The 72,089-nt window shown below is 38.0% G+C and overlaps 2 protein-coding genes across 6 annotated transcripts; both read right to left on the bottom strand.

Annotated features, from left to right (window-relative positions):
• Positions 1 to 3,531: 3,531 nt before the first annotated feature.
• On the bottom strand, positions 3,532 to 24,978 carry tspan17 (tetraspanin 17). The gene is made up of 8 exons (XM_084132444.1): positions 24,203 to 24,978; positions 14,867 to 14,917; positions 13,660 to 13,806; positions 13,201 to 13,371; positions 12,894 to 13,019; positions 11,091 to 11,138; positions 9,602 to 9,718; positions 3,532 to 6,861 (listed from the first exon to the last, which is right to left on the bottom strand). The coding sequence occupies exons 1-8, from the start codon at positions 24,287 to 24,289 to the stop codon at positions 6,796 to 6,798; spliced, it is 813 nt and encodes a 270-aa protein (XP_083988570.1). The 5' UTR covers positions 24,290 to 24,978; the 3' UTR covers positions 3,532 to 6,795.
• Positions 24,979 to 26,698: 1,720 nt separating this feature from the next.
• Positions 26,699 to 49,471, bottom strand: synpo (synaptopodin). 5 transcript variants are annotated; one of them, XM_084132517.1, is made up of 5 exons: positions 49,358 to 49,471; positions 48,646 to 48,714; positions 44,678 to 45,909; positions 32,803 to 34,760; positions 26,699 to 29,866 (listed from the first exon to the last, which is right to left on the bottom strand). In XM_084132517.1, the coding sequence occupies exons 3-5, from the start codon at positions 44,871 to 44,873 to the stop codon at positions 29,132 to 29,134; spliced, it is 2,889 nt and encodes a 962-aa protein (XP_083988643.1). In that variant the 5' UTR covers positions 44,874 to 45,909; positions 48,646 to 48,714; positions 49,358 to 49,471; the 3' UTR covers positions 26,699 to 29,131. The 5 variants fall into 5 exon arrangements, with proteins under 5 accessions (XP_083988643.1, XP_083988642.1, XP_083988644.1 ...); XM_084132516.1 differs by lacking the exon at positions 48,646 to 48,714 and having other exon boundaries at positions 49,358 to 49,465; XM_084132518.1 differs by lacking the exons at positions 48,646 to 48,714; positions 49,358 to 49,471 and adding an exon at positions 49,238 to 49,278.
• Between the last annotated feature and the right edge of the window lie 22,618 nt (positions 49,472 to 72,089).

The raw sequence follows: 72,089 nt of genomic DNA on the forward strand, positions 1-72,089 counted from the left end.
ATGGCCGACCCTGTTACATTCATTAGCTTTCAGAGAAAAGCCACCAAACCGCGTTAAACAAAATATGCTACTTTTTAAGGCGCATTCATTTCCCATTCCGGGGAGCAGTGAAAACCCATGCGCATCTCCCCTTTTGGGCGATTACGAAGCTGAAAGAGTCTCCTTTAGATGGCATCCACATGAAACGAAAAGGAGCTAAGAGGCGTCATGTGATGGTCGCCTTGTTCTAGACAAATGACGCAGGTTTGACGGCATCACTGGCTGAATGGGAGCCTTTGAAACTGCCAAAGCAACATGGCTGATGCAGCCCTCAAATAAACAGTCATTTCTGTGGTTGAGATCAACACTCATCATGACTCACTTCACAGTCTTATGAGCTGCTGTGATGGGCCACAGGTGTGATGATTTGGACTGTATTAATACAGCAGTCTTTAGTGGCTCGCCGATCGGACAGATGCAATAACAGTTGCGCTCTAGTAAAAGCATTTCGAAGCAAGATGAAACATGTCTCCATTATCTCAGTCTAACTGAGAGATCTTTCCTTTCAAATGAAAATAACGCTGCTCTGTTGAATTACACACACACACACGTGTCCAAATATTTTGCAGCCACTCTCTTTTAATTATATTTAGAGAACAGTCATGAGTTTTGAAGATGTATCAGATGAATCAGGGTTGAGTTCACTGAAAAAAAAACCAAAAATTGTTTTCAATAAGATGCTCAATAAGACTTGTTTTTAGAGATAATGTCTCGAAGGGTTAGGGTTTTACACACACACACACAGACACACACACACATATATGTATATATAAATATTTTTAAAATAAGACTTGTTTTAAGAGAAAAAAAGTAGATTTGCTTTTTAGTCCACTACTAAATCTAGTATGATTAGTATGATCTAGTCTTCTGAAACCAAGTATTCATATAACATGTGAAGTTGCTTCTCCTGTAATTCATCTTGTTTTTATGATGTTTTTAAAAGACAAAAAGACTAAATTTAAAGTGACTAAATGCCAAGACTTTTTTTTGCACACTGTGAACCCTAATCTTGTCATTTATAAATAAAAACAATTTGGATTAAACATCGCTTGAAATGTCAAGTTTTGACTTCTGTACCTGCAGTACATTCCTTACATTTTTTGGAATAATAATAATAATAATAATAAATATTATGTTAATAACTTAATATTATCAAGTACAAAACTGTGGTTGTGGGCAATATCAAAAATTCCTTATTTTTGTAAATTGAAAAAATATTTTATGATAAACCTGAGAACACTTGTTGCTAGTTCAATCACTACCATGGTTAAGTTCTCTCTTTGAGATTACCTTACTGGATACATTTTAATGATATGGGTTTGGAGAAGCTCCATTAACGTAAGGTTTTACAGTGCTGAAAGTCTATGCTGCCTAACAATAGCTCGCTGTCACAAGTCATCATAAGAGTAAAAGCCTGTTTTGATGATACAGAACAAATAAAAGCATCTTGCACCAATTTTATCCAATACAGATCCCATTGTTGATAAAATCATGCTTTTAGAAAAGCTATAAGTTAAACTTGCAATCGATAAAATTGTGCCTCTTCAAGAATAAAAGTCAATTGTGAACGATTCACGGTCAAACTGTGCAGCATGCTGAAACGGAGTCGCTGGGCCTGTTTCAGAAGGTAATCTATCATCAAGCTAGTCTTTCTTTAAGGTACGACCACAGCAATAGAGAGACATCCTAAAGTCCTATCGAAATGTCACATTCCTGCTTTGAGACTTTGAGAAATCAAGGATCAGCCATATGTTGAAAGGGTACAGGGCACATAGGGGAAAACAGATCAGAAGTTTTCTAAGGGAAAAAACCTACAAGGAATCTCCTTGCCTCCAGGCAACACTGTGATGCGTTTCCAATCTGCTGATCCTATCGGAAACATAATCTCTGGAAAATATCAAATGCAGGGTCTTGGACGGTATCAGGCACACATCAACAGAAATAATCCCCTCCAGTCATATACGCTCAATATTTTATCATTATTTGATTTGACTTCAATTGGTGGAACATGCTAGAGAAGCAGTACTGAATCTAATTGTGTCTGTTTATCTGAGGAGGTCAATTTTAAGGAGGTGGTCTTGATAATGTCACTGTTCCGATTACTGGCATTCAGCATGACGGCACCTTCACAACACTTCAGAAGAGGGTTAGCGAGTACTTACTGAAGGAGTCACAATTAAACCATTCCATTCAAAAAACTATTGGATAGAAGTACCATATAAACAAAGCGCACACAGAAATGTTTAGTGAAAACTGCATATGGTGGACACAATATTTAGTGCTGCATGTGCAGAGAGACCATGTAAAAAAGCACATTAAAGCATCTTTTAAAAGGCGCTCGAGCAGTGTTTCTGGTTTACTTGTGTCAGCATCACATACTACTGAAAAAAAGAAAGATGAGATTATCAAGATGATGCTTTTTTTGTAAATTTACAGGACTTGGTGTTGTTACAAAGTGTGAAGGTTTGTCACCATCTAGTGGTCAGAGTGAAAATGACATCAGCGTATCTACCTTTGTGTTTAGCAGCAGTTGCTTTCCGTCACTCACTTTCAAATGGCCAGAAGCAAATTGCAATGTCCACAATTCATATTCACACCTTAAGAGCGGGCGCGGGTGACTTGATTGTGTCGAGGCTTCCGGTCTCGTCCGCTTCCGGTTAGCTGTACAGAAACTGTCGCGTTATGCTGCTCGATACCATATCTATGCTCGATACAGCAAACTGTTATTGGTTATCATATTTTAACTAAGTAACAAACTAGTTAGTTAATTTTATTGGTGGCGTTTTGTTCTATTTTAATATATGAATGTTAGTTTGAAGAAGAAAAATACTAGATATCACCCCATCAATTTATATATCGTTTTCTTTAAATATTTGAATGTTAGTGAGAGAGAAAAAAAACTTATAGATATCAATCTATCAATCAATGGACATTGGTAATAGGCCCTACTAATCTTTTGAAGCTTACCAAATTAAAAATGTTTATAACAGTTTTTAACTTAAAATGGCAAATTATTTTACTATAAATCTCTGGAATGGAAATGTACGTCACTACTCTGACTATATTGTGACATTTTCCAGTTTAGAAAAAGTTGAAAGTGGTAAAAACAACAACAAAAATTGTCACTAGTGTGTCAACCCAATATAAAAATGACAAATAACCCTAAAATAAACACTATAACATTAAAATCACTTTTACGGTAAACAGATATTATTTGTCATGATCAGTATGTATCATTTCGTTAAATATTTTACAGTGGTTCTTCTAACTTTAATTAGGTGTAACATCCCTGTAAAATGAACAGGTCTGCCAATGGTAAATTGATCTTGTGAGAAAGAGAGAAGAAAAATCTAAAATAATCATGCGTTTTTAGGTATAATGCATCGATGAGATTCACATTTGTACAATGATCCATCAGTGAAGTAGCACTGAACACCGATTTCCAGTCAAATGTTTGACAGAACTTGCAGATGAAAGAAATTGAGTTCAGAATGTCATAAATCCATTTTATTATGAAAAAGAAAAAGCATATCTTGTATCATACAGTGTAACAGACCATCTCCCACAGGAAAAGTCCATTGGATGCCCCCAATAAATGGACCTTTGGACAAGAATTACAAAAAAATAACATAAAACACAACTACTGCAACGCAGTGCCATTGCTAGGCTGTTTCCAAATACGATCATAATTTTCTTTTTTAATAGAAAGTGAAAATCCACAGTAAGTATGACTGTTATTATAGGTTAGTATAATCATTCAGACTTGTATAATGGAGAGCACAGGAAATGATTTAGGTCTCCAAGTGAAATATTCATGATTCAGTTAAAGAGGGTATTTTGAGTTATTCTAATATGATATTGTTGTCAATAAACTAGTTAAAATCCTCAATTTCACTATTTGTTTGCAGGAACCCGAGTACTGAAATAGTGCTGCCCATAATGGCTCAGGATAAGTTTAAACAACAAGCCATTCAAACATGAAATCAACATTAGTATTTTTTGCATTCCATGACTTGTCAAGAAAATTATAGTTTGCCTAAAAGAAAAGCTAAGACTGCAAAAGACAACCTCAACCATTATTTACAACTCTTCTAAAATGTTTACAACGGCTGCATTAGAGTTATAACTCCCCAAATAACCATGATTGAAGTCATTTCTCCATGATGAGGTAGAATCCAAACATTTCTGTGAAGACGTGTATGGGAATGTAAACAAAAAAATAAAGGCTTTCGCAATTCATATTTCAAAGCGCATTAAAAGTGACAAGTGTGATGTCAAGCATTATGTCGGGAAAAGATTTAAATAGTTCAAAAACCATATTGATATGCATTAACAATCCACTCAGAACTGTTCTAGAAACTCCAGCTCCTCAGAGAAAACTGTGCTTTAAGATTTGCAAACATTTCAACCACAGCTGGTACAGAGAAAGGCCAGCAAAAAGGCTCAATGGTTTTAATACCAATCATCAAAACAGCTTCTGATGAACCAGCACAGAAAAAAAACGCACAAATGCATAATGCCAATGCATGCACAAGGACCGTCTAATTCACTACACGAACACAGATTTGCGATGTTTTTCAGTTGTGTGCCTACAGTCAGACAAACATTAATTTTATTCACATATGTTTGTGCATTGCACTTTGAAGGATAAGTTATATATGACATAACATTAGTAAAAGATGATGTTTACATTCATGATATGCAAGAGGCTCCCTCAAAAGGGAATGTTAGAGTTCTCTGTTTAGAAAAAAAGCCAAATAATTAAAGAAAGACACAAAAAGGCCATAATTGCATGACAAAGAAAATGAGAGGGAGAGAGATTATAAACACTGTATTTGTGTCAATCTCAAATAAAAACATGTCCAGGTTGCGTTTCACCCAAAAATACATACATTCATGTTTTCATGACGGTTCCACATTTTACTCCTATATTGCCTCTGGAGTTTTTACTTTTGAGATTATTTTAATTGATAATTAGGTTCAGTTAGCTTCTTGTCATTGAATACATTATTAACATCAACAAAGGCAGTACAACAAAAATGATCATTATACGTATAAATACTCTATTATTTAAATAATGTACATTTTTTGTATATAGTGATTTTTTTTATCATTGTAATGATATGATACAGAAATGCAACCTAGACATGTTCTTGATAGGCTTTCATGAGGGTCATCCATTTAGGTCCACAAAAAGGGGGCTAAATATCATTTAGCATATAATCTGTCTTGTATCTGCATAAAAAAAATTGCCTCTAATATACACAGGCAGGAGTCGGCAACCCCCTCCCAAATCTCCCAAAAAGACCACAGAAGAGAAATCTCACATTTTACTATTCACTCTGACAACAGAGGTTATATAGAGTCTTGAAACACAGTAGATCTTTTTAAACAGATGATTCAGTTCAGTCTGCCGACACTGCTAAAACCATCCGAGCACGTTCCACACACAGCACGTCATTTATCTTACTTTGCACATTATTAGCTTTAAGGTCATGACTCGATGCAGACACCTTCTGAACACGCACTGGTACGGTAGTCGTAATGGAATGGACACACATCCACACACACGTGTGCATGCGTTTAAAGAGGTCTTCATTGCCATGCTTTTTTTGCATGCATGTGGCGCAAAGCAAGAGACTCTGAATAGTAAATAAAGCCATTCTAAAGGTCCACGTGCTGCGTAACTGCCGGAGGCTACGGCTACCATCTCTATAGGGCTCAATAAGGCATGTGATCACACGCAAGGCCAATTCAATCCGTCCACTTCATGTGCACTCACGTCAGATTCATTTCGCAAAGCACTCTGCGTGATCTGAAGTTTCCCAGAGGGAATGTATACCTCATGATTTCTATAAAAAGTTCAGTTGGTTAGTATAGCGATGTATATCTTCTTTGAGTTAAAGCAGCAGCATATTTATAATAATACATTATTAGTGTCACTATAGCATATCACTATCTAGCAGAGCAGCGAAAACAAAAAGATTCATAAGCAAGTCTGGGACAGCGGTCAAGTCGATTCATACTCACAGATGACAACCAAAAAAAACAAGAGAAAATTAGAATAAAATATAGCTATATAGACAAAAAACAGACCATTTCTCCACCAAGTGGTGGAACTATAAATGCAATGGAAAAATAAATGCATACGTGTAATTATCAAGTACGTTGTACTGATTGGCTACCCTGTGCAACAGAGAGCCAATCAGAGGTAAGAGTCCAACTGTCCATCGGCTCGAATGACTGACAGACAGAATGTCGTGTAAAAAGCTGAATCCGCACAAGTGTATCGAGAAATGCACTGCTGTAAGGCTTTGTTTAGTTCATGGCTCCTCTGTTTAAAGTCTCAGTGGTTGAATTGTGTGTTTCTCCAAAGCAAGTCATCCACAGGTTAATGAAAACACCCTCTGCTTGACATTAATTCACCAACGCGAAGGAGAGTCTGCTGAATGCTTTTAATAAGGGCGAACGAAAATAGTGTTCGATCAAGAGACAGCTGCAAGATCGCAGATAGCTTGATCTCGGTGTGACATCTCCATCTGGATACCCTCCATAAGAGCTTGCTTTCAGATAAGGGACCACAAAAAAAAAAAAACATAGATGGAAAGTCCATTTTGAAAAGTCAGCCAACATACAACGTCCGTAGGGTTAAAAGGGCAGAATTTCCCAGCTCGACGGTGTGTAAACAGTGCTGATTTGCAATTAGCTCTGCCATAATCACAGAGGTCACTGTCAGCTGTCGCCCTCTGAAAAGGGTCACCAGTTGGCTTTGACCGCTCTGATGTCACTCACCAAGTTCTGAGCCAGACATATCCCAAAAATCTGAAACATATTTAAAAAGAACAATTACTATACACATTCAAAGGCCTCTCGTTTTCATTTTTAATTACCTGAACTTATAGTCTGGTCTTATGAAGCGAAAGGATTAGTCTGTGCAAGAACATTATTTAGAATAGAATAGAATCGGGCATTTATATAGCGCTTTCATATGTACTACTGTACACCCAAAGCGCTTTACAATCATGTCAGGGGATCTCTCCTCAACCACCACCAGTGTGCAGCATCCACTTGGATGATGCGACGGCAGCCACAGTACAACGGCGCCAGTGCGCTCACCACACACCGGATATAGGTGGAGAGAGGAAAGAGAGTGATAGAGCCAATTCAATGTAAGGGGATTATTAGGAGGCCATGATTGGTAAGGGCCAATGGTGTGTGGCCATGACACCGGGGTTACACCCCTACTCTTTACGAGAAATGCCATGGGATTTTTAATGACCACAGAGAGTCAGGACCTCGGTTTAACGTCTCATCCGAAGGACGGAAAAAAAAAAGCATTTAAAGCATTATTACCCATAATCCACACCCTCTACAAACAGTCTTGAGCATGCTCACGATAGTCTGGATCACAAGCTTCCCGTCGCATAATGAATGACGTATGCAGACCGATCGTCTTCGCTTCATAAGACCTCAATGTATCGCCAGGAGCCACGGGTATTAGGGCTGCACGATTATGACAAAAATCATAATTGTCGATTATTCCCTTGAAATTGTAATTGCGATTATTAATTACGATTATCACAATTTACATTGAATATATATAGAATATATATATACATGTTTACTTAAAAATTGTGAACACACACACTGTCCCCCTTTACTTAACATACACATAAATTGTAAGAATATGACTAATAGTAAAGACTACTAAGAAATAAACATTAGGCTTATGCTAAAGCTATTAAATATCAGTCCCAAACTAGCTTTTGTTAATACAATGTTGGTATGAGCCACCAAAGTCATTTAAAATATAAAAAATAACACAAAGTGAAAATAAAGTGGCATTTTGGGGTTAATACACTGATCTATATAGAATGTCATTATATAGATCAGTGGGTTAATATTAAAACGACAGTTACCATGGTGATACACAATACTAACAAGAACTGTTAATGAAACATGGAAACTGCTCCTGGTGAATAGAATGAAAATCATCCCTGCATGCAAATCCTTCTCAGCTAACACACGACGTACCAGTAACGTGATTTATTGGTATTTTACTTTAGTGACTTACCAATTTACAACGTAACAACGTTGCATGCTCGTAGTTTCCTTTGCACTTTATACACAGCGCGCGCCGCCGCATTTGCGCGTGCAATTGAAGAGTGTGCGCTACGAACACAGTAGCCTATAACGGCTGACATGACAGGAACGCCCGTTTTTCTGAGGTGAAAGACTTTTTATTTCAGCGTACACATACGTCGCTGCCTGGTAGTTCCTTCCTATTGTGCTGGGTTTTCTGAAGTAGTTGTGATTTGCCTCTCATAACATGCTCTAAATGCACGCAGAGTGGATTTTTTTTTTTTTTTTTGTAATCGCGGTTTTGAACGATTACGTAATCGTGGCATCCATAATCGTAATCGCGATTAGAAATTCGATTAATTGTGCAGCCCTAACGGGTATTAATTTTGTTTTGCCTGTATGTGTCTGTTTGACTCTCAAAGTAAAGGTAGCCATTGACTTGCATTATATGAATCACAAAGGACCACGGTTTCAGCTAAACATATTTTTAGTGTTCTACTGAAGGAAAAAAGACACCTACATCTTGATGGCCTGAGGTGAGTAAATTAACAGCATATACTTACATTTTTGGGAGAACTTTAACTTTACTTGCAAGCCTTTGCAATATCCTTCACTTTATGAAATAATATTATACCATAATATTTTAATTTTATTGTACATATACACTACACAATTACACACTACAGTTTGCTGTCAGTAAGATTTTTTTAAAGAAATTAATACACCATCAAGGTGAAAATGAAATGACAATAAAGACATTTATAATGTTACAAAATATTTCTATTTCAAATAAATGCTGTTCTTTTGAACTTGCTATTCATCAAAGAATCCTGAATATTTGTATCATTGTTTCCACAAAATATGAAGTAGCACAGCTGTTTTCAACATTGAGAATAATAAGAAATGTTTCTTGAGCAGCAAATCAGCATATTAGAATGATTTCTGAAGGATCATGTGACTGAAGACTGGAGTAATGATGCTGCAAATTCAGCTTTGCATCACAGGAATAAATTACATTTTAAAATATATTAAAATAAAAATAATAAAATAAAATAATATTACACAATATTTTGTTTTTTTTTACTGTATTTCTTTATCAAATAAATGCAGCCTTGGTGAGCAGAAGAGACTTCTTTCAAAAACATCAAAAAAATCTTACCGACCCCAAACTTTTAAACTGTAGTGTACACTGTAATATCTGAAAATACCACAATGCAAAAATAACATTTTATATTTTTTCTTCTGATTTTGGGGGTGAAATATGACCCGGACATTTTAAGATTCACTTTGGTTTCAATTAATGTTGGAACTAGATTTAAAGCTGTATTTTACAGTTCAACCAGAAGGTGGCAGCATGACATTCATTCTTGTGTGAACATTTTTCCACTCAGGCCCCATTCAAGCAAATCTGTTCAGTTATTACTACATCTTTAACGGATATTTGCATGCTTTGAAGCATTTCCATTATCATTGTCCTTACCTGTAATAATGCAATCCCCACAAAAATCCCAGCAACAATGATCAGATTGTCTTGCAGCCACTTTTCAAACTGCCCCACGCAGCCCTTGGTGTAAATGTACTTCTGCTGATCCAGCTCCTATTAAAAAGATTATTCAAAACAGCACATCACTTGATGGAAAATGTCAGATCTAAATAAGAAACTAAATCTCATTTAAGTGCACGGCATGTCATATTGGTGTTCGCTCCTCCGAGTTGACCTTTAATCTTTACACAAGTCCAGGATAAACAATTAGGCCTTCACCTGGGCAGACCGGCACATTAATCTATTTGAGAACAAATATCCTCTCTGGAAAACTGGAGGAACTCACTCCCACGCTAAGTAGACAAAATGTCACACAGCTCACCACATATAACCTGACACAGGGAAGATCCAGTTTGTATTACACAGACATACAAGAATGTCTTAACTACTGTCTATCGGATTCTGGGAAGGAAGGGAGATGAAAAGGTGTGATTTGGGGCTGTCAGTGACATTTGAAGGTGAAGAAAGAGAAAGCCACACAATACAGCTTTTGTGAACCACACAAACTTGCTCTCCATAGAATCTTTTGTCCCCCCAGGAAAGAAGACACAAAAGACTTTAGAAACGTAACGCCAAACCAGTAGGAAGTCATGGGATTCAGAGAAAGCCAATGAAAGGTGGAAAATGGTTGAACAAAGGATTTTTTAAAGTATGAGTCTTTGAGCAGACATTGGTTTATTGTCTTTCTAATACCTACAGCTCAAAATAAAAAGTCAGTAAAAAACCATCATAACAGCAAATAAAACCTATTAAAAGGTGGATTGTAAGAGAAAGAGTATCCATGGATACAGGAGAGACGGTGGTAAACCGTGGGTGCAGTGTCACTCCACCCATGCTGGCATAAGCCGCTGACTTCCCAATTACAGAGCTCCACAATTTCCCTTGGCTAAAAGTAGAAACTAATTATCACTTTTAAAGGCTTAAACTGTTATTAAGGAGGAGAAGATGAATTCAAATGCTCTCAGAATCTCTCATGCACTAAACCCTTCTGTGCTCTTTCCAAAGGGTGGTCTGACACTACACGATTTGTACACGATTTCATCATTAAATATATGGCAAACCTTTACAATAAGGTCTCATTTGTTAACATTAGTTAATATATTAACTAACATGAACTAACAGGAAGCAGTATATTTTTTTACAACATTTAAAAATCTGCCAGTGTTAGTTAATGAAAATACAATTGTTCAAGTTAATTCATAGTGCATTTACTAATGATAACAAATACAAGTTTTCATTTTAAAAATGTTCTGTTAAATGTTGAAATTAACATTAAGACGAATAAAAGCCGTAGAGTTATTGTTCATTGTTAGTTCATGTTAACTATTGCAGTTAACTAATGTTAACAAATGAAATCCTTTGTAAATTGTAAAGTATTAGTACAACTAATATACTATTAAAGTATAACTAGTAATAACACACTCACTCCTTGATGCCGCACATCATAGCCACACTGTGTATTCAGGACATCCTCCTAGAGAGAGAACAAGAAAACATGCTCAATTTATTTAATTCAGACTTCACAATAGAATAAAAGTACAGAATACAAATTTTCAGATAAAATATATTGTTTAAGATACCATGAAAAAAATTGTTAGGTTTGAATTAAAAAAAAAACTTAAGCACCCAAACTAATAGAATATAAAAAGAGTTGAGAAGGGTTTTCACATTCAACCTTTTAACAGCTAAACAACACTATTATCAGCTAACGATATATACAAATAGTAACAGGTTTCATTTTTTAACATTAACTACATCAGTTAACATGGACTAACAATGAAAATACCACTAAAGCTTTTATTGATCTTAGTTAATTTCAACATTTCCTTATACATTATTAAAATCAAAAGTTTTAATATTATTTAATGGACCCGAGATGAACATTAACTAACAATAAAGAGCTGTATTTTTATTAACTAACGTTAACAAAGATTAATAAATACTGTAACAAATATATTGCTCATTGTTATTTAATGTTAATGCATTAACCAATGTTAACTAATAGGACCTTAGTGTAAATCGTTTTTTTTTTTTAAGGAAAAAACAGGTTTATATAGTTGACTTATAATCTAGCTTTCCTTAGCTACACAGAAAATAAAAATAAAAATAAAATGCAAAACCTCACATGTGCTCTTCCCCTAAGCTACATCCCTTCGGCCTGGTTTATACCTTGTATTAAAGATGCATTTTGGTTGATCGGATCACAAGTGGGCGTCAATAAATACAGGGGTGAATGGGGTCTAAAAAGTTTTGAGCTTGTCCACTTTCGACCACTTCCAGAGGTAGTCGAAAACGCATTCGACCGGATTGCTTTCATAGCGTAGACACGTGTGTTTAAATGCGTTCAAACAGCCACAAAAAGATGACTATTCTCCGCCTACTGACTTAATGCGTAAACATTATGGGAAGCGCGCTCGCCAGATGGGATTTAAGCTTTGTCGGCTGGAGACCGAAGTTTGGAGACAAAAAACATACCAAACAATTTCTGATTTCACATTTCTGATTTCTAACATGCACTCACGGCGTATGACGTGGTCTGGCGTCTATCAGTGCTCTCCGTACATTTTTCCGTCGTCTCCAGTCGCGTTCATATGTAAATTGCACAAGCTTATTTCGCCCATTAGATCAAAAGATCTGAAAAACCCCATGGATTTACCACAGACCCTACCCTTGAAGAAATCAGGACAGAAGTGGTTGAATGTGGACAAAAGAGACGGATTAAAACAGCAGGTGTAAACGGGTATGCGTCTCCCTTGTGATCCGATCGACCAAAACGCATCTTAATACCAGCGGCCGGTTGCATAAAAATAGCCACAATGTTAAGACAGTGTCTTAAGTTCTAGTATGACCTACTAGCAAGTTAGTCAGGGGCAGTCAGTCTTAGTTTTCGTTATCAAAGTAGGCTTATCTATGTTTTTATGTAACTGATTTAAAAAAGCTATGAACCATCTTAAAGAAAATAAATTGATGTCTAACTTGTAAGACTAGTCTTAGAGGTATATGCAACCGGCCCCTGTAAACAGGGCCTTAGCTACATACTGTTATCCCCATAAAACAGACCAGCACATTATAGTAACACTCCGTTGTTCTATGAATGAATTAGGATGTTCAGTTCAAAGCATGCAGTACAGAAGAAAATGTTTAAGATTGTGATAACAGTTCATTTGCTGAAACAGGAGCAGGGAAGAGCAAGTGGTAAACAGATGAAACGATAGTTTCTGGCACTCACAGCAGGGTCTTTGACGCAACAGGAGAAGGGAACGCCACAGCTTTCCCGGCTGGGGTTAAAGTCAGTGCAGTTGAAATAGATGTTCAGGTTCCAGTCATTCGGTCCATGAGCACCACAACACGACCACTGATGTGATACATAACGTCACCATTATCATCACACAGCTGTAATTTACAGTTAAACTTTTCATATAAAAAATGCATGATGACTCAAATTTTCTAGTGCACACTTACATACCATCTGTCTCATTCAAAATATATACCACAGCACAGCAAAAAATGAGAGGAGAAGAGAAGTGCTGACTCACATATTCTTGAGCAAAGTCAATGAGGTTCTGGAGGTCAATGTCATCCCGATATGCTTTAACATTGTTGTTGATGAAGAAGTTGAGCTGGTCTTTGATCCAGTCTTTGAACACGAAGGCTAAAATGCCAGCTGTGAGCTCCAGGAAAAAGATGAGGCCCAAAAACACTGAAAACTAGAAGAGAAAACACACAGATAGTGGAGTCAGAACTTCATTATCCTAAAAATCTCATTTTCAGTGATTTTTTTAAGGTTAATATTTCTTCAATAAAGTCATTGTCATTTAAATTTCCTCCAGGAGGCATTTCAATTACTTCTGGGTGTATTCTTGTGTTATAGCCAATTCATTTAATTTAAACGTCCATATCTGGAAACAAATAAGCCTTGAAATCAGAGACCGGGAAACAGGTTGCATAAAAATGGGAGGCAGGGCTCGCAGGTCGGATAAAAGGGTGGAACTCACAAATTTGAGCAGAAACGTGTTTTCCCGGAGCGCACCGATGCATCCGGCAAATCCGAGGATGAACATCACCCCTCCTACTACGATAAACAGCCAGACAGGGTCGAAGCCGCCCAGATCTGTGATGGAGGAAATGTTTGACAGCACTCCCTGTGGGACAGACACATCAGACAGAGTTGTTGTAAGTTCACATCCTGACCTTCAATCCTTCAGCTCTCCACGGTGATTCATGCCTTACACGTTTGGATTTCCACATCAGGGTGGAATTTCAGTTCAATCCCAGAACCAACAGCTGGTTTTAGACCATGCTGACAGTGAACATAAACAAGGTTCCTTTTTTATGTGTTCTTGCTTTGTTTGTCATGATGGCAGAAGAATAGGCGGCTCTGAAATTCACTTGAACACTTATTTAAAATCACAATTTCAAATTCAACACCCTCAGTCCGATTCTTAATGCTTTGTTTCTGTAATTAACATTTAGCAAATGTAAAAATGAACCCTTTATTAATTATTTACATGGTGTTACCAAGATGTTCCATAATTGGCTGACATTAATACAAAGTGCCATATGTCTTTTAGCAGAGCAATCAACGACTGAAATGGAGCAATTTCCAGGTTATTAATCAGCCAATTGACTTCTAGATTAATTTAGTCACCTCAAATTAGTGTGAAGAAATTACATTCACCTTTCATGCATGAATACATAACAGTGAGGGTGACCTTTTCCGAGAGGGACGACAAATCGGAGAGAGAATAGTAAATAAATAACACAATAAATACAAAGCCTTATTGAGCTATGCGCCATGGTTAAAAAAATATAACAAAGTCATTAAACTGTCATGGAAATAAATAAAAGATGCCACCCATATGCTCTCAAATGTCATGGTTTAAGGAGGCTTTAATTTAGGTTTCATACATCAAAAGGAGGAAAAATCAAAATGGGGGATTCACAGAACTGCTTTACATTTGGCAAAAAGAACCTTTCATAAAATAAAGCATGAAGTCCAAGAGGAAAACATGTTTAACATTAATTCTGATGCTTTAACAGGCAACGGGTTATTTGTAGGTAGTTTGTACTTTTAAAGTGCGCTGTCTTCTTCTGTTTATGTCTATGATTATGTTGCTCTGGCAACCACATGGATAATAATATTAGGAATTTGAGGCATGTCACCGATCGTTGTGTTATTCTGTATTTGTGTTTCCAACTTGCCTTTTCTGCCCAAGCCCAAAGTCCAATACCCAGGAATGCAGCTCCCAGCAACTGCAACACACAACAGAATTTATCACATTTACACCACTTAAACAATTCATTCTCGCTCCATAATAGCACGAGGTTACTGCTATGTGCAGACAGCACTGTGCTCTCTTTATCTGAGGGCAAACCATCTGAAAAAGAAAAAGAAAAAATTGGCCGGGTTTCTATCAAAGATCTGGAAAGTAGCGATTTCCCTGCATGCACTGCCATCTTTGGCATACGTTTCCTTGAAAAGGAGCCAAGACTTGTTTTTACCTGAATGAGAGAAATCACTTGGATGACACTGCTTACAGGAACCTGTTTTATTACATTGAGGTTTATGGTTCACTAATTCTTCTGTTCTGGCATGTCTACCCAACCATTTCCGAGGAAAATCAGATTCTAAATTGACTATCACTCTTTAAAGGTATAGTTCACTAAAAAGTCTTTTAATTTCTTACCCACATTCTTCAGAAAAAGAGCTGTTATAATATTCTCAGTGGATAACCACACAAGTTTCACAAAGCAATAGTTTTAGTGGTCAACCGATATTAATTTTTTTTTTTATGGCCGATGTGGAAATCTTAGGGAGCAGGATGGCTGATATATCTGATATCATATTTAATTTAAAGATCAAAAAACACATGCTTAACAATTGCTAAAATTAAATGTATATACATTTTTTCATAATATTTACATTATTTGAAAATTAATATAAAAAATAATCCAAATAAGAGTCCTGCACGGTCAAAATAAGAGTCATACTTCTGACACATCTGCCAAATAGAAAAATTGATCAGCCAATGCCAATAATTAAAAATCCTAAATATCGGCCAACATATCAGCCTTGCCAATGTATCGGTTGAACACTATCGTATAGACCTTACCTTAGTCAAGGTAGCACCGTATTTAATATATTATTTAATTAACAGGAATGAAAACGAGGCTGTGAGGGATAGAATTACAATGAACTCAATGAGTTCATTGTTCATTGTTCAACTGTTGTTGAACAACATATACCGACTGTTCAGCTGATGAAATGTCTTTCCAAAAAAAACTTTCAGTGGACAAAAACTAAGAACGTGTCCACACTTATAGTTCGGTTCTCTTGGTCTGGACCAAGAAAGAAAATTATACATTTAGTTCTGGTTCACTTAGCGTTCACACTTAGCCTGGCAAGCCAGACCTACATCAAGATGTTAGGTCTGGCAACTCACCATAGACACGGCTCAATCCGAGGGGCGGGATAAACGGCTGTCTTTCAAATTCCCTCTGCACGCAATAGGACAGCGCTTCAACCAACCAGAGCGTTTTCCCAACAGCGGAGCTAGTTGATAGATTCAACTTTTGCCATATCTGGCCGGCAAAACTACGAACACATCTTCCTTTTTTTAAGAATGACTTAAGTGCCGTTCTTTGCTCTTTTCTCAAAGAAAAACCTACTCCAAGTCCTCCAGAGTCGCGGCCAAAGCGGATTCGAAAGACTGTTCTCCAGCAGCAGCAGCCATTCTTTGTTTTCAACAAACCGTCGCAACTCTGTCGTCATTGTTAAGCCCGCCCCGCCTACTCTATACACGATGTGGTTGGCCTGACCCAATTTAGGTTTTTGCAGCTAGAAGGTCTATGGAGAGTTGCTAGACTACCCTGGCTGCAAAATACATTTTGCTGCCGCTAGGGTGCGTCTAGATTTCTAGGCTAGTTCACACTGTCATTCGTAACACCAAACCTAAAGATACTGCTTTTATGACGTATATTTTGCGAGTGCGACGGAAAATCCAAAACAATGCTGTGTGCTGGGCTAAATGCACTCGCTGTATGTGCGTATGATGGCATATGATGGAGCTGATAACTCTTGAAGAGCTTATAAAATGTGCAAAAGAGTCAAAACAGAGGCAAGAATCCCTCCGTCACACACACAAACGAAGATCTGCAGCAACGAGATGCGGTTGTGATGTGACGGGCAACATCGTGACTATGACGAGAAAAAACAGGTATGCTTTTGGGTCTTATCTTGTGACATCATGTCCTGTTTCTGATTTGTTTAGATATCTTTGGTTCGTGTTGCGTTCATATTTCATTCGAACCAAACCAGAGTTCGTTTGGAAACAGACCGAGACCCATCTTTTCAGCAGTCTCAGTCTACTTGTTTGGTGTGCACCAGCGTTCAACTTCACACTAATTCAAATGAACCGCACTAACAGAGCAATCGCACCAGAGTTTGTTTTAATCTAACCAAACCTGCCAAATATGAACACAGCCTATATAAAACACTTTTAAAAGTGGTGAAAATAACATGATACAGAACCTTTTTACAATGCATGCCATTGTAAAGACTGTAAGTCTATCCCTCACAGCCTCATTTTTATCTGCTTTAAATTCAATATGGCGTCTGTGATGGATTTTTTTTTTTTTTAAATAATCATTACTAACATTTCTTTTTCTTGCAGGATTAATTTGTATATGCTTTTGAAAATGAAATGCCCCTAACACTTTGGCCAAAGTCAGTGTGTGTCTGAATCAAGTCTGAATATAACAAAAGGATAAATTAAACTAGACAGTTGTCTAAAATAATATATTTAAACTCATGACTTTGAGTAACAAAGAGCAACCATCTTGCAATCATGAAATCAGGATTTGCTTTTCCTAGTAACAGAGGGTTTGCTGAATTACACATGTGAAGAACCATTTTGTAAAAGAAAATATGAATATTAGAATCAGTCACCTTTGCCATGCTCCTATTCTATAAAAACTGTTGTACTCGTTTTTGCTGGTGGGATTCTTTCTAAAAAGGTCTGAGGTCCTCCGGTATATTCTAAGGCATTGTCTGGAGTCTGTCTGATTATTGCTGCGTAGCATGCTAGACACAAGAGATATTACTTCTATTCCCAAGTGATAGTGTTCAAAAAGGTTGAGACGTCGACAGACTCGAAGCCAGTTGTCGACTGTAGACACAGTGCTAGAGTATAAATATTATTAAGTGTCGACTGTAGATGCTTGGATGTCGACTGGACACCCAGGTAAATGTAAGTCAGGTGCGTAGGGGAAAATATACCACACGTCAAACCTGACTAAGTTCTCAGAAAACTTCTGAGAGTCACAAATTCAGTCATTAGGTCCATTAGGTTTGTTATTTAAAAAAAAAAAAAAAAAAAAAGTCATACACCACTTTTATTACACAGAGATGGTACAGGAAATTACCAGAGAGAGAGAGAATGGGATGAGACTTTGAACATGAGCACCACAGCTCAACATGTCTTAAGCACATGCACCAACTACTAGGTCATGACACCAACTACAGTACAATTTTACTTGGGCTAAACCAGGGGTGCCCAATCCTGCTCCTGCTGATCGACTGTCCTGCACAGTTCATCTCCAACCCTAATCAAACACACCTGCCTTTAATTTTCAAGTGATCCTGAAGACGTTAATTGGTTGCTTCAGGTGTGTTTGATTAGGGTTGGAGATGAACTGTGCAGGACAGTCGATCGGCAGGAGCAGGATTGGGCACCCCTGGGCTAAACCATGCAATGAAAAATGTTTTTTCTGTAAGTTTGATTTAATGACTGACCTTCTTGGTCTAATGTGTTATCAAAACTACAGATTCCCTGTCAAACTCCCACTTGGCTCTCTCAGCTGTGTGTTTGACTGCAGGTTAGAGCAATCCCAGCTTGAGGGGAAACGTGAGAGCGGGAAGGAGAGTAAGAGGTCGGGTGTCGGCAGCCGCAAATCCCATAATCCCATTTCCCTGTGGTCTCGGCTAATCCAATGGATGGATGGGGCAGAGCTAAGGGCCAGTCATCCACTGCACACACTTTCTCTGTCAATCCGTACCACTGATTCCCACTCAACGCTATCATCTCCCCCAGTCCTGACGGTCTTGATCCAGGGGAGGCCGGTGTTGTCACGCCCACGTGGATATCGGGATTAAGACACAATCAAGCATTGTAGAGCACTTAAACAGCCAATTTAGTAACTCTGGACAAGCAGAGGAAAGCTGCTATCTCACACAGTAGGATGATTAGACATACAGCATCTCTGTATTATCACAAACGGCAGCCAAATAAACTCTTGGCTTAAACTCTCAGCTGTGACACGGAGCAGAACCACTTTTTCCACCAGCTGTTACAGCCATAAGAAAAGCTTTTGCTTTTCTACTCCATCTTCTGACATCTTTATCTTTATTTGATTAAAGAACTGCTGCATCACCATGGAAACTTATGCTTATGGAAAGTCTGACTCAGTACATACATAGTAGTATTTCTGGCTTTATTAGTACTGCTTGCTAAGGCAAGCATCGATATTAACTTTGCTCACAGTACTCAGGGTTAGAGATTTGAACAAAAAGCAAACTTTCTCATTAATAGTTATTTTTGCTGCCAAGTGTGAACACACCAAAAGTGTACAATAACTTTTCTAAACTATCTGACTTGTGATTTTCACCTGGAGGGTGATAAAACCCACCCTCACGTCCAAAACCCGTATGACGTTCTTGCTTCTGTGGAACACACAAAAAAAGAAGTTCTGAAGATAGAACTGTTTTTGTCCATACAATGAAAGTCAATGGGGTCCAAAACAAATTCATCGTGTGGCCAAAGAACACAGTCATACGGGTTTGGAACAAGCAACTGAAAGCAGAATTTTCATTTTTAGTTCATTATCCCTTTAAGCAAGCACATAGCAACCACATAGCAGCACATTCAAATCAGAAAACCTTAGCAACTGCATTGCAACACCCCGGCACAAGAACAAACGCCACCATTTTCTGCAGAATACATAAAAGTCTAGTGTTGTCCTCATAACGTTTGTATTAGGTTTACGGGAGCCTGTTTATGGTTCTAACTGTAAAATGGAAATATTGACAAGATCATCATTTCCAACAGGACGCCTGAGATGTGTTACGAGTGGACTTCTAGGCCTTATCAAGGGGACGAATCTCACCCGTATACTTTAGTCTATTTCAAAACAACAAAAACTATCTATAAAACAATATTTTATTTTAGCACATAATTACCACATAATTGCTAAGTGTCAGAACTGCCTCAAAAACGGCATGTTAGAGTTAGTTTTTATATTTGATGGAACAGTGGAACAAAGACTCCGGCTTGATTCATTTGTGTTTTAGTGAGAATGAGTCAATGTGTGCGAGTGAGAGTGGGGCCTGCTGGGAAATGGCATGGAAATAAACTCCCTCGCAGAGCAACAGAGGAAGAGGGGGAACGGACATGTGGTTCCCATCTGCCATATGAACCTGGAGGATATGAAAAGGAAAAACATACAAAAACACGGGGCTACACATGATCTCAGCACGAGCTCAAGCAAGGACACAAACACACGCAATAAACACTTCAGGTTTCTCTCAGAAATCAGAAACGTGCGTTGCTTTGTTTGTACACAATACACGAGCCAGACACATGAAGCATGCAAACAAATGCATCAGTCAAATGTTTTTGTCGCATCAGGGGCGGTGTGCGTGACAATAGTCGCACGGCCCCCGTCAGCTCCATAGCGTGAGGATGAATGGGGTTCACTAAAACACACAGTGCCGTGGCTCGCACTCGGGCCTCTCAGACGCTGTGGGAACAGCACGTCCCTTCTCACACACACCATTCATTCACCCCCAAGCACCTTCATTTGAATACAAGACAAGGGGGCTGCGAGGCTCCCAAATGGAAAGGAGTAAAAATTGGAGAGGAGGAATCAAAGACTGCTGGGGTGAAGGGGGGGGGTTAATGTTGGGAATGTTAAGATGTCCCTGCAAAGCCTCCCGGGTAGATATGAGACTGCGATTACAGAGCGAGGCGTCTGTAATTACAGGCCATCAACTAGGTCCAGTCTGAGGCAGGCGAAGTGAGTGCTCTGTTGGGATCAGGTAGGTTTCTGACCGATCAGACTGTCTCCACTTTAAACCAATCAGACAGGCATTAGATGGTACGGGTGCACAGGGGTCAAACAGTCTGCAAAGACAAAAGGAGTCCAGAGACAATGGAAGGCTTTCAGACACGACGAGGGGACAGTAAATGCAAGGAAGTATAGAAATCAGACTTAATTATTGATGCTTTTGCTCATAATTAGAGTTAGGGATTTGAACGTACCCATAACACAAGCACTCATCCTGCACGGTTCAAGCTACAGACATGAATGATATCTCCAATTATGAGAATTGTTGAAAAGAGGTTTTCAATTACTTTTCTAAGTGGTAAGACGTACAATTTTCTCCTTAAGCATTTTTAACTGATCAATACCTTTACGTCAGCAGTCACGTAGGAGTCGCACAGTTGGTTGTGGTATACACCTTCAAGTGGGTTTGTCAGCCACCATTAAAAGGAAAAGAAGCAAAGATATTCCAAAGATACCTGGATCATCGACTTTTTCCAGTTAGAATTCGAAGTGCAGATCCATGCACACGCTAATGACTAAAATTGCCAACAACCCACTGCGCATTGGTCGAGGATTCGATTAGAATTACAAACATGGTGAATGTGCAAGTCCGACGGTTATATATATATATATAAAACATCATCTTTAAATTGATCTATTGACAAGATCATCATTTCCAACAGGACGCCGGAGATATGTTACGAGTGGACTTCTAGGCCTTTTCAAGGGGATGAATCTCACCCGTATACTTTAGTCTATTTCAAAACAACAAAAACTATGAAACAATGTTTTATTTTACCACATAAAACATTAACATTTTTATTTCACAAGTTTAAGTTGTCTAATATTTAGGCTATGTTTTTTTATTTCAGCTTTATTTCAACTAATGAAAATATTTTGTAACACTGCAAACCTGAAAATTAAGTTTCAAGTGTTTTCGTCCATACAATGAAAGTCAAAACAACACCGGACCCTATTGATGCTTGCTCACTGCATGGACCAAAAAAAAAAAAAAAACCCTCCAAAAATATCTATTCTAAAAAGACCTTCTTTTGTGCCCCACAGAAGAAAAATAGTCATGAGGGTAAGTAAATAATGACAGAAATTTCATTTTTAGATGAACTTTAAGAATCAGATTTGACTTGATCTGCTCCTGAAAAGATTAAGTCATGTGTTTAATTTAACTACAATGTTTAAGAGAGGGTTGATTTCAGCTTCCAGGAGTATAGACTGACATTCTGGACACAATTTGGTGAAAACACTGGCGTCTAAGTTTCAACAAAACACAACAGGCTCTCTATAACGTGGGAACAATGGCAGTAGGAGGGCTGGCTGTTACAGAGGGCAGCGGAACATTATGCAAGGTTAACATTTCAGACGGGACAGCATTAAAGCATGAGGGGGCACCAATTACCATCCCGTCCTCCAGAGGGGTCTTCACAGCCCCATTCAATACAAACCAATGAAGAGAAACCACGCTGGAATTTATGACAGCAAGAAGCTTACCAGAATCATGCTCCAGGCGATGTGTTCACCCCAGAAGTGACTCATGGAAGCTTCCCGCTCTAAGTGATTCCTTTTATCTCACAATTTATCACTCTCTTCCATGAAAACCATAGTGGAGTGATTGGTCCTCAATGATGAGGTAATGGAGAAATGTCCATATTTAAGAATTAAGAGTCACTTGAGAGAGAGATTTTACCCCCCAACAATAAAATTTTGTCATCATTTGCTCACTCTCAAGTTGTTCTAATCCAAACCCAACTGGATATTTTCCATACCATTAGTGAACATGGCTGTCAAGCTCCAAGGAGGATCAACAATAGCACAATAATAGTCCTCCATACAGCTCATTTCCTATATTTCAAGTTTCCATAAAAGGTTAGTTCACCCAAAAATGAAAATTCTGTTATTAATTACTCACCGTCATGTCGTTCCAAACCCGCAAGACATTCGTTCATCTTCGGAACACAAATGAAGATATTTTTGATGAAATCTGAGCGCTTTCTGTCCCTCCATTGAAAGTCCATGCAACTACCACTTTCAAGCCACAGAAAGGTAGTAAAAACATAAAGTAATCCATGTGACTCCAGTGGTTTAACCTCAATTTTATTAATCAACGTGAGTGCTTCGTTTGTGCAAAAAAATATATAATTTACCACTTTATTTACAAAATATTCATCTCCAATGTGCGTTCACAAGAGCACCACGATGTATCACGTGTTGTGTTGACTCGAGATCAGATTTTGTTGTGACAGAAAGCTCTCAGATTTAATTAAAAAGATCTTAATTTGTGTTCCCAAGAATTTTTTATTGTTTGGGTTAACTAACCCTATAACTTAAGTCATGTAGGATAGTTATACAGTGCACAGGCTGTATGGACTACTTTTATAGTGCTTTTACATTGTTTTTGTTTTGTAGCTTGACAGCCCTTGGTCACTATGAACTGTCATTATATGGGAAAACTAAAGGAATATTCTTTTTTTTATTATTATTCCATGGGGGGGAAATAACAGCAAACAACATGAAAATGAGTAAATAATGATAGATTTTAGGTGGGTTATCCCTTTGATAAAGAAAAATATTCTTAACACTTGGATCAATATCAATGAAATGAGTTTTGTTGAAGCATGTAAACCACATAAAATAAAACTATACACCTAAAAGATATGCTTTTACTGATTGCAATTAATATCAGATAAAGAATAAGAACAGATAACGTTAGCAGATGCAAACTGACATTTTGTGATTTAGCATTACAATCAATAACACCATAACCGAGTTGCTCTGGAACTGATACAATCACTTTTCCTCTAAATCACTACAAGAACATGGAAAATCCATTTGTGGAAAAGAAAAAGACTGAAAAGGCCAAAAAATGTATAATTTCCTACACAGACATGGGGAAACTGAATGGTGTGAAGTAATCTCTGTGTTAAACCCTTGAATTGACCCAAGTTCGCCCGACTAATGAGACCTGGACCTGGATAATCCTATTTAATGTTATCCTCCACTCCCCCCACTTCTCAATGGGATGTATTCTCCAGACCTGGAAAGGTAACGTTAGCTACTGAAAAAGCAAGATCCAACAAAACCAGCCTAACCCATTCCCATGGGAAACAGGTGATTTTTCTACCTGGATGGGAATTTGAGAATCTATCCAACGTTATACGTGTAACTTTACCTCAGAAAGATAATTTACTATACAAATAAATAAAAATATGAACACTGGTACGTAATATTTCATACAAACTCATACGTTCATGTTACATGTTGTAAAATAAATAAGGTAACGTAACGTTATACCGTTAAACTTATTTTGAAATAACGATTTGTTAAGATGTTGGAGAAACACAGTGAAAAGACTATGGAGGCAATTAATTATTTTGAGAGACACAATAATAAGCAAATGAACTGCAGATCCACAAAACTTACCCAAAATATGATGTTGAATCCGAATAAGAAGTATTTAACACAGCAGCTGACCTCTGCTCCTTTAAAATGATGCTGTTTTCTGCTCATTTTGTCCAGGGCAGCTAACGCTGTTGTGTTGATTCAAAGATCAGCTAACGTTAAATACAAACGCAACGGCAAAAAATTCGCTTCGAAACCGACTCATGCATCTACATTTCCGCCGAAGCTGCGAACCAGCAATACATCGCAAACCACAACACTGCACCATCAAAAGACGCTTTTCCACAGAGCTGAATTCTTCAGTTTTTAACATATAAACAAGGGATGAAGGGGTAAATGGGTGGGGAAATTAATGCTCCAGGTCCCCCATGATAAACCCCGCTCGCTTTGGATTGGTGTCATGAGATGTGTTTGATATTTTAACCTTGTTGTGAACGTCCCGAGGAAACAATCTAAAGCAATCTAACAATCCAGTAAGAATAGAGAAGCGTGACACTGCAATCAGAGAACAAGAGCTCACTGTCAAGTGAACGAACTGTCATAGTAAAAGTCCTGTCAGCGACAGAATCCATTACATTGATGATTTATTTAACCAACAAGTCATTGTGAAATACAATGTCTTTCACCTTGGTCAACTTTTTAAAGCAGTTCTTTAAGTAATTTCGGTTTCGAAATCTGTTGTGTTCGTCTTGAGTAAGTATTCTTTTGTAAGCATGTTGTTGTTTTTGTTTATCCTTAATTTAATAAATCTAGTGACAATGTTTAGAACTAAGTTACTGTTTAGTAGCCTATAGCCTATTACATGTCCTGCCCCAAACCTTGTAATTCCCACCGTGCATTAATAAACTGTATTTTGCATATTCCATATCTTGTATGTAAATTCATTCAAATTCATGTTTTGTTTTTTTAAAATGTTTTTTACCTTTTCCCTTTCTTTTTGATTTTGATTTACCCTTCATTTCCTATATTTCTGTAGCCTAATTAATTTCCTCTATTGTCCATTCCACTTAATAGTCTATATACTTTGGCAGTGTTGTAAATGCTAACAATCATGCGTTATAATTGAATAAAACAAAAATAATGTCTGGTAATATATATATATGTGTGTGTGTGTGTGTGTGTGTGTGTGTGTGTATGTGTGTGTGTGTCAACTCGAAACTTTTACTGGGATTCTGCTTTGTCTGACTAAAATTGTCAAAATTCTATTTTAATTACAATAGTTGATTTAGTGTTTTACATTAATGACGCTTTACTTTTTTTTTTTTTTTTTTTTATACATTCTGTCGAATATTAGCCAGGGGGGCTTCTAACCCCAGACTGGGGGCTAACCATAGACTGTATAAAACAAGGGGCCAACTTACCCCAGTAGTGAATAATTGTACATATTTATTTACTATAACACCACATGTTAAACTTATACCATCTAAATATGTTACAATTTAAAAGTAAATGCACATTGTTCTTAAGGGGGGGTTCATATAGTAGCCTACATTTACAGACAGCGGACGGGTTATTTTATTTTGTCACTTCCGGTTGTTGTTGTTGTTATTTATCGTCGCTTATTGCTGCCATTGGAGCAGTTCTTATGCAGCATCAATGCAGCATTGAGGGTCTCTCTGGAGAATGTAAAGCATGTTACCCTGTTAATATGAGTAAATGATCTAAACAGAATATAAACAGCCTCTGAGAGCTGATATTCTCATGAACAGTTCATTTTATTTCACATTTCTATTCACTATCATGAAGAGACTTTACAAAAGAACAAACTGTTCCTTGACGTCACTGAGGACCATGTTGCCCTTACTGAGGAAATAATGAAAAATGTTTTATTATTTAATATTTTTTTAAGCCTAAAAAATGTTTTGTTTTTTTAAGTTTTCTTAGGAAAATCTTAAGGTTGAATACTAAAATACACAGTGTATAATGTCAGCACATAATATGTGGTCTTTATCAATTGTATTTTGGAGGATTTCATTTAATATTGAATTGTTTGTATTAGCCGTTAATTAATATTATATTATATTTTCTTTTTAACTTATGTCCTGATTCCTGAGTTTACCCTCTGCAGTGGTGGAGACAATTGGAACGACACCAGTTTACCATTTTAGTCCTGTAGGTAGCAGTATTGACCAGGCATATGTGGTCTTTTCTGGGCCCAACTGTTTTTTTGTTTTTTTATTAATCCTATTATATCAATGCAATTCACAAACTAGATTAGGCCTATATGATTTCTAAGAGCTTGTCTATACTGCCCAACAAGTGTTGTCTGTGTGTTTTGACTTTTGTATTAAATTTCGGGGCAAAATAATAATGTAAAATATTTAATGTCATGCCACATCTATCAGGACCAGAGTTCAGAATATATATATACACACCTATAATCACACTATAAGAAAGTATCTTGTGTATGTTCCCTCTAAAATATTGAGGAAATCACAAGATTGACACAACATTTGAAATTATAGTTGGTGCTTTCAGTGTCAAAAGATATCAAGAAATGAAGACATTTATCCAAGATGACATTATTTGTGTTTATTCACTTAATTTAAAAAGAACTGAACAGAGAGAGATAATATTGAGGCTGGTTATTCAGACATTATATCAAACTTAAAGGAAATGTATATGTAAATTGAAAAATACGTAACTTCTCCCATAATCCAAAGGAATGATAGCGCAAGTATACAGGGGCTGTAAAGCATCCTTGAAAGTGATAAGATTATTCTCACCAAAGGTGCCAAATCACTTTACAGCTGATGTCCCTGTCAATCAAAATTCTCCATATGCAAATACTCAAAAAATCTGCTGATGCACCAAGGCAGAGAATCATTTTGTAATGTGCAGTGATCCAATATTTGAGTGCAGGCTAACATGAGTACACTTGGCATGCATGACCCTTGAGACTTAATCCTTACACGAGTGCTAGTATTCAGCTCAGACAGATTTCAATATGTAATTTCATAACTATGAAAGACAAACGTTTGGTATTGAGTAGTGTGAATTACCTTTTAATACACATACAGAGTGTACTGTTAGAAATATACCAGTCAAGTGTAATGCATGCTGTAGACAGTCTGACAGAGGTGTTTATATATATGATAAACCTTACAAGTGAGCCATGAAATATATTTCTGTGAAATGTGTAAAAAAGCAACAATCTCTCCTTACTGTACCAACAGAGTACTCAGTCACCCAAAAACCAGAATTACTGCAGTCCCTTAAATGTGATATACTGAAATGATATGAACATTAACTTGTACTGTATATACTGCCAGTTAACCTAAGCAAGAATCCTCTCTTCACCTGTTTTGCCCTCTTGGGAAACTGAAATATAACTACTAAAGCAAGGTGCATTAATGAACACTGAAATTCAGTTCAATCATGTTATTCCTACATTTCACGTGAAATCGCACTGTACAGACCTCCTAATGCTTTATATGTTCACCTCTCCTCTGTCTGTACATCAGACCACCTATTTTGTTTCTGTCATGTATGTCAGCACTAATAATATGAAAACCGCATTGGATTTCAAATCACGAGCATCTTCCATTTATAGTATACGTAATGTAGTGAATTTCCTACCTTCTCTCTTACACCGTAAAAACCTTGCTGTGTCGTTCTGCCTTTACATCTAAACTGACACAATCAGCAATAAGCAGTCAGTTCCTTCCAAGTTTGACTTGAGTCGGAGCTACGAATAGTGTCACATTCCAATACTCTCACACATTGTCAAAACATACTGTACAAAAAGCAAAAAGGGTCAATCCCTTTTATATTTATGTCGATTAAAAAAAAAGAAAAAAAAAGAGATTAATAACTAATACTGCTTTGAAAAGTCTCGCACATTACTTTTTATCTTTGGTAATAAGCATCAAAGTTCTTTGGTACACCTTTCTGAGTCCGTGCAATTCCTTCTTCATTAGATTACAGACTGCTGCATAGATGGGACCAAGAGGTGACTTTACAGAGGAACAGTTCACTCTAAAATGAAAGAGTCTTTTATTCACCCTCGCGTTGTTTGCAAAATCACATGACCTTGATCAAATCTTTCTTTCTTCCACAGAACAAACAAGAACATGAAAGTGAATGTGCACAGATGCTGTCAGGCTCCAGCAACGACTACCATAAAAGCAGGCGATTTGATCTATTATGATTTCATCTGAAATAGAGGGGAACATTTCAGCATCAAGTTTAAATTATGAAAGTAAATCTGATGGCTTTATAAGATTTGGAATATTGCAATTTAATATAACATTCTGTTGACCACCTCATTTTGTGTTTCACTGAAATAAAGTCATTTTGGTTTAAGTAAACATATGGGGTGAGTAAATTATGACAGAATTTTTATTTTGGGTGATCTACACTACCGTTCAAAAGTTACGATTTTTCCTGTTTTTTGAAATGAGCTCTTATGGTCACCCATATATTTGATTAAAATTACAGTAAAAAAAATATAATATTGTGAACTATTATGACAATTAAAAATAACTGTTTTCTATTTTAATGTATTATAAAATCTAATTTATTCATCGGATGGCAATGCTGAATTTTCAGCTACATTTGTTTCTTAAGAAACATTTCTTATTTTTATCAATGAAAACAGTTGTCCTGCCGAATATTTTTGTGGAAATCACAATACATTTTTTCAGGATTCTCTGATGAATAGAAAGTTCAAAAGAACAGCATTTTTTTTTTTTTTTTTTACTATGTAAAAGTCTTTTGGTCATTTTAATGCATCCTTGCTGAATAAAAGTATTTTTTTTTTAACATTTGAAGGATAGTGTATTTCTTATCTTGGATAGATTCCATCACACAGTCAACATGTGTACTGTATGCGATGTTTAGCCATGTACTTCAAATCCACAATGCTGTATTTTTACATTCAATATATAAGGGACACTTTGGTCAACCATGAAATCAGGCTGAAGTATAAATCATCCTTAAGTGAAGATCCTACAGATCTTCAGGCAGGCCTCCCCTCTTCACCTGCAGACCGCCGGTCCAGCCACGGGGGCAGGTGTTGTAGCTGCGCACTCCTGGAGAGCGCAGACCTGAATCCTCAGACTCGACCGAGGCGTCGGAGTCGGTCAGCGAGCGGGTGTTGTACAAACGCACCGGAGAGTGGATCATGCGGGTGGGCGACGGACTGGTAAGTGTGGGCGACTGAGCTCCCAGCATCCGTGGCTGAAAGGGACTGGCGGGCTTGTGTTCATAAGGCAAGATCCCGCCGTTCACCGGGGAGATGGGCAGACTGCGCCCGCTCAGCGACCTGGGAGACGGACTGTTTTTCCGCTTGGCGGCATTGATGATGTTTTTGGCCAAAATGCGATGGTTGGCTTTGGTGTCCTGGATTGCGGCCGGGGACTGGCACCTGGTTTCCCAGGGTGGAGACACAGGAGAGGTGGCGGTCGGCTTGAAGATGGTACCTGGAGTGGTTGCAATGGGTTTGTGGATGGGTCTTGGGGAAGGGCATGTCGCGACGGGCCTGTGGATGGGTCGGGGGGAGGGGGAGATTGGTGTGGGCTTGTAGATGGGGCTGGATGATGTAGAGGTCAGAGGGCTGCTGGGGGACCAGACCGCAGTGGAAAGCACCTCGGGGCTGGTGAAGCGTCGAGTGAGGTTGGGCGTCCTGGAGGTTGGGGTGGTGGAGCCGGGGCTAGTAACTGTTGCCAGGGTCTCCTCCTTAATCTGACAGAAGATTAGAAAAGATTAGTTTTAGAGGTGAGACATCACTTTGATTTAGTCTGAATTGTTAAATACACTCACAAAAACACTGAACATTGATAATAAAAGGGCTCAAGAGTAAGGATTTTTCTGCTTTCCATTGTTCATATTTCTACTGGCTTTGCGAACAATCTTCACAGGAATAAAATGAAATTGTAATTTATCAATTAATAATTATCATAGTGATCCTTTTATATTTACATTTATAATATAAAAAGTCATAATTTAAGTGTATAACTTGGTAAATATATTATTCCAAAATCCAGAACAAACTCAAAACAACGTACAGTGTTGTATAGAGCTATGGTTGAATAGAACTCTCTTCCAGGTCATATTGTTAAAACTCAAAATAATATTGGTTTTAAAAAACAAATAAAGGAATTTTTTATGTTAGCTTATATTAGTAGATAGAGTATATAGTATGTGTTTGTGTGTATGTATATGTGTATGTGTAAGTGTATATGTATATATGTGTGTGTATGTATATATGTATATTTGTATTTCATGAGAATTTGTTGTTTTAGTGGATGATTGTGCATTGGTTGTGTATGTTTGGTAATATGTTCATTTGTGTATTGATTATGTAGTGCGTTTTTTTATTCGTGTTATGTGTTTTGTGTGGACCCCAGGAAGAGTAGCGGATGCATTTTGTTGCATCAGCTAATGGGGATCCTAATAAATAAATAAATAAATAAAGTTAATATTCATTTTTTACATTTTATTTAATACAAATATTTAAAAACTAAAAATAATAAACATTTATGCATTTATTTTATGTTATAATATTTTTTAAAAAATTGCTAGCCAGATATATAATAGCTAGACATTATTATACAGGAAAGTCCAATAAAATTCATACACACTTTTAGTGGGCAGATAATCCTGGACAGCATGTTAGATAATTTTATTTAGCTGACAAGGTTAAAAAGTTGACAAGCATAATTCGCAACCAAATGTCACAGAAAACAAGGCACAAATTGTGGAAGGAATAAAAATGTGTGTACATGATCAAATATATATATAGCACTGATCTAATAAGACATGTGACAGCTCAGTCAACTAGCCTAAAACTCACACTGGGCCAGCATACAATCCTTATAGTTGAGCCCTCCATAACATGTTATGATTAATTTTTTATGGACAACATTTGTTTTAAATGCAGATAGTGAGGAATGTTAGTGCACAGAAACAAAGATATCATCATGCTCGAGGTATTACAACAGCAGAACAATTCTGGGTCCAGCGATAGCACTATACTACCTCTTCAAAACCCAAATTCATGCCAGGACCGTGCCCATGTTTGAGTAAGATTAACCTGTAAACACGGCATTGAAACATATCTAAAACACCTCCTGCTGCACTGCATGCAACTTTAGATGTGATGTTATCGATATCAGGCCTTCTCATGCACCCTATGATTACATCAAGCTGTTTATTCTTGTCCAATGTCTGAGTAGTTTCCCAGCACACCAGGATATCATGCCATCTCCAGATCGCTTGCATACACGCTGCCAAGACCACTAACCTTTACTGAGATATGCATTTGCACTGGTGTGGCTGCTGGGTATGTTTTCACCTCCAGCAAATGTGTTTTTCCAAGCATGAGGGAGGCCAGAGGTCAAGCCGTTAGCCTAAAGCTCACGCCCACAGGGGCCTGTTTCGGCTCAGATGTGCATTTTCAGGGGCAGGCCAGGAATGTGCAGGGCACATACATATTCAGTCAGCATTAAAAAAAAGTTTCTAATTTCATTTTGGGTCAGAGCACCATGCGGCGGTGGCTCTGACACATATCTTTGTTTTGTTGTTGCAAGTGTATAGATAAAATAACTCTCTGTGTGGGAAAACTGGCCTGGGATTCTCATCACTGAAAAGAGGGATACTACCAACAACTGATCATAGGGGATGCTGAAAATAGAACAAGAAATCCACACAGGAAATTCAGCAGATTAGTCAAGAGAAGAAGATAATATAGTATGAAAACCAGAGACAGATCAGAAAAGAGTGTTTCATCGTTTTAATGAAACAGAGTAGACAAAATCATTTGAAGGAGATTAAGCCAGAAGGAAAACAATCCATTTGAAAACAACCAGAATAAAAATATATTCCACATACTGCGTGTAGCGATAAAGTAAGCCAACTTCATTAAACTCAATTATGGCTTTGTTGAATCAGAAGTCTACAGTGTAACAGTGTATGCACACTACATTAAGTACATACTGTCACACAGCATGCAAGCTGTAAACTACACCTATAAATGAAAGAGAAACATACAGAACTAATTAAGAAAGAGAACAGCACAGGTGCCGTGCTATGAAGTACTGAGGCCCTCATATCTTCCTAGTCATATTAAATTGTATATTGTAGATCATAAAAGGCAAGACGCCATCTGCTAAAGTGCTTTATAAAACTGTGCCAACTCCAACCTGAAAACTTGGAGGCAAGCGTTGGAAAAAGACACACTGGTTTTGTGCCTAAAATATATCTGGTAATGAGCACAAAACTGAATAAACTCTAGTTCTGAAACACACAGCTGCACTAAATTACAATGTCTTTGATTAAAAGAAAACAAGTTTCAATGTATGGCCCTCTGCAGACCAGTTCATGAATTACAATTTAAATCAGTTTTAAAAGTTAAGTGTGAGACCTGACATTTACTGCCTCTGCATGCAAAACTCAAAAATTAAACAAGAAACAAACCGATCTGAGCATGAAACCAACAGTGCTAGATGTATTGTTTCCAGTAGAGCTATTTTTGTACCTTACTGCTCTCTTGTTACTTCTAAATGGACAGTCAATATGTGTCCCTTTTCTTCCCTTCCAATATTCTTTGGCCTGAAGAGTACATAAAGCACAGAAGAGAAAAATGGAAAGGTTTAAAAGAATGAAGATGGTTTCCACACCTGTGGGGTGATACCAGCTTTTTTGGCGGAGAACGTAGGACGTGGAGCTTGGACGCCAGAGCGAGGTGAAGCCACACGTCCTGGAGCTAAAGGAGACACTGGGGAACTGACGCTGCCTGCTGTGATAGGACTGAGAGGCGTCATGGGAGGCGAAAAGCAATGGGCTGACCTATAGGCAGCAGACGGGCTGTACGGTGATGGCAATGGGCTTGTTGGGAGGGATGATTGTCTGGAGAAGGAGTGGGCTGTCATGACAGGTTTAGGAGCTGGGGCGGCTCTGGGAAGAGTGCTGTAGGGATCTTTCGTTGGGTTGAAGATGAAGAGGGATGAGTTGAGCTGGTACGGCTGATGTCTTGACAGCTCCATCTCGATTTTAGTGCAACCGTTCTCCAAGGGTATCTCTGGTGGTGGAGCCGGAGCAGGTCCTGGCGTTTTGGCAGGGATAGTCTTTTTCTGTGTGGCCTGCTGAGCTTGAAGTGTCTTTGAAATCTGCACACTTATATTGGAGGTGTTCACTATGGCCTTTACTCGACCGGGCATGTTGGATGGATACACCCACGAAGGAGGCAAGGACATGGTAGGAGAGGGAGATCTCAGCTCCTTGCTGTCATGGACGAACCTTTCCATTCTCGACTGGCGTTTGGCAAACAGTTCAGCTCCTTTTCCTGAAGCATTGGTCAGGGCTTGCTCAGGCTTGTGCTCAGGCTTGTGCTGCGTCCTGTCACGCGTCCTGGAGCTTTTCAAACTCGAGGCCCACTGTGGCACCATAGCTTCCTCGTGAATGTCCTCATCCTTGGCCAGGAAATTTGAGGCTTCGGCCCCAAGAGCTAGCAGCTCCTCCTCCTGCGCTGCATCTGGCTGGGGTTTCGGTTTCTTCTTTTCATCTGCACCCTGCACCAAGGACAGGAGTTCAGGATTCGGAGCCACTTTTGGCTTCTCCTGAAATGTGAACATTGACTTACGGGTTGCTCGGCGAGATCGGCCCTCATCGAGGATACCCGTTTTGATAGGCGTTGAGGATCTCTTCTCCCTCAAGAGTTCAGGGACAAATGTAGGCCTGGGGGCAGATGGGCGGGTGTAGTAAGAAGAAGGTTGGGGTGAGGGAGCATGGGCTGTGTCAGGTGGAAGAGGGCTGGAGTAGCTAGGGAGAGGAGGAGTTGGATATGAAGGTGGAGGTGGTGGTGGAGAGAAAACAGGTCTTGTGTGCATTCGGTAAGGTTGTGGTTCAAATAGTGTTGCGGAGTCATGGGATGGGGTTGGAGGGAGTTCCATGACTGGACTTGTAGCTTCAGAGGATCCAACTGTTGTCGGGGAGAAAAATGGCCGAGCTGTTCTGTTTATGATCGTTGGCTGTTTAGTCACCGTCTTGGCTGCTTTTCCATTGCACTGCATACTGTATCCATTCGCGATTTCTTTATTGTGCGCTCCATTGGATTCAGCTTCATCCTGACCAGTTCTGTCCATAACAACAAGGGTATTGTCACTTCTAAGAGTAACCTCATCCTTGACATCCTCTTTGAGGTCTTCTGAGAGCTCTTCATCCTTCTCATTGACGGGTAGAAAGTGTCTTTCTAGGCCACTTTCCTCTGCTAAATCCTCCCGCGTAACCTTGCTAGCATCTTCCATGTCACAACCAGTACTGCGGATTCTGCCAGCCGACCACGTCAGACCTGTCTTGAGGTTCCTGTGATTCAACTCTGTGTGCTGGTCCTCAGTCGAGTGCTGTTTGTCCCATGTCTGTGGACTTTCAGAAGATAAATCAATTACATTCTCAGATGCCTCCGCTCCCCCTCCTCCGACACTCACGAGTGTGAAAGCGTTCACTCTCTGTCTGCGACGGTTGAAAAGTTGTACGCCTTTAGAGTTGGAATTGGCCTGGAGCTGAGCAGCAATGATCTGACTCTTGGTACGTGCCTCTTTCAGCTCCTTCTCTGACAAACTGGCACTTCTGCTGAGGTCTGTAATGGTAGAATAAAACAATAATCAACTCAAGAGAAAATTTAAATTAGCAATTGTAATTGTAATTGTAATACATTCACAGCTATGGCAACTGCAAAGCTTTTCAGTTCACAAAGACAAGCAAAGTGTTGCTCAACTCAGCATATAAATGTAAATTTTAGCACATACCACCAAGTCTTATGAGGGAAGTGCTATTTTAAAATGCACTTAATTGTTAACAAAGGGAGATGCATATAATATGACAGGCCTGTTTTATTAGAGAGAGTAATGGGAAAGGATTTGGCAAATATTAACCTCATTTATATTTTATTTCATGATCTCACCATTGCTGTCACAATCATTTGGGTGCTGTATAAGTTTCGATTATAGTAGCAATGTGCTCAAAAGGGAGTATAATTATCTTAAAAGTCAAGAGTATTATATATCTTTCAAGTATTTCTAGTTTCCATGAGTCACCCTACTAAAAAGATTAATCATATTAGTTTGTAGTCATTTTTGCAGACAGACTTATAAAAGAAAGGCTGACATATAAAGTTCAAGGATTTTCGTTCAAAATGATTATTTTCACAGTTTGCTGTGATTCATGATCCCTGCAGGCAAACTTTTGTAGACCGCGTAACGTTTTCACACATTTATAGTTCTAAGAATCTCCTGTAAATAAATCGTGATGCTGATATTTGCAGTTCTACCCATAGTTTGGCAAAGATGGATGTTAAAACAGTCATCTATTTGTTGAAAATGGCAAAGGTTTATTGACTGGGCTAAAAAGCCTCATTCCGAGATGGAGAAAGTATTTCCTTCACCATGGGCTAGTCCCTCCTTTAGCATTCCGCAACTGCCGAGAAAATTCCCTCTTGAGACTGCAGCATGCCTTGTGAAATCTCTCTAAGGCACAGTAGTCATCGGTTTATATGCTGACATCCTGACAGGTTCATGCCTTTCCGTCATCACTTACAAGACAAAGTCTACATTTAAATGCTTGAACTTTGACCTGCAGTGATATACTGTGGCATCAAAGTTTCAGTAAATAAAACAAGCGTGCTTGAAGATCCTGCCTACAAAACAATGAGTGCCTCAGGAAAGGAACAGAACTTTTTAAACACAAACCCTCAACATCTTATACCAGAACATCACATCCTGATAAACAGACTGTTAACAATTACATCACTGGCAGAACGGCTTCACTCACTTAATATAAGCGTGGTTAACCTGTGCAACATAAACACAATCTGTTTCCCTAATAGACCTTTGAATAATTAACCACTCAAGGTTTCCCTGAGGTTGTTTTCAGCTTTTATCCTCAATCCCAGACTTTGCAGCAAAACTTGCAAACAATTTTGAGGGGTTTTTTTCTCCCCGTCCAAGCAGGTAGGTCTTTGTCTTGCCAGAGTCATAATCTTGAGTAAAAAAAAAAAAAAAGGTAGTAAAAAAGCAACAGTTCTAAATCTTTCCCATTTGTTTTATGTGCAAGTTTGCCAGACTCAAAGGAACTTTCATAGCACATGAAATAAAATTATAATAGAGCATGAATAATGTGCATCTGCCTTTCATTCCAGCAGCAAACAACAAACGTTGCCCCAAAGTGCTTTACAAAAATGGTAACATTAAAATCATACAACAAAACAAACATAACTTATTCAAAAGCTAAAGAAAATAAATATGTTTTTAAATAAGACTTAAAAGTGGCAATTGATGGAGCTGACCTCACGTGGGAGACTATTCCATTGTTTGGGACCTACCACAGAAAAAGCACGATCTCCATTTGATTTTAAATGACAACGAGGGACCATCCCAACCTAGTCAGGCTATGCAACACAACCTCTAGCACTGTGATAAAAAACTTTCCGTTCTTCCTCTTTACAGATATTCATATTTATGTTATTTAAAATAATTTCCCATTTAAAAACCTTGAGCAAAATCCAATAATCAGCAATAAACACTCATGCAACTTTTCTCTTTTCTTTTCATTCGCATGTTTCCCCAGTCAGCCCATGTATCTTTCAAGAATGATTTCTTTAAACATAACCTAAATAAGAAAATTATCTGATGCAGTTTACACTTGTTCCTTTTTCTTTTAAAAGAATTACATTTTCCTGTCACATTATCAGAGCCAGACCATTTATTCCGTTACGAGTTACTGTGACTCATTGACTGCTTTCTACTTTTTAAATGACAATAAAACATGGTAATGTTCGCAGAATAATAACAATGAAAAAAATTGTTGGTGTAAGTATCCAGGTTAAGTCATTTTAAACCTTTTTTTTATTATTTAAAAATGAAACCAGTTAATTTAGATTAACCACATTTTAGATTACAAAATAAATGTACAACCAAACTATTAAAATACACAATGCCTGACATATCCACAGAGCAACTTGTCACTTTAACTTCAAAACAATGTCCTTCTTTTCATTTTAACACTTGTGTAAACTTTGTCTAGGCTATGCCTAAAGATAACCCAAAGTAACCAATCTGATATTTATTTTAAAACAGCATGGATTCATTACAAAATGTTGCTCTCCTGTCACCACTTTAATGCAGAAGTATATACTTTACATGATATAATTTGAATGATCTATGTAATCAAATCTCAGAACACATTTATCATGACTTCAGCACATGCCTTTCACCAATCTATGCCTTTTTAACGCAAATAAAGCTTTTAAACTTCAACAAATATGTCGAGTCTAAACTTCTCTTACCTTAATTAACTCTGAATAACTCTGTCTCTTTTGTTGCTGCTCCGCGAGCTTTTCTAATTTAACTTCATGTGTTTCCTCCACTCCCCCTTTAGCAGCGCGAGCCTGGATCAAGTTTCGTGTCGTTGCGAGTGATGATCTCTCGCGAGCTCCAAATGCGCATCGAGGCGGGCAGACTGGGGCATTGGACGATGTTTGCGCTTCCCTTTTGCTTTTTTAAGGATGGCTATGCTGTGTGACGTTCCTGGCAGACTTTTCTTCCTCTGCTTTTTGGTTTTGTACTCTCCAAATTTAACAGTGAAGAACCAGAACAGACAGCATACCGAATTGACCTGGAGAGCGCGGATATTGTCACGCGGGGTAGTTGTCAACAGCTAGTCGGAAACTATGAGGTTTTCGGCCAAAAGTTCAATTCGAAAAATATTTTGTCTTGCAGTGGTTTTGTAGGTTGTTTTTAAACACGTATGGTTAAACTCTCTTGAATGAGACCGCATAATGTGAATTGTATTTTTAAATCGTTAAAAACGTGACAACTTGCCCCAACCTGACTTTGATGAAAAATACTCTTGTCCTGACAAAACAGTTCAAACTTTCAGTTGACTCCTGCTCGTTTTTAAGAAATTTCACTTACCCAAAAGTGTGTGTGTGTGTGTGTGTGTGTGTTGCTAATTAGCCTACATTAATAACCACATGCCGCATGTATACGTTTTCACCTACAGTCTATGGTTTTCACATTCTATGCTAAACCTTTCCCATTTAAAGGCATAGTTCACATAAAAATGAAAATTCTGTCATCATTTACTCACCCTTATGTTGTTCCAAACCCTCATGACCATAAAACCCATTTCTTTCTTCTATGGAAAACCAAAGCAGAAGCAGAATGACAGCCTCAGTCACCATTCACTTTTATTGAATGAGGAAAATATGCAATGAAAGTGAATGGTGACTGAGGCTGTCAGTCCCTGACTTTTTGTTGAACTAGGCTGAACTAACCCTTGTGGTAACCGCTGTTTTCATTACCAGAGACCATGGATGCCGGAACGATTTAAGTGTTCTTACAAAGAGCATGAGCACCGAATTTTACAAGTTATGACTGCTACGGCCTTGGATGCACCTAAATAATCATATAGAATCTGTAAGTTTGCACATTCTGTTCCAAGTCAAATGAAGTGCCCATGCACATTTCGGCAGTGTCATGTATAGAATCAATGTGTCAGCTCTTTCAGAGGATTGGGTTTCAGGGGGGAGAGCCATTCGGCGAACACGCTCGCTTGGGTGGATGGACACCTGAGCCTCAAGGGTGGAGTTCAGTTTAGACCGCAGAGGTTTGCTTGCTTAGCTATACCATACCTGACTCATATCGCTCATGCTTAACTTCTCATTAACATGAAGGAAAAGACAGGAACTCCCTCTAGCCTAAAAACTAGTGGTAGGAATGGACGGAAAGAAGGAATGTTCCCATTTCCTTGGCACTGAGCTGCTGGTGATATGTGGGCTCTTAGTTCAGACAGATGAGGGAAACTCCCTCACAGCTTGAGGATTTTGGGACCTGGCCGGCTTGGGGTTGTATATCAAAGGTCAGATTCCCCTGTCGGATGTAATTGTCCAGTTGGAGGATGGGATTAAATAACACTTTTCCTCTGGGAAAAGTGAGCGAGTGTGGAGTGATGAGATTGGAGCTGTTTAAGAACTTAAAAAAACATGAATGTGCAATTACACCTCAATGTCCAGAAAACCTGTAGGAGACTCTTCATGTAGGGCTAGGGCTGGGCGATATAGACAAAAAAAATCATATCTCAGTATTTTTTTTTGGCTGAATGGCAATATACGGTATTTATCTTTGTATTTTCTACTTTTCCTATTAGGATAAAAATCCAATATGGCACATGTCTAACAATGTGCCTAACAAATGTCTAACAAATATGTCTAACAAAAATATATTAGCAAAATGTATATTTTAGTTAGCCTGAGTTTCCCCATGCTGCCTTGCGCGCAGCGCGATTTTATTCACGCTGCTAGGCAGCCTGGACACTATGGACCAGATTTTCCCCTCAAAAAGGGAACCAATCACAGAACGGGGAGGGAGCAGCAAGACGATGACGACGTCTATGCGACACACCGAAGCAGTTTGTTTACATCTATGGATCCAACATGGCATCAGACACGAAGTTACCTTTCGATGCAGCCTTAGATAGTGTTCTAAGTAGTTTAGAACGCAAGTTTATTTCGTCTTCTTCCTCGTCGAATTTCTGTCGCTCTATATACGTCATCTGGTATAATTGAAACGATTGGCTATGAGCTACGTGCAGGCGCATTTGATAGACATTCGTAGCGCCCAATAAACGGCTCTGGGCATTCGTAAACCATGCCTCAAATACAAGAAAATGAACATGTGGTTCCCAGACCACGTTTCAATGAGACGAGGTCTGACGTTAGCCAGGCTATATTTTAGTCAGAATTATTGTGGAATTATTATTGAATTATTACGCATGCACACGGCAATTATTCACTGAAGTCTGTGAAATTAAGAAGAGACTCGCTTGCATAAGGCTTGTCCACTCCTGACAGTAAAATGGAAATATTTGCATAACTTTCTAACATTTAGAGAATATACCTGTGAAATATACATCTCAAATGCGTTAAACAGCACAAGTATCTGTCAGAGCATCTGACGTGGCAAGCCGTTTACGTTAACTATATCTTACAAGTTATTTTAATATAAAGCATGTGTAGGACAATCTGGATTATGCACTTTCCGCTCAGCAGCTCACTCTGTGTCCTCTGCTATTTTTCAGATGCTCTTGTAATATCAAACTACTGTATATTGATATAAATGGTATAGAGTGGTGCAGGGATGACGTCAGAACATGGAAGACTAATTTGCCACTGGTTCCTTCAAGATTTTCCTATGGGTTTTTCAGTTTACGAGTTAAATAAAGCCTGTACTAAAGTATCGTCAAGTTATGTTTACCACAGGCTTTATTTTACTCGTAAATAGAAAAACCCCATTATAAAACCCCATAGGAAAATCTCGAGGGAACCAGTGGCAAATGACTATTCTGGGTTCTGACGTCATCCCTGCAACACTCTATTACCTATCCATAGTTTCTAAAAATATATTGATATATCGTAAAGACTCGATACAGACTCCGCCCAGCCCTATGTTCACAGAATAGCATCTACAGATCCATTTTGATCCAGAGAAATGCTGCAAAATTATTGCAAAAACTACAGTTGTGGTCATAAGTTTACATGTCCCATGCAGAAGTTACAAAATGTCAATAATTATGTGATGGAAAAGACAACACATACGTAGTTTAAGTGTCCAAATGAGTCACATGAGATATGAACACCTTTAATGGAAGAACTGGGTGTGGGGGAAATTCATTTGGATATAGAAGTATTTTTTTCTGTACTATATCTGGCTTCAGATAGACAAGCCTGCTAAACATCTTTTTACTTTATTACTTTGTCTCCTTTTGTATTTTAGGATACCGTCCAATGTTATTGTTCTTTATATATTGCTGTTTTTTTCTGTGTTTTGGTGAATAATTTTTTTCCCTGTGAATATAGAAGTAAAACAAAATGTTATGTACACCATGTAAACACTGTACATGCAAGAAAGACCTTGATAATACAAATTAAGTTGAGAAAATGAATAATGGGAGCATAAAAGGGATAAGGGATTCATTTATTTAAATGAACATTTTGCATATTCTGCAAGGGGTTTGCAATAAAACATTATGTAAACTTAATTATGACCACAATCGTAGCTCTAAATCATAAAAAAAATGAGTTAAGAACAGGGAAATTCATCATATAAATTCAAATGCATTCATCATATAAAGTGGGGTCAAAAAGTCCAAGACCCCAATTGAAAATGCTTCTGTTTTGCATTTTTCTAATTTAATACAAAGAATAACTGCATGAACTCCACAAGTTTGTGTAAAAACTGATGATCATGTTCTCCAACAATATTGTGCTTTAATGGAAGAACGTTTTCACGTTCAAACTCACACAATTGCTTATTTGATTAATGACCTAGAAATAGTGTAGAATTAAAAATATTTTTTATTATTTTAAATTTTAGTAATCACTAAACCTTAAAAAATAGAAAATAGAAACCTTGTGTGCTCTCATACTTTTGAACCACACTGTATCATTTTCCAATTTCATGCTATCAGCATCTGGAGATGCATGAATGACAAGCATAACATTCTGCATCTCATCAAATCATGATGCTGTGTGGAGACATCAATCCCATACAAGGAGAGAGAGAGAGAAAAGGAAAGAAAAAGAGAGAGAAAACGCTGACATTTACTTCCTAGGAACAATATGAAACCAATATAAAGTGACAGAATTAGCTCTTCCATCTCAGCCTCTCCACATCCTCCCCTCTCGCCATTTCACACGCTCCAAAACTGTGACAACATCAGAGAAACCTCTTGAATTCTGCAAAAACGGTTTTGGACTATCTGAAATGGCCCAGAATTCTCGTCAGCAGAGCTGTAAAACCCCTCTGTCGCACATTCACTGGTGTGAACTGCCGCCTACTTGCTTGGTCATCTGCAAACCTTATTATGCATTCTTTCCAGATTATACTACCCACAGCTTGAGCATTATGGTCAGTTGGTATGAACAGAAGAGCTATTACTGTACGGCTCATCTGTGGCTGTGAGGAAACAAATGTGTCATTGAGGGTTCCGTAAGAGCTGATGTCTAAACAGTTAGGGGATAGCAGCATGTTGTGTTTGTCTGATGGTGTTTGTCTCTCTGAATGTAGGGCCTGTAAAACCATTCGACTTTTCAACTTTGTCTTGACTCATTTATTTAACTCTATGGAATACTTGAAGGCACTTTATTGCCTTTTATTTTTATTTTTTAAATCATATAATAGTGATTCCCAAACTTTTTTGGTCAACTGAATCTTTTTGACCTAAAATATTTACTTGGAAGTCCCCTTGGATTCTAAGTTAATATTTCAATAATTTAACAACACATTCACTTCTGATGTTGGTTGTAGTCATATGATATTCAGGTAAACAAATAAAGTAGTGTTTTATATGAATTGCTTTCATTTAATAGATTTTATTTGTTTAGGTTTTACTTTTATGATTTAATTCTTAGCTTTTCATCAACTCACAAATCCAAGTTTGGGAAACCCTGATATAATATAATAATTTAAACTGCATTCATTTATTTATTTACAGTGAGGAAAATAAGTATTTGAACACCCTGCTATTTTGCAAATTCTCCCACTTGGAAATCATGGAGGGGTCTGAAATTGTCATCATAGGTGCATGTGAGAGACATAATCTAAAAAAAAAAAATCCAGAAATCACAATATATGATTTTTTAACTGTTTATTTGTATGATACAGCTGCAAATAAGTATTTGAACACCTGTCTATCAGCTAGAATTCTGACCCTCAAAGACCTGTTAGTCTGCCTTTAAAATGTCCACCTCCACTCCATTTATTATCCTAAATTAGATGCACCTGTTTGAGGTCGTTAGCTGCATAAAGACACCTGTCCACCCCATACAATCAGTAAGAATCCAACTACTAACATGGCCAAGACCAAAGAGCTGTCCAAAGACACTAGAGACAAAATTGTACACCTCCACAAGGCTGGAAAGGGCTACGAGGAAATTGCCAAGCAGCTTGGTGAAAAAAGGTCCACTGTTGGAGCAATCATTAGAAAATGGAAGGGTAACACTTTACAATAAGGTTCATTAGTTAACTACCTTTGTTAACGTGAACTAAGAATGAACAATACTTCTACATCATTTATAAATCTTAGTTAATATTAATTTCAACATTTACTAATACATTATTCAAATCAAAGGTTGTATTTGTTAACATTAATTAATGCACTGTGAACTAACATGAACAAACAATGAACAGCTGTGTTTTCATTAACTAACATTAACAAAGATTAACAAATACAGTAACAAATGTGTTGCTCATGCTTAGTTCATGTTAGTTAATACATTAACTAATGAACCTTATTGTAAAGTGTTACCAATGATCCTAAGAAAGGTGAGAAATCAGCCCAGAACTACACGGGAGGAGCTGGTCAATGACCTGAAAAGAGCTGGGACCACCGTTTCAAAGGTTACTGTTGGTAATACGCTAAGACGTCATGGTTTGAAATCATGCGTGGCACGGAAGGTTCCCCTGCTTAAACCAGCACATGTCAAGGCCCGTCTTAAGTTTGCCAATGACCATTTGGATGATCCAGAGGAGTCATGGGAGAAAGTCATGTGGTCAGATGAGACCAAAATAGAACTTTTTGGTCATAATTCCACTAAACGTGTTTGGAGGAAGAAGGATGATGAGTACCATCCCAAGAACACCATCCCTACTGTGAAGCATGGGGGTGGTAGCATCATGCTTTGGGGGTGTTTTTCTGCACATGGGACAGGGCGACTGCACTGTATTAAGGAGAGGATGACCGGGGCCATGTATTGCGAGATTTTGGGGAACAACCTCCTTCCCTCAGTTAGAGCATTGAAGATGGGTCGAGGCTGGGTCTTCCGACATGACAATGACCCGAAGCACACAGCCAGGATAACCAAGGAGTGGCTCTGTAAGAAGCATATCAAGGTTCTGGCGTGGCCTAGCCAGTCTCCAGACCTAAACCCAATAGAGAATCTTTGGAGGGAGCTCAAACTCCGTGTTTCTCAGCTACAGCCCAGAAACCTGACTGATCTAGAGAAGATCTGTGTGGAGGAGTGGGCCAAAATCCCTCCTGCAGTGTGTGCAAACCTGGTGAAAAACTACAGGAAACGTTTGACCTCTGTAATTGCAAACAAAGGCTACTGTACCAAATATTAACATTGATTTTCTCAGGTGTTCAAATACTTATTTGCAGCTGTATCATACAGTACAAATAAATAGTTAAAAAATCATACATTGTGATTTCTGGGGGGGGGTTTTTAGATTATGTCTCTCACAGTGGACATGCACCTACGATGACAATTTCAGACCCCTCCATGATTTCTAAGTGGGAGAACTTGCAAAATAGCAGGGTGTTCAAATACTTATTTTCCTCACTGTATTTATTTAACAGCCATGTCAGGTTCTTGATCACACTCTATTTTATTTATATTTTTTTACATTATTCCTTAAATATTTAACACTAAAGTGATACAAGTGAACTGTAACATATCCTGTTCTTTAGATTCAAAGTTGTAAACAAGATGAAAATATTTACTTGTTTTCCGCTCCATCTGGCAAGACGTCAAGCCTGGCTTTGCTTTTACCCCGCAGTGGTCATCTTTCTCCAAGATGTTAGTACTGTGCCTCTCCAGGGATGTCTTTGCTCCAGTCTTGTCGAGGGTAGAGGATGTTGTAGTGGTAGGCCCACCCCAGCTGTCCCCTCTTCTTGCAGGCTCATGCTTGCACTCCATCCCAGCTGTGCAGCTCCGTCCTCGTGTAAGAGACGCTGTTCTTTCGCTTAGCCGGCACACTTGCCTGGGTGTGACAAAAGCTTTCTTTTTCTCAGCTGGGGCGTAAGTTTGCCTTGTATGAGGTGGTTTTGGGATCCCCTGGCTGTTTTATGCTTCCCGAATTGTCAAGAACCAAGGATCAAAAGCAGGATCAAAGTCAAATTAAAGCTCTACATTTTTACCGTTTTCTTCACGGTAATCCCTCGGAGTAGACCCGCTACCGCACAGAGATGAGCTGAGGAATGCACTTTTGCTTTCAATCCACGCAATATTATTCAAACTCTAACAAGACCTCCCTGGAGGTACTTCTCAGTGCACCCTGGACCAATTCCCATGGAAAAGTGCCAAGAAAATTTCACAACTTGGATTTGCTCTGTTGCAAATGCGGCAAAGGCTGGAAGACTATCCACTGTTCTATTTGCGTCTGTTTTCGATCTCTTATCCAGATATTTGTCTTTCGTTTTGAGTCAGTCACCAAAACATGTCCCTTGAGTTTATCGCAATCCCTCCGAGACAGACTGTTTCTTTAAAGGCACGCGTAGCCCCTGCTTTTAAAACGTTTCAACAATGTCAAGATGAAGGGCAGCGCTTGGAGCTTTCCTGTCGATTCATTAGCACATGAAAAAACACATTCAGCTGAAAGGTCGTCCAAACATTCTGACTGCAGCTATTGTAATCACTTAACTTTCAAACAAGGCTTTACTGTGCTCAATCCATATATTTGTATTCTAAACAGATGGTTTCTGTAGTTTTCATTCTTTATCCTTGCATTACTGATCAAATCTCTCTGGGTAGCTCAAGCCAAGCGATATGATCTCTAACCCACCATCAGAGCTGACATATAGTTTATTTGCTTAAGAGAGACTCCTCGAGCAAGTATATGGCATATCCAGACAGGACTTAATGTCTTAACCTCTAGTTGTGTCATAGAAATGAAAGGCCACTGGATGAACCTCCGCTGCTGCCAGGATCCAAGGAGTCAGTGATTTGCGACTTCCTGAAACATATAAGATGCAAACTATGAGTCGACGTTTACTATGATACATTCATAAAAATAAAGAATATCCTACAAATTACATCCAGATATCCTACAACATGAAACATCTAATAAAGCATTTTCAATCAGAACTAGTTGAGGTGAGAAACATCATCATGGAAAAATTCCAAATGAATGGAGGGGTATTTCCTCTGGCCCTGTGCACTTGATATCATTTGTGCAAATGACACCCCACCCATTGTCAAATCAGTGGGAGGAATGAACTGCATTTCCTACATGTTGAAACAATGCATATCTAATTTTCTTCCTGACTAATATCAAGGAGACAGGAAAATGAAAGGAACAGGTGTTGCCCAGTTAGGAGATTTACTTTATAAAATGGCCTGTTAAGGAAGGAAGGTCAATATTTTTTGAAGCTAAAACATGAAATCTGTGCCACAAAGTTAAGGAGAACGATCCACAGATTTCCAATTGGAATATTTATTCAATTATAAAATTTATAAAGCTAATGTGGCTACAGTGTGTTTCACAGAAGAAAGAATGTCATTCAGGTTTGGAATGACATGAGGGTGAATAAATGATCACAGAATAAAAAAATAAATAAAAAAACTATTCTTTTAACTATCTGATTGTGAAGATTGAAGTGTGGAGTCACTATATTTTATCATTTGGTTTCATAAAGCCATATGCAATGTCAGCTGTCGGTTTAGTCAATTAAGAAATTTTCTGTTACAGGAAAGGCTTTGACTCAAATGTGAGTCTATGCATGCTCTCGGACATGCATGCTGAAACAGGACAGTGTGTTAATTGGCAATTGTACAAATAGCACAGTCTAGTCTCAATAGCAGTGAATCACCCTGTCAGCTGAGTGTTGTCTTTCTCACATCCTGTAGGCCACAACAAGGCCGAGGGTCATGTGAGGTAATAAGACCCCATTAGTCTTCATCACCCCCTTTCAAACACTGTTTTAACTAATAACACCTATGACAAATGAGCAGTCTTGGAGTGATTAGCTTGACCCCTGTGCGTTTATGTTTGGGAGTTTATGTCACGCCCACTCCAACAGGCGACTTAAAGTGGCTACAAAGAAGACACCCGCTGTTCAAGCCCTCCCAGCCATCCTCCTCAAATAAAGACAATCAACTCAACACAAACACTCTCGCCCACAAAAGCCTCTCACAAGCTCTCTGCCTTACTCTGCTTTGAACGGAACATAAAGAGCAGTTGCTTTGTTTTGTAATGCATTACACTGAGTAATGTGACTTCTGACGACACTTGAAAGGTAGATAGTAATGTTATACATTATAGAAACTAATGCTGTACAGACTGCATATAGTTACAAATACAGATATAGACAGGCTAATACATTTTGCCACACTGGCAGATAAAATGACTTACAGATCTGATTTCATACTAGCCATTTAACTATTTTCTTTTAATAAAAAAACTCTGTAGGCTATATTAAAAATATAAAATATATATACACACACTGTTCAAAATGTTGGAGTTAGTAAAATGTTCTTTTTTTATTACTTTTATAATACTTTAATTTACAGTAGCAAGGATCCAAAAAAGTGACAGTTAAAATTTTTTTTTATTTCAATTTTATTTTCTATTCAATCCTGGATCCTGGAGAAAAAAAAATAGTCATAGTTTCCACAGGAATATTAAGCAGCACAACTGTTTTCAACATTGATTATAATAAGAAATGTTTCTTGAGCAGCAAATCAACATATCAGAATGATTTCTGAAGGATCATGTGACACTGAAGACTGGAATAATGATGCTGAAAATTCAGCTTTGCATCACAGGAATAAATTATATTTTAAAATATATTCAAATAGATTTTTTTTTTAAATTGTAATAATTTGCTTATTGTTCTTACTGCAATTTTGATCAAATAAATGCTTCCTTGGTGAGAATAAAAGATTTCATTCAAAAACATAAAAAATGTCTCGTCACTTACATCAGGGAAGCTCTCAGACTATCATTTTTAACATTACATTTAATCCAATTATGGTTGCTTATCCACTTAACAGCTAATTAGCAATCAACTATTTGTTTTACTCACCAAATCACCTTTAGGCTAAAGGTGCAGCTCCCTCACATAAAGTATCTATAACGATTTGTCATCATTTGATTCATAACTCATTCCAGTCCAATGAGGGCATTCTTGTTCTCATACACCATTCTAATGAACCATACTGAGCTCGACCCAACACATACCATGCGTTATCAGTCCTGAGGCACCGAATACAGGTACTGGGAGATAGTATTTGTGTGTGTTTTGGGTTGTATCCGTTACAGTGCATAATATGAGCAGTAATAGTGTACGAAACGGTGTCTGACACAGCGTTTTGATAGACCTCCGGGGCCCGACAGGTCTCTCTAATCTCCCAGATCCATTACATCCCTCCAGGGCCGGATCCTTCAACCGTATGCCACACTACAATGCAGAGACCTGCACATCATCTCGGCTTCTTTCATACAAAGGCCTATTGAAGCACCTGTAAGTGGCTTGAAAAATAATTTGGGGGTTGCACTCTACATTTGGCATTCTTTGAGAGTAATTCTCAGCAGATAGCCAGCATGCCTTGGCTTGCACAGGTTGATGACAGACAGCAAAAACACCATTAGTTATAAACTTCAATGAGGCTCAGAGACATGGTGCCTGCTTCATGAGGGTACTAAGTATATAGCAGGCACATCTATAAATTATACAGAAAAACAACTTGCCATTTAAATCATAAGATGTGCAGGTTCTCATTGGGATGTACGTTCAATAGCAAAGTCTGCAGAGAATCACTAAGAAAGAAGACAAAAAATAAAACCAGGTTCAATTCAATTTGAATGACTCATATACTTCATTAAAGATCTATAAACGCATAACAAAATAAATCTAGCACTAAACTCTAGCAGATCCAAATAGATAAAACTTTAGTACCATTTAAACGCTGCGACTTAATAAGTCTAGCAAATTAAGACAGCAAATAAAAGTTCAGATCAGATAAAGGTCAGTGACAGATGCTCAGCACGAAGTCTCTGCTAAACAGAACCCCTGCCTAATGTATAAGTCATTACTGTCGCTAAGAAACTCCAGCACCGGATATTCGTTCTACTGTTACAGCACGCTGCTCAAATTTATCATCACAAGAACCACACACAGGCAAGACAAAAGACAGGCTACACATGAAAACACATGAAACCCATCGCCGGTGAAACTATCCCTCCACCAGGAGGAGAAAGAAGTTGACTTCCTCAATTAATTCAACCCAAATATTTAGAAAGATCGACTTCAGAAACACTCCTCCCGGCTGCAGCTGGCTACCTCATGCAGTAAGTTCTTGAAGGATGTAGTCTGCGATTCAACAGGTGATAAAGCTCTTCACTGATAACACAACACCAGGAGAAACTCAATGAAAAGCTCTGGAGCTGATGCTAGACTCACCTGTACTCCCAAGTGCTTCGGTGTGTATGTGATGGCTAGTTGTACAGCCCTTTTTCAGGTCCTCCTTGTGTTCACCTCCCCCCCTTTCTCACATGCAGTTACGCTCTCGTTCTTGCTCTCTCTCTCTCTCGCAGATAGAAAGAAGGGAAAAGGGGGTGTGGACGAGCAGGAGTTGGAACACAGAGAGTTCTTTGTCTGCCTTTTTCATATGGTTTCCTTCAAGCATGCATACTGAACACATTATACCATTATATATTTTCATATTTAAAGTAGGGGTGTTTGCTCTTTGCTCTTTGTCCCGCTCAGATTTTTACACTGATTGGGGGAATAGAACATACGCAGCATATCCATGCACTAAAAACGTTACACGAGCGCTTGTTTCTGATTGCTATGAGTTATAAAAAGTAACCAGTGTCGAGTTTTTTCTCAAGAGGAGAATAAAGTGAAACACAAAGGGACCATGAAGATTGGTTTCACAGACACGGAGAGCCCTTGCGATGATTCTTGAGCTGCATGTTGAAGCAAAGTAAGACACTTAAAGTCTCAAAGGGATGGGATCTAAAGCCCACTGATCTTCCAACAATGTCTGTCTGAGAAAAGACATGCGAGATGGAAAACAATGTATCTGTAGCAGGACATACTATGGTTCGATTACAGGAAGATGTTTAAGGGTTATTTTAGCAAAAATTATCTTTCTGATATCTCAGTGTTGTGTGCAACTGAGTAAACTAAGCTCTGATCTATATCATCTCTTAGTGTTTTCTCACAGTTGAAAAACACTCACAGCTAATGGTTCTTGTCTGAAACACTGAGCTCTTTTGTAGATCCATCAAATATTTGCTTCTGTTTTGAAATGTCATACCTGGGTGATATGTGAGGCCTCCAGCCATATTCAGACCACCATCTCGGTCGTACACAGAATAAGGGTGTTTGTCAGCAAAAACTGGGTTGTCTTGTACCTGATAAGAAGTATAAAACGACAAGTTCATAGTAATAATAATGATTAAGTTGATTAATCAAGTATATTTGTATAGCGCTTTCCCCCTTTTCCCCTTTTGATTAATAAATCAGCATATCATGTAATTAATTCAATTTATATATTTCGTTTATTGAGAGCTCAATTATTTTAATTCACATTTCAGAATTAACTTTACATTTAGCTCTGAGGCTAAAATGAGCAATTAACAAAAATTATACGACTTGTCAACCTTTAGAGTGAGTCCAAATAAATCGAGTTCAAGCTGTATATAAGGGGGAAACTAATATAGATTAGTGTAATTTAACCTAATGTAGCTTCTTCAATTCTTGCACATCCTAGGAAGAATGTCAGTTTGCATACTGCACATCCATAGTGCAATAAAAATAGCATGTCAATGATTTTCAAATCATGCATCAGTGCTTGCAAAGACAGAGAGGTGCACACCAGCATGATTGTCAACCCTCCAGTGTAAAGCTGGCTGTTTCTTTCTTTCCTTTCTTCGACTTCTCCATTCTATTCGTCCCGCCTTTGCAAACATTTTTTTCCCAACGCCCTTTTTACAGCTGGTCAGCCTGTCATTGCGTTTCTTCTCTCACCAGTCTAGCGTGACTTTCTCAAAGGGCAGCTGTGTCTGTGTGTGTCTAGAAGTGTGTGTGCATGCCCTACTGTAGCATATGTGTCCATGTGTGGCTTAACAAACCAGTGGAGGAAATGTTAGAACACATTCCATCAACTCTGGGCTTTTCTTCTAAAGAGTGTGTGGAATTTCCTAAGTGTTCTGGTTTACATTCTCCTCGTTTGAGTCTGTCTGTTACTGAGAGAGGGCCAGAGCAGTCGTCTGATTGGAGTCATACGTTTAGCCTGCAAGTGAACCTCTCTGTCCCCCTTTTCCTGGAGACCACCAAAACCCTGTTGAGAGATGAAACTGAATCCATCAGAGTCCAAAAAAAAAAGTTTGATTATGCTCCACCGGCAATTGCAAAAGCCCCATGGGTGTCCAGGACTTCAAGGAGGTCAATGACAACAATGTTATCCAGATATCCTAGGCTCACGTAGCCAGACTACGTGACTAAACAGCAAAAGGTCTCGTTCACATTCCAGCTTACAGCCACAAATGTTCATGACATTTAAGAGTTGATTGATCTGAAACTCTACAAAAATAGACTAAATAAATAGCAGTGATCCAAGTATAGTCGGTTTCACAGACAAAGTGGTGTTTGTGGTGCCTCAAACATTATTCAACATAAATATTGAATATACTGTATATATCAATGATTTGATGAGGATGAGGATGTTGCATGAAGTCAGCCAATCAGGTTACAGTTTACATCTTATCAGTGTGTAGTCTCGCATAGCCAGACCTTCAGACTGACCGCAGAAGGTCTGGACTCTATCGCAGCTTTTCTTGGCCATTGCCCCAGGACCCCCCAAGAGGACGTTTGACTGACATGTTACGCAACCAATCGCAGTTCATTTGTTCTGCGTCATGTTTAGAGTCGTGAAAATATAATGTCGAAGTCCCTACTGTCACATACACACACAGTTTAGACTTTGTTTTCCTTTGTTGTCATGGTTATAAATTGATTAGTCATTTAGTTCAGCTGTGTTCACCCATTATCACTAGTATTTAAGTTCTCTCTGTTTCTGTTCAGGTTGTCTTGCCTCATCAATGCTTTGTGGATGTTAGAGCTTTGTTCCTGTTACCTAAGAGTATTATTTAAAGTATTATTGATCCTTCATCTTTGTCTTCGTGTTTGCTACAAACCGTGACACCTACAATAACAGACCCGCGTGCATCTAATAAATTATTTATTTCAAGAACGTTGTGCAAGTTTACTGCAACAATGGAGCCACGAATGTCACATACTTTTGAAAATCCAGCGTTTAGTTGATCCTGTGTCACAGTTATAAACACAACGCCGTTCTTCTTCCATGAGGGTTTTTTGACGTCAAGGCATTTGTTTCCTGGCCGACCGTTACAGAACGCAACACACTCGTCACCCAGAGATCCTGTAGAATTCAACCAATCAGATCACGACTTCGAAACTACTGAAGTGCTTCCAGAAAAGTGTGTCATATGCATCAGACGTTCAGCCAACAGTCCGTCTGAGGCTGAGACTTATCAGTGTGTAATAATAATCAGACGGCCATCAAATGGACTGTGGGCGGTTCAATATTGTGTCATCTGAGGCTGAGACTATCCAACCCCTGAAACAGATTAGTTTGGTTCTATTAACCAGGGCCTTTTACAGCCTCTCTCCTTTCACAAGAACTTTTCCCACTACATCTTCATCAGAATGACTCGAGTTGATTTATCCCAGAGGGCGATCAGCACCACAGACACTGCAGGGCCCGCTAAGCTGTGGCCTAGAGCAAAGCGCGTATCATATGGCATGCCTGAACGCGGTGAAGGGTGTGGGTGTGTGATTGAGCAATGACATGAGAAATCACAAAGTCAAAGTCCCTGAGAGCAAGCGACTGGGCGTCTTTATGTGGCCAGAGCTCCTCTACTCCCTTCCAAACCTCAATCAGGCTCCATTCCTCTACACCCCACTCCCCATCCTAGCTTGAAAAGCACTACAACGTCTTTGTTTTATGGAGCATTTCTTGGCCTCTGGAGGTGTTTTAAAAGGGCTCCTAAAACAAACGCTTTCACTGCTTAATGTGTATTTATGTCATTTGTCAAGAGGGAAGAACAAATCAAGTCCAATCCCTCTTTAGTCTACAGGGCTCCTGCCTTGAAGAGAATCCATCCAGACCGCAAAAAGAGGTGAGAGTGGTTGGTGCTGGTTCTGCCTGCAAAGCAAGAGAAAGTCCTAAAAGATATGAATCAGCATTACAAGTCTGGATTAATCATAAGACACACTTGGAAACAATCACTGCTATTTGGTTTTATCTAGTGCTGTTTTGAAATCTTGCTTAATATGACACATACTGGCTCCACTGCGTAATCCATCCCCACACAAGATATGATTGTATACGGGCCAACGCAAACAAATGGCAGATATGGCCGTGAAATCCTTTGTGCAATAAATGGAACTAGGAGTCAGACCTTTTATGGTTGCATCAATATTTTTCCACACATCTTGCCAATCTCAGGTGTGTTTGCCAGTCTCCAGGGGAATGCACCTGAAAAGAGACGGTATTAATGCTCTAGAAAGATTTTCCACTGCACTTTAGAGTCAGCACCTGGAAACTCTGAAACATCTCATATCGAACACTTCCTCACACCGATCGATAAATCTCCATTATACAAGGGTCTACCTTCTTTGTAAATGAATTTTTCAAACACAAAAAGCTAGAATTTATTCTTATTCTCCAAACTAAGGCCAAATGCAGATTAAAAGTGGTCATGACATGATATATTATATTTTCCTTGATCTTTTGACAGGTATTTGTATTACCATCTTAAAACGTCTTCTCAAAAGCATTTATAGCTGCGTTTCCACCGAAATTACCTGGAACAATTTGTCCTAGGAACTTTTCTCCCCAGACCTGTTGCTGTGTCTGCACTTCCATCGCGGTCTAAAGTACCGTGAAGTTTAGGCAAATATACATATACATACATATATGTCACCAGGCTAATTTTCCTAAACTTCACGTTCAGACGTTCCAGTTCCCGCTGGATTTCGTCCACCGCAAATAATCTTAATAAAGCCTGAACCTCGTCGTCGGTCCATCGGTCATATTTTTTAGACTTAAAAATGGTGGTGGAAATAAAAAGCTGCGGGGAGTCAACCAATCAAAATACTGCATGAACTCAACCAATGTTCCCAAGTCCCACCCCCAAAAGTTCCTGAACTTTGAAAAAGTACTACCTCATGAGCAGGGACTTTCTGACTGAGGGGGACATTTTTACCCAGAACTTCATTTAGACCCTGGTCCCTGCGGTCAAAACACACAGAGTACCACCCCAAAGTCCCTAGTTCCTGGGGAAAGTTCCTGCGGTGGAAACGCGGCTCATGACATTTCCATATGACTGCCTCTAGAACACGACATTAACAAATAGTTTTACATCATCGCACTGTAGGCCCCACCCACTCTCTTAATAGCTGACACTTGTCTACAACAAACATGAGCATCACATTGCATCAAAAGCAAATAGAGTCCATTATAATTACTGACACTGTCTGTAAATACAGTATACAGATGCTTGTTCAATTTCTGACATACTCCATCTGCCTCAGTTTGCCGACAACAAGACAAATGGAAAAGTAAAGCAACATTTGCTTTGATGCATCCGGTCCTGGATCATGTCAGAGAATTATATGTTTGTTAGGAGCATATGACTGGACATTTTTGTGTAAACAATGCACAGTGTAATGGAGAGTTTGCAAAGAAACTTATGTTGAAAGATGAAGATGCCATCTGCTGCAGTGTCTACAAATAACAGTTTTATTTGGATAATGATAATAAAACTAATGATGCCCATTCAAACAAATCATTTCAGACGGGTTGAAAATAATTGGTTTGGCAAATATTTGACTTGATTAACATTATAAGTGAGCCTCAAGGAACATATTAAAATAATTTAAAAAAACCCTCACAGTTTCTTGGGATAGTTAACTCTTATGTCGTTACAAATCTATAAGACTTTAATTCATTTTGGAAACACAAATTAAGATTTTTTATGAAACCTGAGAGATTTCTGTCCCTCCATTGTAAGTTAATTTAATCAAAACTTTGATGCTTCAAAAACTTCATTAAAAGGTCGTAAAAGAAATATAAATGAATCGAGCTGTTTAATCCAAGTCTTCTGAAGAGACACAACATCTTTATACATATTTAGCAAGCAATTTTGAGCTTCCGTTTACCACATTTGATGAGCTTTATGTATGAGCATTGACCAACATTTAAATGTGAATAAAAATTAAATCTGTTCATCATCAATTACAGTAAATTGATCGTGTCTCTTTACAAGACGTGGATTAATCCACTTGATTCAAATGGATATCGTTTACAATCGACTTTCTGAAGCGGCAGAGAAGAACATAAGGGTAATTGATGGCAGAGTTCACATTTTTGGGAGATGTCCTCTTAAGACCATTCTCCTTTCTGACTTAAACTACAATTCCAAAATTAATTCTCAAGAAAACAGTGCACAGAGCTATGATAATGTACACAGCATTACAGGGCATTGAGGAATGGCTGCCAGCACTGTTATGCGTCTTAATGATGCAAATATGAGAAAGAATGTCAGGAAAAGGGTGGGAGCTTTTCCTTGGAATGGCACAGACACCTCTGAATTCCTGGCGAAACACTCACATTTACGTAGCACTGATGACCAGTAAGTAACTAATGGCTACATACTGCTCATACACCCTGTAATAAAATACTTAGGATGCATTTTTTTTTTTTTATTATTATGCTAGTGTATATACACCTGTTTTAATTATTGTACACATTTAGTTGATGGTGTTTAGCCACAGGGTAAGCAAAAATCTCTGGATGAAATGGAACAAAAAGAAAAATGATGGTTTGTTTTTAAACATGCCCTGGGAAAGAACTAAAGCACAGATGAGAACCAGAGTGGTCATTTCCCTCTCGGCCTGTTTTGATCCCCTGTTCCCTAGACTGTAATCAAAATCATTCCAAGATGCAAATAAACAAAATACCTCAGAAACAAGCTGAACTTGTGCTCAAAGACCTGGGGTGAATTCACTAAACAGTTGCATACCATATTTCATTTGAAAACCCTGAACCTTTTCACCAATCGCCTGCAATACAGGGTCAGCATATTTTATCTGTGTTTATGCTGTTATCTGGTTTGCATAATACCTTTATTGAATTAGATGCTAAAACAAGCAGAAATAAACAATGCTATCGAGAATAATTAATTCTTAGCTAAATGCCTATTTTTTGTTGCATAGGAATGGGAAATCGTACAAAAATTGTAGTTTTGGTTCTGATTTCTCTTAACTGTTCCGGTTCTTTTAGCACTGGAAAGGAATTAATTTTTTTTACGTTTTTATTGTCACCTTTTTACAAAAGGTGTTTATACTGATCTTTAGTATGCAACATAAATGCAATCTAATAATACTTAACTATACTCATGAAAAATATAGTATGATATTTCATTCAACAATGAAATATTTCATTGGTTTATAATTCGGAACCAACTCATAAGATTCATTTGTTCAGGTGTCAGACTTCACTGATCACACTGTACGTTTTTGTACAATTAGACATTAGGCCGATGAGGCTGAAATATCAGAATTTGGCTTTTCTGCCTCTTTCACTCTCCGTCTTTATCTCTACCTCTCTGTCTCTCTCTCACCCTTCCCCTAACTGCGGATGTGTAATTCAGCATTCCAGGGACTCAGTGGCCCCCAATGTGATTGTGCTGCACTGTGTGTTTCGTTATATAAGCTAGTGCTGCTGTAATGAGCAGGGGCTCATGTCCTTTGTACGGAGGCCTCTCTCTTTTTCACTTGGTCACTAAAGACCGGCAGCAATTAGGGGCAGAGCAGATACGCTGCATGGGCTGTGTCAACATTTACTAGAAATCCATTGCCTTTATCCATCATACGTCAATAAACTAATCTATACCTCTGCGCTAATGCTCCGTTCGGTCTCCCAGGTTTTTAATTAAGACGTTTTGATGGTTTTCAAGTGTCCAGACAACTCTCAGGGCTTTTCAGACTGTCCAAATATGGTGCTCGAGTCTGATAGCCTGTTAGGAAAAATATGAATCCCATGATTCATAGCGCTATTTGTACAGCTACCTCTCTTCCCTCCTTTTGCAACAGGCCTGGGAGCAATTACGCTCCATGACTCCAGCCATATGTGCTCGGGCTTCTCAAATTCTTACTCTCTGATTTAACAACCCCCCTTCATATCTTTTCCATTCAATGACTTGAGGTATTTTTATTTGAACAATACTTGAATGCTTTTGTCTTTCTTTAAAATATTTTCCGTCACCAGCTTGTCAGGCTTTCAGCAATCATTTCATGTCATTTCTTTTGTTGTAAATTCAAAGGGGAAATGAATATTGAATAATTACATAATGATCTAACCTTATGTGTGAATTGAGCTACCGATGAAAGCTTCCTCCCTGGCTCAGCCGAACCGTTTTTAATACACTCAAAGAGGCACTTTTTCGCCCTTGCCGGTTCCCTCCTATGGTAAAACCTGACCATGATGCTGTTTGGAGAACAGTTTTGTGGTTTCTCTCATAAAAGTTGATCCTGGGATTCAGGGAAAGCCTTGAATAAGGAACGTTTTACACTGTGCACTATATGCATTATTTAACCACAGGGTTCTCCATTTGCCCCTGCTGTGGAAAATGGGACATTTTGAGGAAGGCAAAGTGCCTCAGGCCATGAGCACAAAACCAAGCCTTTCAACAGGCAGAAAGGGCTCATTCAAGTTCACCGTCTCCAAAGTTGAGCGCTGGAGTTCCAGGGCATGAGCCTGGACAACCCTCCACCCCCTCAATGAGCTGTCCTGCAGCTGTAGGCAGATGCCTTGATCATGGTCCTTGGGATGACCCCGCTTTCTTGGGATGATCCATGCAAGAGAGTGAATAAACAGGCCTCCATTGCCTCTTGCACCCAGTCAAACAGGACGAGATGAAAGGAGAATGTCAAGTCGTTGATGTCATGCCTCGGAGTTGTATATTTTTGCACACACAGTTTTTTCTTGACCCTGTTCAACGCTACAGATGTGGATGTGCATAAATACATGTGCATACATTTTCCTGAATCCGTCTAATGCCTTGTTGAAACATAAGCGACAGTCATTTTAGGACTGCTGTTACACCTGGATTTTGAAGAATCATACTGTAACTGCATGAAAAAGAATGACTAATAAATATGTACTTGCTTCAACAATGATGCAAAAGCACCATAAAAGAACATGCATTGTCTTCTGATGCCATAAAAAAGTTTTGTGAAAGAAAATAAAGTCATTATTCACTAAAAAAACTTTGGTAAGAGAAGCAGTGATTCTTGTAAGAATCAGTTAAGTTGAGTTGGATCTTTCCACCAAATCGTTTAATAACTGATCTGAAGGAAATAAAGAAAGTCATACAGGTGTGGAACAACAACAGGGTGCATAATGAATGAATTACATTTTTTCACCATTAAGTAAAGGATTAGTTGACCCAAAAAATTAAAACGGTGTCATTATTTACTCACCCTCACGTGTCATTGTTCCAAACCTGCCTGATATTTCTTCCCTGTAAAACAAAAGGATGATTTTGAAATGTAGGCTACTGTAATTGCAAAGAATGAATAATAAATGTGCACTTTCAAACTTCAAAAAATGATGTAAAAGCACCATAAAAGATACAAATGGTACATACAACTCTCACACTACAATCAGAGTCGTCTGAGGCCATAAAAAAGCTTTTATGAGAGAAAATTTAGTTGTTATTCATTGAAAATCTTTACATCCACCCAAGCGCTTGTTTAGCACATTCTTCTAAAGTATGATTCTTGAACGAATCATTCTGTTGAGCTGGATCTTCCCAATTAATCATTTGATCCAGTTAACAGAAGGGTGAGTAATGACAGAATTTAATTTTTATGTGAACTTCAGTATAACTTTAACAACATCAGCATGGCATCCAGAAGGGTCTCTAGGGCTTTCCAGCAGTAAAGTTCACTAACACACTCGCAGCTTAACAATGACCTCCCTTTCCAAGTAAACAGACATCCCAAAACAAATATAGAAAACAGACTAAACAGGGTTTTTGAGGAGGGTTTATGTTAGTTTATTCTCTCTCACGCTCTTATGCTTTGCCTCTGCATTTTACTCTTTTAAAATCCTTTCTAGGAAGCTGGATTTTGATGCTTATTCCATGCAGAACTCCCTGTGGTTTTACTGGCCCTCTCGGCTACTTGACAGGGTTAAAAGTCAACTATCGGTGTGTGTCCTGCTAGTCCAGCCTTGAAAGAAAGGCTTATCATTTAATGGAAAGTCTGTTGTGTGTTGTTAACAGTCTCACGTACAGTCATCCAGGTGTTTAATGGGGTGGAGGTTGACAGAGCACTATCAGAACATAACTGTGTCTTTGAGATATGATGCATGGACCAACTGGAGCTGGGAAAACAATTTCCTTTGTTTCAAAGGAAACGGGAGGCGAGAGAAAGGGACATCTGGCCAATTTGACATTACCTTTTTAGTTAGACAGCCTTTTCTAAAATCGATGTGATTCATTGGGGTGTGTGACCTCACTGAAACTAAATTTCTTTTATATGTGTCAGTTCTGAGTTGGGTTATTGTTGTGTGATCGTATGAAGTCATGGGTATTGATTTCAAAGCCTTGTTATTCTTTGTTTTACAGTGCAATTCCCATAGTACAGCCTTGCATTATGGTGCACAAACTATTCTTTCTTTTATTGAAAAATGTCATATAACTTTTCCTCTACCAATGCACTAAAACATTTCCCAGCATTTTTATACAGTAAATACACCCAGAATCACTGAAAGACAGACTATAAAATAACAAACCACAGTAGACGTGTTAAAATTGTTCATAAAAAATAATAATAATAAAAAAAAAAGACATCCTAGCGTTTGAAGAGCGGCCATTCATTTAGCATATTATAAGAAGACAGTAATGTTTTCTGCAGAGGACATGATTTCCAGTGCATTTTACTGTTCTACAGTACATAAAGCCAAAACCTTTTTTTGGTAAAGCAAATCTTCAAGGTCAAGTTTTATTGTTCTGGATGAATAATTCAATCAAGAAGGGACACAAAACTGTCAACATGTCTTTGAAGAGATTTCTGCCTCCATCTTCTTATTCAAGTCCAGCAACGAAGAAAAACCTCTACTGGGATAAATATTTTCTCTCATGACACAGGCCTTGCATTCAGGTGCGTTTTGTGCGGGTAGGGTGTGTGTGTGTGTGTGTGTGTGTGTGTGTGTGTGTGTGTGTGTGTGTGTGTGTTAACTAGGCCTTTATCTATCCAGAATGTGTGAACACAAAGGAAAGACCGCAGACATGCCCTCGCCCGAGATGGCTGGACCAGACTTGCCCTTTGAGGTTGATATATCATGTGCAAAAACTTCACCCCACCCCCATAGTTATTCTAATGTTGTGTTCCAAACAACTTGGAATTCTCCCACCTCCTTCTTTAAAACAACCACTGGAATGGTGCTCAAAGTCAGACATCCGGCATCATTTGATGTCATTTCCAAGATGGTAGCCCACTTTAAAAGAACATGTCCATAGAGAAAAAAAAGTTGAAAATTAAATATATATTTTCATTAGTGCTGTCAATCTAACTTAAAAGTCTTTGTTTACATAACATATGTGTTTGTATATATATTATTATATTGATCAGAATTTATTTTTGAATGAATGCCTTTTTTCAAAAAATGATGCATTATAATTGATCAAAAGTGACAGTTAAGACATTTATAAGACAGTTATAAAAAAAAAAAAAATCCATTTCAAATGAATGCTGTATTTTTGAATTTTCTACATCAAAGAATCCTGGAAAAAAATTAAGCAGCGCTGTTTATTTTTTTCAACACTGATAATAATAAGAAATCTTTCTTGAGCACCAATTCAGCATATTTGAATGATTTCTGATGGATCATGAGACACAGAAGGATCATGTGAATGCTAAAAATTCAGAATTGCCATCACAGGAATACATTTTAATGATACTATAATACTGCTTTTAATGATCAACTAAACACAGGCTTAGTGAGCATAAGGTACTTCTTTCAAGAACATGAAGAAGAAAAAAATCAAACTGACCCCAAACTTTTGACTGGAATTAATTGATTTTTTAAAAAGCACAGTCTAAATATAAAATGTATAAGATTGTGCAATACCACCTTTTTTCTTTTTGTAGACCATTTTTATAGCAATCAAGCATTTTGTTTGTTCTTGGTTTTCATGTTTGTGCTATAACTGGCATAACAAAATTAAGTCAAGGCGTTGTCTTGTTTTCTTTACATTTGACCATTATGTATGATTCACTGGAACCTCATTCAATTCAAAAATGTCTTGCTATCAGTATTTTAAAAGAAAAGGTTTTCAGTATTTACAGTCTTACATCAAAAATATACTGTATTTATGTAAAATATAATATTGCACTACATGAATCACACAGTAATCCAGGAGTGGCTTGAGTGATGGTGGGTTATCAACAGGCTCTGAAAGGGATTTGGCTTCAGCTAAGATAAACGGGGCAGTCTGATCTCTGTGAGGAATGTGGTATGACTAAATTATCAATAACCATATGAATCCAAACAAGCTATTCTTGGACAAAAACTCTTGAGTACCTAACTTCAGAGAAAATACAAACGATCCAACAAAAAATCACATTTTACTATTGTTATGCATTAAAAAAAAAAAACTGAAAAAAAATACTGCTTAACTTTCTTAAATGTATCATATTTCAAAAATGTGACATTTTCAGTTGACTGGAATGTTTTCTTGGCACTGATGAAACAAAAATATTCCAGAGACTGATATTCAGTGAAACCAAATCTTAAAGTCCCTGCTATTTGCATCCAAAGCTAAATGAAGCCAAATTCTTTCTTTCTATCTCATCTTTCTATTCATCACTTCATTTTCCGTACAACAGAAAATCCCCCCATGTACATGTCCAAGCACCTTGTAAATGGTAGACAAATTACTCCCACTTCCAAACAGGGTTTTTTTTTAATTATTATTATTTCTTATTGTGGTTTGAGTCTAAGCAGGTTGTCGTGGTGAGTGTTTTGACTGCCAGTAACAGGAAAGTCTTGAGATTTAAGAGATAAAAACAGACCACAATACTCTTACGAGAAACATTCCTTGCAATTTATCTTCAACATAACATCATCCCTTTCATTACCTGACAAACAGTTGCATGTATTTTGCTAAAATATAATCAGAACCACCAAAATGAAAAACAGGTATTCTCTGTCTTTTGTCTTTTATATAAGTTAGTATAGAAGAATAAAACGTCATTAGCATGCGCTATTGGTAAACAAATAGAGCAAGATGAATCACACTTTGGCAATTGTGGTTTTTATGTGTGCTGAAAAAAGAGGAGGAAGTGAAAGAGGAGAATATAGAAGCGGTCATGGCTAGGGAAAAGAGGCCAACTTGGCATGCCAATTTTGTAAATGGTAAGTAGTTTCAAGTTTTATCGCCATGTCGCGTTGATAAATATGCTATTTCATGTTGTATTTTTATTGGCTAGTCATTAGACGTAGGTCAAAGCAGCAAACACACTGTGAGATGATCATGCTAAATTTCTGACACTGTCAGAAAATGATCGCTGGCTTTGGTCGCAAGACCGTGACAATGGCCGTCTTTGAATCTCTTTCACTGCCACTACCAGAGAAATCTCCATAATTGGTCATCTTTCATCTGGGACAGCCCAAAATTGTACAATGTTTACCGGGCATAAGAATTGTTTTGATCAGGTAAGAGCTAGGACCTGCATTAATATTGGAAGGATAGACGTTAGAGAGCGGGAAAGCTTGAAAATGGACGCAGAGGTTGCGGATACGCAAGTAACATTGGTTTTGCTATGTTTCATAGAACCAAGATATGCTGTTATTGTTGAATCAATGCTGAATCATCCATACTTACGCGAGCTGTCTGATGCGCCAGTGGTTGCCTGTGTTGCACAGTGTGTTTGTTATTTTGGGTGGCGGAGCAATGAAGGGTGGGGTGTGTTTCTTTTGGGAAGAGGTGTGTTTGTTTGGGTGTCAATTTCAAATATCAACAGTGTTTCTAAAAAAATCTAAAAAAATACCTTTAACCAGCTAGTTTGTTTTTCGTACATTTACGCACAAGACTGCCAGAATAAAGTGGATCATTGGTTTTGATGCACATTAAGTCTATGGCATGCAGTGATATTCATGTAGTGGCTGGTCATGCAGATGATATCTATGTACAGTATGTGTCTGAGGGGTTGATGGATACTGTAGGCCTACTTACCATTATGCCTCCCCTGTAATAAACAATTCCATGCTGCAGCAGCCAAAGCGATGCCCACCATGGAAGTCCAACATACGGTAGAACCCACTCTCAGGCTTTTTCCCAGCATGCCTAAAATAACAACCAGAGAAATTAATGAGACTTGTGGTAGTAAAAGCAGCATGAGAAGTCTTTGTCATAGCCAAGTTATTTGGATCTAATGTGATGTTCTGCAGCAGTTTGTAAAATTTCCAGGTCTCCTTGTAAGTTTTTTCTCTTCTGAGAACAGACAGAGATCACAGACTGAATAAAAGTAGTCTGATTGAAGATCTGTTTAAAAACAGTCTTCTGTAGCTATTGTTTGAACCATCTTGCTTCAGCTTTGTTACATTTCCTGTCATCTTCCTTTGATTAGAACCACAGCTGAATCCCATTACGCATGGAAATCTTTATTTTTCCCGTTGGCCTACTGTCATATCGTATCCCTATTCAGACAAAGAAGTGTCTGTTTCATTGCAAAGACCAAAGAATAAAATGATGTTCTTGTTAACACTTGCCCCATGTTGATGACATTTAGCCTATGTTATAGACAAGAGCTCGAGCAGATACCAAACTTGAATTTAATGTGAACAGTCAGGGAAACGTAGAGCTACAAAGCACATTCTAATCCGGGGCTACATAAGGTCTATTGGTTTTTGATTTGAAGTTTGTCGTAAGAGAAGCTACACTACAGGACTGTACAAAGACTTGGGGGTTTTGGCCTAGGACCAGAGGAATCTTTTAGGATTCTCAAAATTGATCTCAGGTCAGATGTTCAAATCGTGGTCAGAATGAAAGTTACCTTAAAAAGTTTTTTTGTTTTATTGTGGTTTTTCCCTAAAAAACAAACTAATTGTGTTTCTAAGTTGATTTAAATGGAAACTAAAACGTCACGTTACTTTTGTGTTACTTTTTCTCACCTGGGCTGGGCTTGCTTATTTGTTTTTTAATAATAATTTTTAAAAAAAGGTTATATTTTTGGCAAATGTAAAGACCCTTTCACAACAAAAGTGAAATGAATAAGCTTCAGACTGAAGGAGTCAAATGATCATGCTTAAATACAGGTGCATTGCAATAAAACTGCTATTGTTGCTCGGGCCTTCCTCCTTCCATATAAATTCTGCCATATAACACAGTCTGTTGCACAGATCAGAAGTTGCTTCTGCACGCCTGGGACTTAAGTAAGTGTTTTACAAGCCTCTGTACTGAGAACGATACGCTAATTACAGGGAGCAAAATCCTATTCACAGGGGATGATGTCATATTTGTTATGTCATCTCCGCTTAAAAGCTACTGCAGATGCTCTGACATACAAATCCTTGCTGTCTCCATTCACTCTTTTCACAGAGAGTACCTGCTGGCATGGGAACAAACTCTATGGCAAACAGGAGAAGGTTATAGGTGAAAACTGGGAGGAGGAAGGCCAGTTTTTGGCAAACCAATAGGAAGTGCCATGATTCTCTTTGACCTTGGGAGGAAATGACACAGTGGAAATTGCAGCGGGTTGTTGAAGCCAACAGAAACCCAAGCTCTGCGCTGTGGACTCCCGCTGCGTGGGTCTGACACGGCACTCAATTCCATGGATATGATGTGTTCCGGAAAGAAAGGGTTGGTTGAACGCCTGTCTCAGAATATGGTGAGAATACGAGACGTTATTTCCTCCAGAGATTGGCTGCAGGTGCTGCATTGTGAAATAAAACCCTTTCTAACAGCAATCTCAGTGTCTTTGACAAATATATTACTGTGTAATACCAAAATAGTATTAGTTTAATAATGATGGCTGTTAGAAAGGCACAACAGAAGACAGATTGATCAAAGTATAAAGGGACGTATGGATTGTATTACCACCCAAACCCAGTTTTCAATGTCCGCATATATCAGCGCTTACCCCAAAACAGACGTCTCCTATAATTTCAAGCAGGCCGCAACAGCTCATGCATGTTGTAATTTCAGCCTTTCGCCAAGCCTTAATTGTCTGGTTAGGCACTAGGCAGTAAACATAAATTAGTTGCTTGCATCTTTTCAATAGAGAGCTCTCCTCTGCAGACAGAAACATTTGCGTTGCTTAGTGAGAAAACAACTTGTAACCGGCCTTTGTGATTAAAATGTGGCAGCGTCTGTGGTGGGAGAAAGCCATTTTTGACCAAAAAAATGAATAAAAATGGTTGGGTCACAGACATCTACACATTGAATGAGGCATGTACATTATATATACAGTTTGTGTTGGCTATAACTTTCATTTATGCATGTGGAACAAGAATGCACTAAAAGCCCACAAACAGAAGCTCACAGCTCAGCTGATGGATGATACCACGTCTTTTCCAAACACTATCAGCTGTCCCAACTGTTTTGGAGTGTGTTTCAGCCATTACAATTCAAAATTTGTTTATATTTACAAAATATGTTTCAGTTGAATAAAGGTTAAAGAGAATTAACAAATTACAGATTCTTGATTTTATTGCATTTTACAATTTGGAGTTGTAGTTATCTTTATAGTTATCATTCTTGGTGTGAACGTGCCTTAGGTCTCTTGATTTGCTTGGCTATGCAAAGCAACGATTTATAAGTATTTAGTCATTCCTTGTCTTCTGTTTAAAAGTAGCTTATAAACATTTCAATGTACGCCCACCCACAGAAGAAGGTGTGACACTTAGCTTGTCAAATACGATATTTAATCATTCTTAAGTGAGGAATTGACGATAATAACTTTAAGGACTTTTTTTCAGCACAATGCTTGTTTTTACAAGTCCCCTCTTCCTGGATGTCTGTCTATGTTCTTGGATTAGCTGAGCGTTTGCCGGGTCCAAATAAAACACAGCTGACGTCAGTCGCTGGAGTCCTGCCCTTCGAACGCCAACCCAATCTAATGCATGATCTCTGAGCGAGATCCTGTCCAGACAATGCCCCACTTCCCTTTACACCAATGCAAACAGGTCTGGCCATGGAGCGCTCGCAGTAAAAACAGGCTGACAAAGAGCTGGGGCTGAATGGGGGTAGAGGAGCCAAAGTCTGGGATTAGTTAGCAGAGGGTTGACGGGGTCCCTGCAGCACGAACGTGAACTTCAAAGGCCTGACCTCTCAGAGCAGAGGCACACAGAGTGATGGGAGTGATAGATGCTGTAATCTGAGCTTTTTTGTCCCAATGGACTGCATCAGTCATCCTGTGTTCATTTACAGAGCGGCATTTTGTACTAATGCTGCTGAGAGATACTTTCGATGGACGGGCTATAAAACAGTTAGGCCTAGGTATTATTTAAGTAAATAGGCAATATTTTTCATAAAATTTTGATTGCAAACGTCAAGATGTTAAGCTCAATATTAGATATATTAGAAAATAAACATGTATTCTATTTAATGAGGTTTGCCATTTTTCAACACTAACCCCCAGTTTCACAGACAAGGCTTAAGTCTAGTCCCAGGCTAAAATGCATGTTTGAGCTGTTTTAACTGAAAGCAACTTGCACAACCTTAAAATATGTCATTGTTTGGTCTCAAGATGCACACCAGCAATGTTTTTTCTAAAGCACATTGAAATGTAAACATTAACATTAAATGGCATTTCCAATAAAATATAAAATAAAAAATATATTTTAGGCTACTTTGGGAACAAATGCTGGTTTATAGTTACTGATAAACTATTTCCCATGAATCTTTGTTTAATAGTTTTTTTTTTTTTTTTTTTAATAACCCCATATAAAAAAATATGGTCAAGAAGGTCACAACCTTTGAGGTGGAACTGGCCAAAATCAACATGGGAAACACTTAATCAGATTAATATAATAGTTTTCACTTAAAATAAACATGCGATTTGCGCCTCTAATACTTTAACAGGATATCAAAATTGATTTAGAGGAAACTAGCTTTTAGATACAACTTTCAGCTCTATCCGGAGATATTTCCATTCTCTCCATGAGTAGCCTTGGCTGTTTTCTTTTTTTCTTCTTCTTCTTTAAAACCTTGGGAAATCCTAAGAGCAGAACACAAGGTTTCACGCTGTGGATTTTACACTTGGCCGTAAACAGACAGCAGGTATTGAGTGGAGCTGCACAATCTTGTTGGACGGCATTGTGTAGCGCTCCTAGTGTCCTGATGGCCCAGTGGAGCTCTTTGGATTGGGTTTTCCTCAGTGACAGCAGTTAATCCACTTTGGCTGGTGTTGGCAGCGCCGGGCAGGGGCCCCACAATGGCTGGCTCTGTTCCCCATCAGAGGTCCCGTGGAGAGCTGCAGATGTGCCCGAGCAGGAGGGACCACTACGGCCGACTTACTGGACGTTGGTTACAAATCTTCCCTTTCAGCGTCTTCATCAGCTCCGCAACCCCTCTGAGATCTGCCTCTCCGAAACATCAGCTTCTGTAGGAACAGCTGCCGGCAGCTCGCAGACAGTTAAACCCATGGGTCATTAAGGACGTCAGCACAGATTAAGGAATTAAACTGTGACTCTGATTAGGAACAGATATCACCACAGAGATGCTTGACGTCTGTTAGCAGTCTGGGGAACTGTCTATATCATCATTAATAGGTTCTCTTGTCGTCTTGTTTTATTATGGTATTTTATTCACCCCCTTACCACCAAATGTCTTAAAACAATGGACTCTGGCTTATTATAGCAGATCGCATTCCAGAAAACCCCAAAGTCCTGTTTCACTGAAGTGTTCTTAAAGTTTGAGACAAACTGCTTAATATCATTATCTTCAAAGAAGCCACAGGAAAAGAATTCAGATTCATTGAGATTTGCTAAATGCATGGCACCCTTTGAGGGAAATGAACTGCGAGGCTTCAAAGAGGACGGATATCAAGAGCTGTTTACTTTGATGCAAAACTGCAATGCGGTGCGTGTCACACAGCCTGACACAACCAGCCACATTCATCATGATGAACGTCAGCAGATGTCAGCACATTACCATGGGAATTAGCTTTTGTTGTTTTTGAAAACAGATGACAATCACATCCTTGCCCTATTTATTTATATTTTTTTATCTTATTTACTTACTTACAGAACATTCCTTGTGCCAGTTGAATAAACTTAGCCACCATGTTAAGACTGTCTTAAGAACTAGTTTGACTAACTTGCAGTTAAACAAAGGATAATCTGTCTAACTTTTCCAATTCAAATTAGACCGATCTACCTTTTTATGTAACTGACTTTAAAAAATGATGATCAGTCTTGAAGAAAATATTTTGATGACTAGTTTTAAGACTAGTAGTTTTAAGACTAGTCTAAGCAGTTTATGCAACCAGTCACTGGTCTTATTGTGAATGATTAATTTGTAATTAATTAAAATACTGTGAATATTTAATTTGTGCACATTCATTTAAAATTAAAGAAATAAAATTAACCAATAAATTAATGAATAAAATATTTAAAAAAATAATTAGTACACAATGCACATTTATAGATAGATAGATAGATAGATAGATAGATAGATAGATAGATAGATAGATAGATAGATAGATAGATAGATAGATAGATAGATAGACAGATACAGATATACAGTGCAATGCATAAGTGAATACACCCATGCTAAAGTTGACTAAAAAGAGGAATAAAAAATCATATTTTGGAAATTGAACTTAATGCCTTAATTTAAAAAATTAGGAAAAATCCAACCTTTAAGGACACCAATTTTCTTTGTGAATGAATAATGTATCGTAAATAAATAAATGTTCTTCCTTAAAATACATGGTGCATAAGTGAGTACACCCCTATGTTAAATTCCCATAGAGGCAGGCAGATTTTTATTTTTAAGTATTTTTTTAAAAAAAAATTTAGGATACTATGCATCCTGATAAAGTTCCCTTGGCCTTTGGAATTAAAATAGCCCCACATCATCACATAGCCTTCACCATACCTAGAGATTGGCATGGGGTACTTTCCATAAGATCATCTCTCAATGCAAATCAAACTAGCTTTTAGGCTAACTGAAATAAAATCATGAAAATCTCTAGGTATGGTGAAGGCTATGTGATGATGTGGGGCTATTTTAATTCCAAAGGCCAAGGGAACTTTATCAGGATGCATAGTATCCTAAAAATAAATTAAAAAAAATACTTAAAAATAAAAATCTGCCTGCCTCTATGGGAATTTAACATAGGGGTGTACTCACTTATGCACCATGTATTTTAAGGAAGAACATTTATTTATTTACGATACATTATTCATTCACAAAGAAAATTGGTGTCCTTAAAGGTTGGATTTTTCCTAATTTTTTAAATTAAGGCATTAAGTTCAATTTCCAAAATATGATTTTTTATTCCTCTTTTTAGTCAACTTTAGCATGGGTGTATTCACTTATGCATTGCACTGTATATATATATATATATATAGAGAGAGAGAGAGAGAGAGAGAGAGAGAGACAGAGAGAGAGAGAGAGAGAGAGAGAGAGAGAGAGAGAGAGAGAGAGATTATAATATGTATATAAATCTGTGCACATTAATTAAAAAGTAATAAATAAAATATTGTAAATTATTAATTTGTACGCATGCATCTGCAGATAGATAGATAGATAGATAGATAGATAGATAGATAGATAGATAGATAGATAGATAGATAGATAGATGGATGATTAACTTGTTCACATCAATAAATAAATAATTCAAAAACTTTATCTTCTGAAATTAATTTGTTTTAGGCTGATGTCATCGAACCCCTCCCTTCCAAGCTTTCATGATCCAATCAATTACAGATGGTTAAAAATGAAGTCATATCCCATGTTTTGCTCTTGTTGAACAGAAATATATTACATTACAGAAGTAAACACAACCAGACTCTCTTTTTTCTACTGCTGTGCTGAATTTCACAATTAGTATGCATATTTAAAGTGTACAGTATGTCTCTTACTCTGTTTTATAAAAGCCAAAGCCATGTGCTATGCGAGTCAGGGCACTTTCTCTCTCAGTATGCTGAACTCAGGCATGCTGTTTCAATAGGTCTGAAAGCCACAGTAAGCGAAAGGAAATCCCCCCTCGGTGACTCAGAGCTGCCAGTATGAGCGTGTGTGTGTGTGTCCAGGCCTCATTTCACCAGAACACTGACCTTTTACACACACACACACACACACACTAAAATACACTTATAAAAAAAATGCTGCAGAAGTTCCCAAAAATAAATAGCCCAACTTGCTCTTTTTGGATGGATGCACATGTTTATGGTTAGACAAGCAACATTATATAAATAGAGCCAAAAAAGGCCACTGAAATGTCCATATTTCGTGACAGGATGTCACATATGTGATTCATTTTGAGTGGCATTCAGTAACATCTTTAATTTTAACTTCTTTAAAGTAAAAATTATTTTTATATAATTAAGGATTGCTAAGGAAAGACTCTTGATATGAGTTTCCAAAGAACACATTAAAATGCATGCAAGTCAGGACTCAGCTTCCTCCTGAGTCATGTTAATAGTTAGGTAAGTTGTTTTGCAGTCTTGCTTCTGTGGCATCGTGAGTGGCAGCTCTACCATAAAACCATTGGTGTGCCAGATACCAGACACGAAGCCAATCGAGTGTAAGTCAAAAAATATTCAGTGGAAGAAAGCAATATCATTATTGTTTTTGAAAATCAAAGTGCTGGACAATATTCTGTGTAGAGCAATCCAAGAGCTGCCTTGCTAACGTTTTTGCCAGAGTTTCTAACCATAGTAAAGCCTAATTAGAAGCTACACATATGTTAAATACCAGTTTTGGTTAAAGTTTCTTCTAGAAAGAATGAACTCGGGGAAAGCAATACTCAAAAAGGAGAGGGAGAGAGAAAAAGAGCACGAAAACAAAATCAAAGAAAAAAAGTGACTAATTCAGATTTCTTGTTTCTCTTTGGCAGTGTGACTGATTATAATGAGAAGTAATTTACCCAACTGTTCAAATTACTGGTGCTTGCTTTTACTCTTGCTCATGCTTGAGGATTTCAACAAACTCAAATCCACAAGGCCTTTCATACATCTGCAGAGTGTATTCATTTCACCGTCCATATTTACTGGATACAGAATTTACACTGTAAACTCTGCAGAAAATATACTAAAAATGCACTGTAAACCTATTCCTTGATACAATCTTTTGCAACATACACTACTGTTCAAAAGTGTAGGGTTTGTAAGTGTAAAAAAGTTTATTATGCTCACCAAGGCTATTTTTTATTTTTTTTGATAAAAATACAATAAAACAGTAATATTATTACAATTTAAAATAACTATTTTCTACTTTAATATATTTTAAAATGTCATTTATTCCTTTGATGCAAAGCTGAATTTTCTGCAGTCATTTCTCCATTTTTCAGTGTCGATTCTTCACAATTCTATTTTAATACGCTGATTTGGTGCCCAAGAAACATTTCTTATTATTATCACAGCTGAAAACAGTTCTGCTGCTTAATGTTTTTGTGGGAACCATGACACTTTTTTTTAGGATTTATTGATGAATCGAAAGTTCAAAAGAACAACATTTGGAAATCTTTTGTAACAAACAAATTTAATCAATTTAATGCATCCTTGATGAATAAAAGTATTAATTTCCTTTAAAAAATCTTGCTGACCCCAAACTTTTGAACAGTACTGTAAATGTATATGAAGCAACATAAAGCAACAACAAATGGTTAGTTTTAAACCAAACTGCCACTGAACAGCCCATGACAAATAGTGTTAATATATCTCACACTATCTCAAAAATATTCAAATTGATTTTTAAACAGATTTATGGTTGCATAACCAGATCCTAAATATACTGAGCAAATTTATGTTGGACAGTGTTTGCAAACATAAGAAAATGAATCAGCATTATGGAGCGTGTGTTGCACAGAATGAGGATATTTCTCTAGACAGGCAGAAATAAACAAGGCAAAGGCT

This window comes from Abramis brama (genome assembly GCF_963993115.1).
Source record: "Abramis brama genome assembly, chromosome: 13".
Classification (NCBI taxonomy): domain Eukaryota; kingdom Metazoa; phylum Chordata; class Actinopteri; order Cypriniformes; family Leuciscidae; genus Abramis; species Abramis brama.

What these genes read in the sequence shown, in the direction of transcription:
- synpo (XM_084132517.1), bottom strand. Translation starts at nt 44,873, where the DNA reads ATGGAGTGCAAGCATGAGCCTGCAAGAAGAGGGGACAGCTGGGGTGGG. An exon ending in CCAGATGGAGCGGAAAACAA is followed by an intron (nt 34,761 to 44,677) that starts GTAAATATTTTC and finishes CTACCATTACAG; the next exon opens with ACCTCAGCAGAAGTGCCAGT. An exon ending in AAGCTGGTATCACCCCACAG is followed by an intron (nt 29,867 to 32,802) that starts GTGTGGAAACCA and finishes ATCTTCTGTCAG; the next exon opens with ATTAAGGAGGAGACCCTGGC.
- tspan17 (XM_084132444.1), bottom strand. Translation starts at nt 24,289, where the DNA reads ATGAGCAGAAAACAGCATCATTTTAAAGGAGCAGAGGTCAGCTGCTGT. An exon ending in TTTGGGCTTGGGCAGAAAAG is followed by an intron (nt 13,807 to 14,866) that starts GCAAGTTGGAAA and finishes TCTGTCCCACAG; the next exon opens with GGAGTGCTGTCAAACATTTC. An exon ending in GTTGCGTCAAAGACCCTGCT is followed by an intron (nt 11,139 to 12,893) that starts GTGAGTGCCAGA and finishes TTCTCTCTCTAG; the next exon opens with GAGGATGTCCTGAATACACA.